Genomic DNA, 72,089 nt, shown 5'->3' with positions numbered 1-72,089 from the left:
GAGCTTTTAAAGAAATGTGTATTATGCTTGAAGGTTGAAATAGACAATGGCTTCATTAATAAATATTACCTATATCCTCAAGACTGAGTATATGTCTATAAACTGTGTTTTGAGGTTTTCCGAGAGTCTCTCTTGCAAAATATTTGCTGCTCTACCGGCTTCTGGAAGTGCCACCATTACCTCCTTTGCTTGAGGCTTTTTTTCCTGGTTGGGAACCAGTATTGATGACTATGTTAATGCATGTGGCTTTACTGTTACCTAGTCTTATTATGCATGAGATTAAGGCGACTGAAGTCATCATATCATCACTTAAAACATGTTTATACAGGAAAGGTGGAAAAGCACAAGGCAATGACCAGAGGGGCAGGGGCATTTCTATCTTGAAAGACTAAGCAGGAGAGCTAGGGCTGAAGACAAACATCTTGTATTTGATTATTTTTCTTGGGATTAGTCCTGCTTTGAAAATTAATGTTTTGCTTTCCTCTGTAGTTTCTCCTTTCTTTAAAAACTTAATGCATAGAATGTTATGAATGCATGAATAGTCTTCATAGACATCGATTAAAGAAGTTCAAGTTTACCCTGATTACATTTTTAATCTTTTTTTCTTGGAATGAAAATAAGCTTTTCTTACAATGAGCGTCTCTCTCAACAAGTTGTAACAAGTCAAGAAAGACGTGGATGGGACCTCATGGGAAACATTCCTGAAGCTCAAGCTTGGGCTGAACTTTCTCTCTCCCTTTCTTTTTTACAGTCTGGTTTTCTTTTCACCAATGGCTGTACCTCTCACCAATGGCTGATTGGAAAGAGCCAGCGGTTCTCCTTACTTACTCTGCTCTCTCGGCAGCCTCTCTTGCTTACTTGTGGCCTTTACAGGTGTCTTAATTTCCTTCTCTACAAACTCGGTGTAGGAGCCACACATGGAAAAACTGCTATACCTAGAGCAGAACATCTAGCTTTATTTCTAGACTATCATTTATAACTTGAGATAAACAGATGACTACTTTTCCTCAACTGGAATACAGAGGTGAGGCTTTCAACTTCTGTTTATCTAATCATAAAGAACCTGAATCATGCTGCATCAGGAATTTTCAGCTAACTTTTTTTATTTTCAAGATTAAGACTTTCCCTCCTTCCCTTAAGTTCTACCCATAGAGTCACCCATTAATGATAAATAGTTAAAATTTACAGAACTTATAAGGATTTTAAAAAGATTTTGTTTATTTTCAGAGAACGAGAGAGCAAGAGAGAACGTGCATGAGCACAGGCAAAGGGAGCAGCAAGCAGAGGGAGGATTCGGGCTGAGCAAGGATGCCCACGTGGGACTCGATCCCAGCACACTGGGATCGTGACCTGAGCTGAAGGCAGATGCTTAGCAAACTGAGACACACAGGCATTCCAAGGATTTAGATCAATGTTTGCAACTATATGTTTCAAAAACTGTAAAAGCTATACAACTGAGGTAAAAATCTAGAACTGTAGAATGTAGACATTGCTGTGAATGATTATGAAACCTTTAAGAGACATCACAGATATAAATTACCTTCTGAATCATTAAAAGAAAAATAACTCACTAATCCAAAAATAATATTGTGGGTTTTTTTTTTTTTTCATTTTAAATTGGTATGTGTGGGAAATTTGCTAGAGTGATAATTATCATGTACTGGGAACAATTTCTTTTTCTCTCCCTTATTCTGCCTTGAGCCATAAAAAGGAGCTTTTTATGCTTCTCTGAGAGACACTGAGGACAACTCTTCCGTGCTTCTTGTCTCCATCCCCTTCCTGTCTTTCTCCCTTGGGACAAGGGCTGATATAACTGTCTGGACTGGTTCACTGTGATTTTGTCCCCTGGCAGCCCACCCACCTGGGGCAGGTGTTGTCCTGTCCTCCGTACCTTCCACTGGGATGGACCCACCACATGGCACAGACTCTGTCACCTCCAGTGCCTGAGATGGGGAGCTTGCCTCCAGGGCCATAGCAAACATCTGTTTTGGCCTTGGAGCTAAACTTCGTTCTCCAATCCATCGATGTCACAATTCAGGCTGCCCTTGTGTTCCCAAACTCCTGTATCAGTTTAATTGATGCTGAACTTCAGAAAAGGCTATACTGTTCAAATCCCAACAAGAAATTGGGAACTATATAACTAGTCCCTGCAGAAAAAAAGAGAGAAAGAGAGAGAGCGAGAGAGAAAAGAGATTGCTGCTCAGCCCCCAACTGTGTCACATTGCCAAGAAATCTGGGTCCTGAGTCCAGTGTCACTTGCAAAGGACATGGCCATTTCTCAGAGGCTGACTCACATTCACCATATGTATACAAAATAATTGCTAAAATGAGAGATGCCCATTTCCTTATTCTTGATGATTAATATTCCTGTAGACACAGCAGGCAATCTGTTTGGTAGTCTTATGCATCCTCTCTCCTTGGGCAGAGCTCCCTCAGAGGCCATGTTAGAATCCACAGGCTGCCTGATGAGGACAGAGGGGGAGTCTGCAGATCCCACTGGGTTGCCCCACAGGGACCAGCCATCAGGCAAAGCTTAGGAACTTTTCAGTAGGTCAGTGACTCTGGACCGGGGAGGCCCTGAGGTCATCTACCTGACGGTCCTATTTCCATCACTCTGTAAAGATAATTCTCCCTGATAGACATATCCTTTGGTGTATGGGTCAATACCTCCCATTAAGCCGGTGAGGGCTTGGCCAGGGGGCTTTCTGTCCTTTACCAGACACAGTGTAATTCTGCTCGGATCCATTTACTATCAACATGGCAAGGGCTCCCCTTCACCTGGTACCAGGGTGCCTTTCCGCCCTTGGTGAGCATCAGCATATGCTGTACTTGAGCTCCTAGCAGACATCTCTTGTGTCTCTTTGAAGAGGGACTGCCACATGTGTAGAATTCTAGAAGACTGAAGATTTCATTACCCCTCCTGACCACTGCCTGATGGCTGTGGAGGTGTCCAGCTTCTCTGCCCTCTGATGGGGACAAGTCTCAGATGGGACATAGACTCGCAGCAGGGCTGCTCTGGGACAGAGTCAGACTTGTCCTCTGTGGGAATTTGCCTGGTATGACACATCATGTGGCCTGCCTTTCTTCCCAGCCTGCTTCTTCCTGGAAATGTATGCTCGTAAATCACTTTTACATAAATCAGAATCTCAGAATTCAGACAGTAGTACCCATATTTCCTTATCACCAAATTTGTCATATCTCCCAATTTTTTCCCATGCCCCTGAATACCGTCTAGGAGCCATTGGGTTTAGTAAACCCATAGCTAAAACATGCATCTGATTAATCTGATACCTTTGTCTAGTTAGCCAGGGCATGGATGAGCATGAAGGCTTCAGACCATATGATGGAACAAGGCTGATGTCAGAATGCAAGTATGGGGCAGTACACGTCCACAGGGAAGGGTCTGGAGTTGAGGGACCGGACCCGGGTTCTTGTTTCTGCTCTTCCAGGTCCTACTAGTGTCACCCTGGGCAGGTGGGTCCAGGTTTCATTCAAGTACAAGTGATAAGACTGGATTAGGAAATTTCTAAGTTCTCCTTGGCTTAAGAGGAAATAAAGGCTCTGGAATTGGAAAAGTACCAGGGTTTGAGTGCTGAGAAAAACTGTTACGGCCAAACAGGACAACCCAACACTGTGCAGACAGTAGCTCTGATGAAAGCTGCTCATTTAAAGAGGCAGGCAGACATTTAAGGACTGAAAACTGTCTCTGTATTACTTAGGGATCTCCAGAGAAACAGATCCATATATATGTGTGTGTATGTATGTGTATATATATATAAATAAAATTGTGGGGGCTGACAAATCCAAGATCTGCAGGACAGGCAGACAGGCTGGAGACTCAGGAAAGATTTGATGGCATTGAGTCCAAAAGCTGTTTGCTGGCAGAATTCCCTCTTCCTTGGCAGAGATGATTTTTTTTTTTCTTATAAGGTCTTCAACTGATTGGATGAGGCCCACCCATAAGATGGAAAAGGATCTGTTTTATCCCAAATCTACAAAATTAAATGCTAATCTCATCTGAGAAGCACCTTCACAACAGTGTTTAACCAGCTCTCCGGTACTGTGGCTTAGCCAAGTTGACGAACAGCATTAATCATCCCACTGCTCCCACAGTAGCTCCTTGAGACTGACAGGCAGTATCTGGGGCTACTTGGACAGATCTGGGTGAGCGCTAAGGAGGCAGGGGGTACCCATGGATGTGTGGGTGTAGGGCACACACTGCAGTCTCCAGGGCTCCTCTTGGTGCTGCTGCCAGCTGGTGGAGTGGTCAGGCAGGATTCTTCACCTTCAACACGGACATTCTTTGAACCTGGGAACAATTAGAGATTTATGTATTAAGACTAGTTATAAAAAGAGCAACTACCCAGATCAAGTTCAAGTTCTTTTTGATGATTAGAAATTTTTGTAATATGCTACTCACTTCATTCACTTGCTATTAGTTCCTCAAGATAAAAAAAAAAAAAAAAAGTATTTCCAGGAGAGAAGATTATTACACAAGAGAAACCTGGCTCAGGAATGGTTATGGGTCGTGCATTGGTGTGAGTTCTTAGTACGTGCAGTTTAATATCTTGGAGGTCAGTGATGTAATTCTAAGTTCAAGATGTTGCATAATGTAGGAATAACTGCAGATAGGCTGAGCCAGAAAACACGGTGAATTATTTAATTTTGTTTATTTTCATTAGGACATTCCCATTTCCATCTATTGCATTTTGCTTCTGGGTCCAGCTTCCACCCTTCCTCACTGTCCCATTGTCCTCCACCTCCTCATTTGTGCATCTGGCCCTGTCCTCCATCTTCTGCACCTTCACACCCCTACTGCCCAGGCCCTAACCTGTGTTTCTCAGAACTGTTCTCTGGGCCATCTGCACTGAAATATTTAGCAAAGCATGTTAAAAATGTAGATATTGGGGCACCTGGGTGGCTCAGTTGGTTAAGCCTCTGCCTTCAGCTCAGGTCATGATCCCAGGGTCCTGGGATGGAGCCCCACATTGGGCGCTCTGCTCAGTGGACAACCTGCTTCTCCCTCCTTCTGCTGCTCCCTTTGCTTGTGCTCTCTCTCTAGCACTGTCTCTGTCAAATAAATAAATAAATAAATAAATAAATAAAATCTTTTAAAAAATGTAGATGTTTATGAACGTCCTAGTGTCATCAGCTCATATTTACCTGCAAGTGTCCCATTTGTTCATTCTTTTGCATGTGGCTGTCCAATTTTCCCAGTACCATTTGTTGAAGAGACTATCTTTTTTCCATTTGATAGTCTTTCCTGCTTTGCTGCAGATTAGTTGACCATAGAATTAAGGGTCCATTTCTGGGTTCTCTATTCTGTTCCATTGATCTATCTGCCTATTTTTTGTTTTTGGTTTTGGTTTTGATTTTGGGTTTTGTTATTGTTGTTGTTGTTTGGTTGGTTGGTTTGTTTTGTTTTCCAATACCATACAGTCCTGATGATTACAGCTTTGTAATAAAGCTTGAAGTCAAGAATTGTGACACCACCAGCTTTAGTTTTCTCTTTCAGTATTCCTCGGGTTATTTGGTGTATTTTTTTTTTGTTTCCATATACATTTTAGGATTATTTGTTCTATCTCTGAAAAAAGTTGATGGTATTTTGATAGGGAGTGCATTGAATATATAGATTGCTCTGGGTAGCATAGACATTTCTTTTGATCCATGAGCAAGGAGTATTTTTCCATTTCTTGTGTCTTCCTCAATTTCTTTCATACTTGTTCTATTGTTTTCAGAATACAGACACTTTACTTCTCTGTTTAGGTTTATTCCCAGGTATCTTCTGTTTTTTTTTTTTGTTTGTTTTTTTTTGTTTGTTTGATTTGTGTGTGTGTGTGTGTGTGTGTGACAGTATTTTAATTTATATGCAAACAAGTAAAAAGTGACAAATGATTTTCAATTAAAGTCTCTCCTGTGTTTGGAGTTGCACAGATTTCTGACTGAAAGGAGAGAAGTTAGGAAACTTTGTGTTTCCTGGGGCACTTGGGTGGCTCAGTCAGTTAAGCATCTGCCTTCAGATTAGGGCATGATCCCAGAATCCTGGGATTGAGCCCTGCATTGGACTCCCTGCTGAGCAGGGAGGCTGCATCTTCCTCCCACTTTGCTCCTACCACATGCTTCCTCTATCTCTTTTTCTCAAATAAATAAATAAAACCTTCAAAAAAAGAGAAAAGGGGCGCCTGGGTGGCTCAGTGGGTTAAGCCTCTGCCTTCGGCTCAGGTCATGGTCTCAGGGTCTGGGATCAAGCCCCACATCGGGCTCTCTGCTCAGTGGGGAGCCTGCTTCCTCCTCTTTCTCTGCCTGCCTCTCTGCCTACTTGTGATCTCTCTCTGTCAAATAAATAAATAAAAATCTTTTTAAAAAAAGAGAAAAAATTGTGTTTCCTATGAAATGCTGAGATATGAATTATTTTGTCAAGATTCTTGCAGCAAAGCTCAAAAAGCTCCATTTAACTTGCAACAATAAATTTTTCTCTCTCCTTCTTTCTCCCTCTCAACATCAATTATGTTTGATTTTTTTTTTTTAAACCAGATAGCAACCCTGCTGTTTCATGAAGTAGAGATTCATGGGCAATTTAAGATTTTAAAAATATATTCCCACCCCCCCCCAAGAAATGTGTATTATAATCTGAAGTATAAATGTGATTATATCTCAGATTTTCAAGTAAAACACACGATTAAATTGGTCTAAAAGTCTCAGTAGAAAGACCAAATTTCTTGGTCTAAAAGTCTCAGTAGAAAGAACACATGTCTGGCCATTGTCAGTCACTTGGTTACAATGTTACCCCACACCATGTTATGGGAGCTCTTGGTTGGCTTCAGCAGAAGTCCTGCTTCTCAGAAATCATAGGATATAAAGAGCAGTGAATCTGATGTGACAGAGGTAAAAGTATGGAATTGCTGTTACAGAAATGGGTGTATTCTAAGGAGACATTCTAGTAAATTCAGGTTCCAAATTATTCATGCAGGTTTAGTGGTCAGTGGAAAATGGTATTTTCTGGATGTTCATTATGGAAAAATCCACTACAAAAATATCATATTCTCTTTTTTTATTCTGACGGTAATAAGCCTCCCTAAGAGACCAAGTGTCAAGAATTTTTCCTGTAGCTCCAATTAGCAAAATGATTCATAGCCGAAACCCAGACCTGCTTAGATGTAATCAATATTTACATCAAGAATGCCACGTATTTGCCGCTTTAGGAGAAGAAAAGTAATAGAATATGATTAATGATGAGTTTTATGCTGGCTTAAAAAGGCAAAACTAAATAAAAATTCCATTGCCTTAGGTTTCAATACCATGGTAAAGATCTCTCTCTACTAATTTTCTCTTAACAATCACCCCAAAATACAAGAAGAACCCCCCACCCGCACCAAAAACATCACCATCAGTGAGACTAGACAGGAAAAAAGCAGGTGAGATGGTGGTGTGTGGAGCAATGGTAAGAAAAAGCTGGTTTACCACCCACGACTCTGGAGAAACTCAAGAGTGGGAAGTGCCAGAAATGATGTCACCAGGATCATAGTGGGCAGCATTCCAGACACGGGTCTCAGGCACAGAGGAGGGCAGATGAGAGGACTGGACTGGCGCAAGGGTGTTGAGGATGGTTGTCATTTTGGATGGAACCCCTCCCACTTCATCCACCCGGTGCTAGATTATAGTCAGGATGGTGCCTTTCCAGATAAGGGATGGGAGCATCTTCCTCTGGAGGAACTGGAACACCCCAAAGAAAAGGTCTACAGATACTGACAACTAGGGATTCCCGACAAAAATAAATAGAGCTTGCTCCTTTTTCCTCCATCAGTCTGCAGCTCTGCCTGCCCTGGGAACTTCCAATCAGCATTTGGGTGCTTCACCCTCCAAAACAGAGACCCACACAGAGATCATCAGACGGTAAAGAGTGCTTGAAGGAAGAGGCTAAATCAAGAGCAAGTCAGTAGAAAAGGGCTTCAAAGAAAATAGGAACCAGAAAACGATTTCAGGGAGGTCATAGTTAAAACTCTATGAAGATGAAAAATAATCTACCCATGAACTGAGAAGAGGATGTTCTTTAAATAATCAAATAACAAAGAAGAGCTCTTCTAAATAAGAAATAAATAAAAGCCTAAATGCAATATTTAAGGAAACCTTCTGTTTTTGAACTGAAGACAGAAAAATGGACACTGGAGAGAAAGGAAGGGATGTGGGAAGGTTGATGCCTGCATTCCAGCACCTGGAATGAGGAGCCCCCAGAAGAGTAAGTGGGAAACCGCAGGACAGTGTGTCCACAAGAGCAGCACAGGGAATATTGTAGAATCAGAGAAGACGGTCTCTGGAGTGAAATGGCCCAGTGAAGAAAACACCCACTCTAGGTTACAGCTCATACATTTCAGAATGATAATAAGGAAAAGCTCTGAAAAACTCCCCAGAGGAGAGAGATAGATCAAAGAATCTACAAAAGGAAGACACTAGACTTCTCAATAGTGACACTAGAATTGGGAAGATTCTTTCTCTCTTTCTCTCTTTCTTCCTTTCAACTTGGAATTTATTAAAATTAAAAACTTCTGCAGTGCAAAAGACACTGTTAAGAAAATAAAAAGATATGTCACAGACTGAGAGATTCTATATTTAAATAGATGGCTGTTCAAGAGTGAGGGCAGAATATAGAAATGCAGAGATGTGAGGAGTTCACTTCTGCACGTTTTCTCAGGAGGGCCATATTTCCACCAAATGGAAGGTGGGAGTAACTAAGAAAGAGGAAGACTTGGACTGTGAAAATAAGACACAGCATTGGGGGGCACCCATCAGCGACTTGTCAGAACCCGGCTCAGGCCACTGCCGCCGTGCAGCAAGCTGAGGGGCAGCAGGTTCAGACAGGCGCCAACAGAGACAGAGGAAGAAGTAGAACTGATGGGTTTCCTGATGCACCCGCATGTATGGAAAACTAATGTGGAGATGGTTTTGCATGCATGTCCATGGGTGTAAAAGGACTGAGTTAAACATTCAAACAGAATGGAAGAAAATAATAAAAGGACACACAGATCAACTGTAATCTCAAGACAAAGTGGCATAAAAATGAAAATATAACCACAATGTATATATTGACGAGAAATAAAGAGTTATGTGGATAACTATATAAATAGTAATTTGGGATTGATTAAAAATAAAATTATACTGAAGGTTAAAGAGAAGAGCATGCAAGTGTGCTAACGTTCTCGGTTCTGCAATTTTGGATTGATATCCCATAACCCTGAATGGTCAGAAAAGCCTTGTTGCATTGTTATACGTCTCATTTGGAAATATCTGGGAGGGGCAAAAGACCAGAAAGAGTTGAACGTGCTTTCCTTTGGGGAAAAGCCGAAGTAAGAGATCGGGAGATAAGGAATGTTGTCTTGTTTTTGTCTTAACTCTTCTTGGAGCTACTTAATGTTCAACACTATTTGCAAATAAAATAATTTAAATAAAGTGAATCAAGCTAAAAATGTCAACTCAGCATTTCTCAGACCTCAAGATCCCCTCACAGATCCAGGTTAATAAACAATTCCTTGGCCAAAATGTAAAAGTCCCATCCGGCTTTGGAATCTGAACTCAGTATGACTGGCTTGTTTGCACGGGACTGTCTTGAATGGCAATGTCCCATAACAATGCAAACAAACAAATCCTAAAGCAGGATCTCATACCACTATTGCACATCAGGAGTTCTTTACTGTGACTTGCTGATCATGTTTCAGCCAGCAGGTAGGTCTGAAGGGGAGATCAGTTTGGTTGTGCGGGGACGAGAGGGTGTGCAGTTGGAGGAAACGTTCCCCAGGATTGTCAGTCTCTCTCCCCGTCCTCCAGTCCTTACCAAGAACAGTGTTGCCTCAGGGGCTTCAGTAAATGCAGCAAGGGGATAAAGCAGCATGTGAGAACGAGGGAAAGACTCCTGGATTCAGATTCCAAATGATGACGAACTGTATGAGAGAATCCGTAGTTTACAGCAATTTGTGCTTTACTGAATAATCCTGCTTTATCAAATAATCTCGATATAATCCTCATCCCTATTCTGTGACACAGCTTTTACTGCTCATTAAATTAATTTTTTTTTTTCCCTCGGTGAGAATGTACTTCTTTAGTATCCCTTGTTGAATTTAGGCCTTTCAGAAAGGGTTGGGTTTTTATTACTTCAAATTGGAGTCTTTAATTTCCCCTATAAAACAAGTGCAGAATATATATGGGTAAGCATCTCTTCCCTTCCCCATCACGAGTTCCTTGTTCGCTGGAAAACGAAGGCTTTGAACAGGAGGGGATCCATCGACAGCCTATATTTATCCCCTCTACCTGGAGTGCCGGTGCTGCTTGTGATGTGAGTGCCTACTGGATACCAGACACAGGAACAACCGTGCCATCTGTTTATGTGCAGGTCACCAGCCAACAGATGGTAGACTTGGGTACGGTGGTTGTTCTATTTTGAGATTTAGTGAGAACAAGGGAGTTCATTCCATCTCTGTCATCTCTGTCTGTCTCTCTAATACTGGAAAAGCACTCTTCATTTTTGGATAGTGTCAAAGTTCTAAGAAACACTTGTTTTATCATTGAAATAGAAAGTCTTCCAATACACATACTACTGCAATCAGAGGAGTGAAAGTGTTTGTTCAGGGAGGGAATGCATTATATGCCAATGACTGCAGATGCCTGTGGGAGGCCAAAGACAAAAAGCCTAGGGTCAGGGCAGCATCTGAGACACCCACTCTTGAGTTTCTGTGACAGGAGTTCAGGCTGACCTGCTGTCTCTCTTCTGCTGGCAGTCCTATCCAAGACCAAATTTAAATGGTTTCCTTTCCTTGTGCTGTTTTGCCCAAAGCAAAACAGTTCCAATTGGGAACTGGTATTCAAGCCATGATGTCCTGAGCCCCAACCTCTCCCAGCCCGAAGGTGAAAAGTCCCGTTGTGTTATGGCTCTGAACACCCCCAGAGGTGCTTATCTGTGTCTAAAAGAATCCAGTCCTCAGCTTTAGACAACGTCCCACCAAACAGTTACCCCCTTGTCACCTGCAGGTTCATTACTCTTATGAAGTGAAAAACTCTGTTTGCACTATGATCTGTGGGTGGAGGGGGGGCTTGGCTTGATTCTCAAGTATTGGGCAGGCATGGTACAGCTCGCTCACATAGCTCTGTGGCTGGCCAAGTCCAAGCCTGTCATATTCTGATTGGGCTACCCAGTATGGAGGGTTTGGGTTGATGCTGGTGCTTTTGGGACCAGTGATGCCATGGGGACTGTGGCTTCCCAGGAACACAGGGTGCCAGGGGCCCAGGTCGCCCAGTGGTCAAGTGCCGGCTGCTGCTCTGATCCAGCCAAATATTTAAGCTGCCCTCCCTGCCCCTGCTGCAACCTCTGCAGTGCCTCCTTTGATGCCACGTCTCCACTGACCCTCCGAAACAGCAGTACTTCCCTGATGGGAGAGGAGTTCTTCTCTCTGTGCCACCTGTACGCAAGGTGTGTCGCACAGTGACATTTCTTAGGGCCTCATGGTCATTTCACCCCTATGAGCCTAGTCGTATTTGCTGGAATGAATGGGTTGGGGCAAGTCTGGTCGCACAGTACCGATAAGGAACTCATGCTCTGTGTGCTTATCTGTGTCGAAAAGAAACCAGTTTGAAATTCTCTCAACACCAGGGAATCCCAGGCTGAGGGGCCCAGCCATGTTCTCCTGTCATGTCTCTAACCCCAAGACCCAGTAGTAGATCGGCTCCAACAACCTGAGCGGTCAGCTTAAAATCAGAGAGATGGATATGCGGAGTGTCACGACGCAGCCCTACTGCTGGGAACGTCTGAATCCCGCAGCAGACGGCTTGCAGAGAAAAGTGTGATACTTAGCTCCTCCCGAGGCAAAGGAGGAGGGTGATTCTGGTCCCCACTTGTCAGGAAGCAGGAGTTTCAAAAGAAATTCCGGTGCCTACTGTTAACATAATAAAATTGTCACCTTGAAGTGTCAACATTGGCATAACGGTTTATAGTTTACAAAGCTGTAGAGAAAACAACCATTTCTTCCTAAATTCAGACTTTAAAAATTTCTCGTGAAGTCTAATGGGGTCATTTCTGTTGCTTTACAAAAAATGTCTTTTACTTAACCACTTCTCTTCTCCTCAAAATGGACTCCATCTTATTTTGAGATTCTTGTTTTGTTAAATCTAATGTGGACTCTTCAGCAGGTAGGCATGCTTTGATTAATAATAAGGATACTTATTTCCTGCACATACACAAAAAGTCTTCCAATATTATTACTAAATTCAGGTAGTCAGGCATTGATGCTTGAGGCACTCTCTAGCTGGCTCCTCTAAAAATATTGTAACTGATTAATGTGTTATTTCAGTGAATAAAACTGATTATCTCTGTTTAAACATGTTTGGTGGTGGTAGATGTTTTAAAAGTATGCCCAAGGAATAAAAGCCCTACTCCATCAAAAAGCTAACTCATAACTTCTGTTTCTTCCCCTCTCACATTTAAATATGTATGTAGAATTACTGACTTTTAAAGATCAACCTTAGCATGTAAATGCATTTGTGATGAATATAATTTCTTGCTCTGGACATTAACTTTCCCAGGATCTGAGGATAGCATTTACTAAAGGTTAACACAGGAAATAATGTTCCCTATATTGAATGTTGTAAGATATAGTCCAGGGTGAAAAATATTGCTTTGCTTTGTGGAATTTAAATGAATTTCCATCTTTGTGCTTCCTGACTGAAAATGAAGAAAATTATTTCCCTGAGAGTTTAGAAACATATTACGCTTGCCATTGTCAACCCATGGCTCAAGTCTATCCTGAGATTTTAAGGAGATTGTGTTGGGCCAATTCCTGGGGCATTGGGGAAACGGATGTTTGAACATGATGCACAGGTTAATATGAGGCCGTTTCTCAGGCTCCCAGCACTCAGTGGATGCTGAAGAAACACGGTAAAATATAATGAACCTGGTGTCACAGCCCTGCTTCCAAACGGAGCTCTGTCCAGGTGCCGAGGTGTGGGGACAGAGCATGGACGCCCGTGGGCCTGCTCTGTGCCTGCATGTCAGCTCTCATTAATGTGAGATCTTGGGCAACTGACTTAACCTGGTGGAATTCAATTTCACCACCTGTGAACAGCTCACCTTTTGCTTATTTGTGATTCGTTTTGAGGGATGGATATTCTTAATTTTTATGTAGTAAAGCACATCATGTTTCTCCTTTGTACTTAATGTTGTTTTAGGCAGTAAGAAATCCTTCCTGGGGCACCTGGGTGGCTCAGTATGTTTAGTGTCTAAGTCTTGATTTTGGCTCAGGTCTCAGGGTTGTGAGATCAAGCTTAATGTGGGGGGTGGGACTTTGTGCTGAGGGTGAAGCCTGCTTAAGATTCTCTCCTTCCTTCTCCCTTCACCCCTCCCCCCCCACAAAAAGTCTTTCTCAAGGTAGAGGTCATGACAAGACCTGCATGTTTCATTTTCTAAAACTTTAATACTTTGGTTTTCATATAAGATCTATGCTCAATCTGAAGTTAATTTATGGGTAAATGGTGAGATTTACTTCCTGATTGCTATCCATTTCTTCTCCATAGGCAGTCTCTGTCCTAATCCCATGTAGTAACTTTCCCCCCTTTTCCCCCTCCATGTTGTTTTTCAAAAGCTGGTACATTCCATTGACTTGTAGCCTATTCCTGCATTAATACCACATTGTCATAATTACTATATCATTATAATCATTGGGTAGCCAGTAAGGTAAGCTTTCTAACTTTGTACTAAAAAAAAAAAAAAAAAAGACTTTATTTTTTAGAGCAGCATTAGATTCACAACAAAAATGAGTAGAAGGTGCAGAGATTTCCCATGTATGCTCTGTCCCACACATGCATAATGTCTCCCAGTATCAGCATCACCCGGTACATCACCCAGAACAGTACATTTGGTACAATTGATGAACCTGCATTATAATCGCCTCAAAGTCTGTAGTTTTCATTAAGGTTCAGACTCTTCCTATTGTACACTCTATGGGTTTGGACAAACGTGCAATGACATGTATCCATCCTTATGTTATCACACAAAGATCCTGAAGATCCTCTGTGCTCTGCCTACTCATCTCACTCCATCCCCAGCCCCTGGCAACCCTGGGTCTTTGTGCTATCTCTATACTTTTGCCTTTCTCAGGATGTCACAGTGTTGGAATCATAAAATATAACCATTACAGATTGGCTTTCTTCACTTAGAAATATATAATTTAGTATTTTACTTTTTATTTATTTATTTTTTAATTTATTTTTTATTTTTTAAAGATTTTATTTATTTATTTGTCAGAGAGAGAGTGAATGAGAGCGAGCACAGGCAGACAGAGTGGAAGGAAGAGTCAGAGGGAGAAGCAGGCTCCCTGCGGAGCAAGGAGCCCAATGTGGGACTCGATCCCAGGATGCTGGGATCATGACCTGAGCCGAAGGCAGCCGCTTAACCAACTGAGCCACCCAGGCGTCCCAGTATTTTACTTTTTAAAAAACATTTTCTTGGGTATTATGATACTTGTTATATCTAAATAAATTTCAGAATGTGTTTATCAGTTGACACACACACATAAAAACACATGCACCAACACTTGTTGGAATTTTTATTGGTGTACTCTTAAATATACAGACCAATTTGGGGGAAACTGCTATGTTCAGAATATTGAGTATGTAATTTTATCCATTAATTCATTTATATCTTCTTAATTTCTTTCCATAATGTCACACTTTTTAAATAGGGATTTTGCACATTTTACAACTATTTTGATGTTCTAATTATCCTTGATAAATTGTATTTTATGAGAATTTGGCCAATTTCACCTAAATTTGGATGTTAGCTAGCATAAAAATTTCAAAATATGTTTTTGAAATCTTTCCAACATGTTCAGTTTCTATTGAGATATTCCTCTTTTCATTTAAAATTTGATTATTTGGACCTTCTGTCATTTTGCCTCTGGATCACTACCATGAGAAGTTCATCATTTTTACTGTTTTTCTTTTTTTTTTTTCCCAAGGAGGTCAAGTTTGACTTTGTTGTTTCTCTGTGTTGTATATTTGTTTATAATTTGTATTTTTTATCCCATTATTTCCTTCCTTCTGCTTTCTTTGAATGTACTTTTTTGTCCTTTATGTAACTGCCCTGAATGCCTTCTCATTCACTCATTGATTTTCAGCTTATCTACTCTGATTTGCTGGGGTCAAATTTCTGTTTTTATTTACTTAAATATAAGTTTATTTTTCCTTTATTCTTCCTTCATGATCTCATTAGCTATAGAATGGTAGGTGATATATCTTTTAATACCACATACATACACATATATACTGATAGTGACTTACTGAAGTATGAGCTCAGGTTTTTAGGAAAGGATTTACTCAAAGATCTGACTTTCTTAAATGAAACTTGGACTGTGACCTTGAGCTCACCATGGACAGATGATTTTTATACCCAGCACCTTTACCCAGCAGATAAGACTGGTGAGAGCTTTGAAGAAGAATCACATTTGCTTTCACTCTTCCTCCCTCACCAAACTCTCCCCCTCTTCCTCCTTCTGTTCTTCCACCTCTCTCTGCCTTTCTTTTTCCTGTCATTATCAGCTTCCAGATTTTTCTCTGGATTATGGGGTTAATTTTGTGCCTAGAAAGGTAATTGGATTTCAACCAAACACATCTTCAGTTAGTTTCCCATATTGTTAGTACCCTTCCAAAGGCCTACCAATCGGTTCCCATATATATTTGGTATGATTTATTGGCCAGATCAAACTTCAGCATTAGGTATGCACTTTTCCTCAAAAACAAATTCACAAAAAATGGTATGGTATATAAAAATAGTTTTGGGGTATGACTGCCAAGGCTGGTAATAAGAGCCAACCCAGCAACACAGCAGCAGCTGGGACCGGAAGCAGAATGAATTGCTGTGTAGGAACATTTCCTAACTTAGCACTGCAGGGTTGGCTTGGTTGCCAGGAGCAAGCAGAGCAACCTGAAGGCTCTGAATCAAATGGCACAGGATGTGGAGCCCGACAGTGAGGAGCGGAGAGGTGAGATGTGCGTAACCACCCTCACCGCCCATATACCTCTCAATCATGTCAATTACAGCAGTTGCTTCTTTCCCCCTTCTAATATGGAAAAACAATATTTCTCTCTACTTGGGTCTTCCAATATCTTTTTTGAGCTCTTCTTTTACTTCCAATCTAGTTTTTCTTTACTTCAGATCAGAAGAAAGATATTGGTAATTTAATAAGAATGCACAATTTCCTAGATAAGGTGGCTCAAAAATGTGAAAAAGACATTTCACAACTCTACTATCTGACTGATCAATCTATGAAAAAGGAAGTTTTGATGGGGTTCTATTCTACTCTTGGGAATCTATTCTCCGTTCATTTGCTTTTACTCACCACTCTTGTTTGAACTACAATAACATTATGTTAGATAAAATTCTTAAACTGTAAGTTTCTGTCATTTTAATATCTTAGATATTGGTCTCCAAAATAATTAAGTGTTACCATGTGATTGGGAATCTACTCTCCATGTGTGAATGGTGAGACAATATTCAGAGAGGCAGCAAGGGTTACAATCAGGGAGTGAATTTGAGTCCTGGACAGAGTCAAAAAAATAAAGCCAATATATAAATAAAACCAACTGTACCAAATAGTAAGAACAATCAAGCCAAACAGCATAGTTTTTGTTTAATAAAATTGGGAATAAAGGAATAAAATTCATTTTTTATTAACATATAATGAATTATTTGCCCCAGGGGTACAGGTCTGTGAATCATCAGGCTTACACATTTCATAGCACTCACCTTAGTATATACCTTCCCCAATGTCCATAACCCAGTGACCCAGGATCCATAACCTACCCACCACCCCCAGCAACCCTCAGTTTGTTTTGTGAGATTGAGAGTCTCTTATGGTTTGTCTCCCTCCTGATCCCATCTTGTTTAACTCATGTTTTTATTATGTTGTTTGTGTAATGTTCCACAAATAAATTCTTCTAAGTGAATTTTACATCCATTTGGGAGAATAGCAGCCTCATTTGAATAACTGTATAGCTTTCACATGAGCATTCTAAAGGATAATACATTTTCAAACACATCCTTCACTTAGAAGAAGTGTTTCACCGGGTATCACACTATGTGCTGGGAGATTGAAACAAAACCTGCAGGATCGAGAAGGGCTGTGTGTGAGTCACCTGAAATGCACTTCTGTTTTGGTTATTTTCATGCTGGTTGCAGTTTCTACTGAATTCTGCATAGTCCTTTGGCAAGTACCTTGGACAGCAGCATGAGCTCACCACTTTGGTAGAGACTGTCTTTTTTTTTTTTTTTTTAACATTTGGAGTGCCTTTGGGATGTACAAGAAATAAAAGCTCTCATGATGAGAAGAGACATTAAAAATAACTCCCAAAACTCCTTTAGATATGTGATTGTCTTTAATAAAATAAATGGGAGCATTGCAGGGACACCCACACAATTAGAACTCAAAGGCAGATCGTCATCAAGTGAACTCTGGCTCTGAGGACATTACAGTTCATTAAAATGCCCTGTTTTCTCTGTTATAGTGCCAGAGTATAGGGGTTCTGCAGGGTCTCTGGCATTAACAGGAGAAGACTCAGCAAATTGCGTTAGAATTTTTTTTAGACTACACATAGCACAGAAATTTATGAACAGAATTCATTCCAAAAATGCTCTTTTCAGAAAAAAAAAAAACAACTCAGTCTTGTACATGTTCAAGAGAACTGAAAAGTTTCTATTGTGTAGTGATTAAATGCAGATAAAGCAATTCATTTTCCCTGTGTTGTTTGGAATACAGTTTGCTGTAAAAGATAATCCCACAATTTATAATCTGGACATTTTATTATTAGGATTTAGTAGGCTTTTATAAAATGGACTGGGTATTTGGTAATTATCTTCTCCTCCTAAGCCCTTTAATACTTCCCAATCTCTGCCCCAGAGTGACCTCTGTAGGGTAGTTGGCTGGATGCCACTGACTGGGCATTAGTCAGAACACAGAACACTAAGAGGAGTGTACGTCCTACAGGCTCATCTGAAACAGAATCTCTTCAATGTGCTTCCCTCAGTTGTCTTTGGGGTCCAATTCAAAATTAATGCTCTGTGCTTCCAGCAGATGGAAAGATCAAAGACAAAGAATAATTCTAATTTTAAAGAATATTTTCTAAATGGGGAATTTTCAATGGATCCTGATGTAAATAAATGATACGTGTACATGGACAGACATTTCCGGATGGGTTAATTATGGAAGAGAACACCCACATGAAGGCTTTGTTATGTCCTATGCCACATATGTTTAGGGAGCACAAGGTATAAATAGAATCTATACTCATTATTATGTTAGTATAGATTTAGAGATTACTAGTAAGCTACTGATTCATGTGAATAATTTCTGTTTGTTTCTTACGTCACAGGGTAAAAATAAAGACCTGAATAAAAGGTTTTCAGACCCACACACTTAATTAGTATACTTTGTTACCCCTCAAGGTTTTTACAAAGTAGAAGTGTATATTTTTGGAGAAACTATTAGTTCTCAACATATAAAATTCTTTTATTTTTGCCATGCTAAATATAGCATATTATAAATGTGTTTGCTAGTCTTTTAAAACTTGAATAACTGGAGAAGAATCTAGATTCAGAATGTGGGGTGCCAATCATTCAGAAAGAGCCCATATTTCCCTAAGGAATTGGCTCAAGAATAAAATAAAAATTATTTCATTAGCTTTAAATTATCCATGGTATAGAAAGCAACAGGGGAACAGAAGCTTGTCTGGTGCTGGGCCTAGAGAGTCAACCAAATTTTCCTTCCTAGGGTGAGTGAGCATAAGACAGCTGGAAGGAAGGTTGGGGGAGGTAGGGGTCTCAATCTGGGACATCAAGGCAGAGAAGAGAGGAAGTGCTTTCTGAATTTGAGCAAAATTTTTCTTTCCCACAACATTCCCACAGTGCTCTTAAATTTGCTTTCTCTTGAAAAGTCGAATATCATTTTTTTTTTTTCAATTATTTGACAGAGATCACAAGGCGGAGAAGTAGGCAGAGAGAGAGAGAGGAGGAAGCAGGCTTCCCGATTAGCAGAGAGACTGATGCGGGGCTTGATCCCAGGACTCTGGGATCATGATCTGAGCTGAAGGCAGAGACTTTAACCTGCTGAGCCACCTAGGTGCCCCGAAAAATCGAATATCTATCCTTTTAATTCTTTTGCTGCCCTTGGTGATTGGAGATACAAAGGTGAGAGAGATTTGGGTCTCTGTTTTCATGAGCTTACAGGGCCCCATGGGCATGGGTGTGCATGTGGATGGGGGAGGTTCGGACAATAGGATGCACTGTAAAAACCCCCAGGTGGTGGAGGAGGGTGTAGTTCTGCAAGTAAAGATCCCCAGCCAGCCTGTGTATGTGTAGGACGCCAGTGGCTGATGTCAGCTTCTCCGAGGAAGTGATCAAGCTGAGACGGTGGTTACACATTCTGCTCCAGCAAAGATAGTGAGGAAGAGTGTTCCAGGCAGAAGGAGCACAAGCCCCGAAGTCTGAAGACAGGGCAGAATATGTCTTTGAGGAATGCCTTCTGCCAGAAATATACTGGAGTTGGTGACTGAGCAGTTTGGGGATGGTGGCAGAGGAATGGAGGGTCTGGTAAGAATAGAATGTGGAGGCCAGTGAGGGGCTTTTGTAAGACCAGGAAAGAAAGGCACACTGAATGAGCGTCAGTGACTTCTGAAGGCTATGAAGCAGGAGAGGCACAAGTAGAACCAGATTCAACAGCTCGACCCTTTGCCTTCTCCCTGCAAGCCTCCTAAGATGACCTGACTTCATTCTTCATGTGGGATCATTTTCCAGAACTTTTGTCAACACGATCACCTTCTTCTGAGCCAATTTATTTGTTTCTCCTCCTCTGACAATCGGGAACCCAAAGCAGCATAAATGGCCTAATAGGATTTTGCTATCTCTTTTTCTTGGGTATTATTCTTTTATTAGAAAAGATTAACATTTCTATACATATTACTTATTCCTTTTGAGCTTATAGTAAACTAAAATAAAATCAGAATGTTTTTGTAAGTGAAATTGATGTTCAGTCCTCTCTCCTATCTTGTATGAGCATGGTTTAACATATCCCCGCTAAATGCCATGTTAATGGTGTCAGTCCATCATTCATGTCTATCAGGATTGTTTTGGATCTCGGTTGTGTCATTTGAGGCAGTGGCCATCCGTCTCAGCCTGTGTCAGCTGCAAATTTAGTAAGCATGATTCCTACGTCTTCATCCAACTAGACACTGCTCTCTACAGCTTCCTCTTCAGGTTGATAAGAATCGTATTTTCCACCTTGATTTATTCAGCCAGATATAAATCCAATCTAGTATTTTCCAAAGCACATCTCCTTATAAGATTCAAAATACTGTAAAGAACTTGGCCAAATGTCTTGCTGAAATCAATTTACATGATTTCTTTGGCATTCTCTGCATCTTCTAATGAAGTAAACCACTTGGAAATGGTTTTACCAAAGCACATAAAGAACATATTCTGGGGTCACCTTGGTGGCTCAGTGGGTTAAAGCCTCTGCCTTTGGTTCAGGGCATGATTCCATGGTCCTGGAATCGAGCCCCACATCGGGCTCTCTGCTCAGCAGGGAGCCTGCTTCCTCTTCTCTCTGTGCCTGCCTCTCTGTCTACTTGTGATCTCTGTCTGCCAAATAAATAAATAAAATCTTAAAAAAAAAAAAAAAGAACACATTCTGGTTCCAAGTAAGCATTTCTTTTTTAACCTTTATAACAATCTGTTAAAAGTACTCCTAAAACTTTGCCAGTATCCACATCAATCTTCCTGCCTATAGTTTTTGGATTGCGTTATTTCTCCCTATCTGGAACAATCTATCTGCCATCTCCAGTCTCTGGCAGCTCTTTTGTCCTTCATCATTTCTTGAGAATTACCAAGTGGTGTGGTCTTCTGTTGGCACTTCTCACAGTGGATTGTAATGGATAGTTAACTTCTCTCCACACCCACCTTCCACCTGTGACTGACCTTAAACTCATGAATCTATTCATGCTTAAACTCGGTATAGTTTGGGGGGACATATTCTGATAAACATCATTTCCATACAAAGAAAGTATCACAGTTAGGTTTAACTTCCTTTTTTGGAAAAATAAATCCTGGTCACAAGCACACCAGGCGTCCTAATGGTTTGTCAGTTTTAAAGGTTAATTATGAGATGGAAAAAGTGGATTTTATTGGAATGATAATCGTCAAAGTTTATTTTTCTTTTTGATTCATTTATTGCAGTTCAATTACTCAGTTGTTACATTCTCAGAAATACATCCACTTAAAAGAGGCTTTATTTTAAACCACATATGACATAAATAATAAATATGCCTTACTAAAATATATTTTATTGAACTGAAATTGCATTATGCAATTTTTCCCTTTTGTAGTTTCTGCCAAAGTTGGTCCATGTAATAATTATTTGCATTCTCTTCCAAAAGAGAGGAAACCCCCATATACAGGAGATGTTCATAATGCACAAAAGGGTAGTGGTGAAGTCTGGTTCAAGAATAAGGCTGTGTGTAATCAGCAAGGAACTCTGGCCATCCACACTGTAATACATATAGGTGCATCATGCTGGGGGGCGGGCACAAAGCCTAGAGAGTTCCCAAAACAACTCCTCTCTTCCCTCTCTAACACCATTGTCCTGCTTTTGGCTTAACTTAATTTGAGGAATTATTAGGAGGAATTAAATATATTGCTTATAAAAGGCAAGCACACAGTTGTGACAAATATAGTTGTGACAAATATCTGGTAGCTATTATTGCTTACTGCCACTAAGTCCTCTCTCTAAATAGTACATCCAGAAAGAGAGGGATAGCTAAACAGACTCGCAACCAAAAAGCACAAAATAGAGAAAATAGACACCCTAAAAGATCAGGTGCTAGGTAGTGTTGTTGTAACAGGAGATTAGAAAACTGGGAAGAACCCGTTATTGATTTCTGCCTCTTCTGTCCAGGAATTGAGTGTGAGTCAGAACTGACAAATCAGAGAAGCTTTCTGGAAATTTGATGGAATTTGATGCTATCAGAGCTTCTGCTTGGGTATCCTGTCCTGGTGTTGTCTGTGGGTGTCTATTGCTGACTTGTCCTGGGTGAGCTTCCTTGAGTCCTGACGTGGGTCCATAAAGCAGGTCAATTCCCGGAACGTGGAACATGTGTCACCCCAGTCTGTGCTGGCTTGTTGGCCACACTCTATTGGGTGGGGACAAGGGAAAATTGTCTTGATGAGGCTCTCGTACGGTCTGTGCTGCAGTCTGGAGTGTTGGTAGTGTTCAAGTAGCTTCTGCACTTCCCTCTCATGTCTTGACTGCCTTCTAGCTTCTGGCTGTTGTCAGTTGTGTCACACACTGGTGCGATGCAGAAGTCTTCCTGCCAAAGGTTTATTAGTTTTTGTTGAGAAGTCAACAGTCTGGGATTGAAGCCACTTCAGAAAGAGTAGATAGGCTGGGAAGAAAACAGTTCTTATGTGTATGTTTTGTCTAGTTTAAAAAAAAAAAACAAACAAACAGAAAAAAAAATTGCTCTTAAACCTTCGTTCAGCCTCTAGAAGAATTCCAGGTATAGTGAAGCTGAGCATCAAGTCTCCTGAAAGTAAGCTACTGGTAACCAGAAGAGAGTACTCTAACCGATTCTGTAAGCAGAGCATGTAGCCTGCTTCTGTTCGCTTATCGAGAACATTCTCCTTTCTTCCCTGCAAACAGAATTACCTTTATCTGGTAACTCACCTTCCCCTACAGTGTAGGACATGTGTAATAATTAATATTCAAAAGGAAAAAAGTAAGAAAATAAGATAATAACTCTATCCTCTGGATGAAGGAGAAAAACAGAGAAATTCCCTTGAAGTTGACATAATGATGCTGAGTGCTGTGGTTGACAAAACAATGCCCCCAACAGATGTCCACATCCTAATCCTTGAAACACATGACTGTGTTATGGGACACGGCCAAGGGGATCTACAGGTGCTCATTAGCTGACCTTAAACTGGAGAAGTTCTCCTGGACCCAGGCAGCCCCGATGTAATCACAAGGGCTCTTCTAAGTGGAAGAGGGGCAGAGAGTGAGTGACATGACACAAGAAAGACAACGCCCTTTGCTGGTTGTGAATGTGGAAGACGGGACCGCAAGCCAAGGTGCAGGTGGCCCCACAAGTTGGAAAAGGCAGGGGAACCGATGCTTTCCCTTTGCCCTCAGAGAGGAATGTAGCCCTGACCACACCTTGATTTTAGCTCAAGGAGACCTGAGTTAGCACAGTTTTACCCAAACTGAGTGGAATAAAGGTGTGTTGTTTTAAACCACTTAGTGGTAACTTCTTTGGAGACTCTCCTGTGGGGCACTCATTCAGGATCTTCTTCCTCAAGTGTACCATGCTGGCCCTATCCCGTAGCCCTTGTCTGCTCTGGCTCCTTTCCCTGAGCAGGTCTCCGCCTCTACCTTGCCCTTCAACGCTCTGCTTCAAGGTCACCAGCACCCGAGGCTTCCCCACCTCATCTACAATAGGTTCTTTCTCCCTCCCATCACTTTTGCTTCCTCTATCTTGTTCTTTCCTTCCCAGCATGCATTAAAAATTCCAAGTTATATATAATTATTCTCCAGTTTGCTCTCTATTTTTGCCACTGGACTTAGAGATTCATGAGGCTCTGGGCCATGTCTCTTGTTTTCTGGTGTGTACCCAAAACAGACGAGCATCTGGTCCATAGGTGTTCACAAGTATTTGTCAATTAAAAAAAACAACAACAACCTTAAAATCCATTTAAACTAGCTTTACATTAGTTTTCCTTTGGAGATACTTATTATATGATGTTTACTTATCTGTGACTTTGTACTTAACTATTATAATGTTAAAATATTTAATATAAGGTAGAAAACTTCCCCTTACCTAATTTTTAAAATTTTTGCTATTTAAAAAAAATATATTTATTTACTGGCTTTAGAGAGAGAGCACATGGGCAGGGGGAGGGACAGAGAGACAAAGAGAGAGAGAATTCTCAAACCGACTCTTCACTGCACTCAACCCAATGCACCCGTAGATCCCAGGACCCTGAGATCGTAACCTGAGCCAAAGGCAAACACTTAACTAACTGAGCCACCCAGGTGCCCCTCTTTGCTATCCTTAACATGTATGCTTTTTCTGTATCAGCTTAGCAATCATTCTATTATATTCTCTAAAAACCACATGGAGATTCTGATTGGTATTAAAGTCAACATGTGAATTAATTTGGGGAGAAATCCTTATTCTCCATGGTGCTGCCTCCTCATTACATGTCACAGTAGGTTCTCTTTTTATTCAAGTATTCTTCTAATCCCCAGGAAAGTTGTGTAATTTAAATAAAGGTCTTTAATCCTAAATTTTTAGTTAGTTTTTTTTTTTTTTTAAAGATTTTATTTATTTGAGAGAGAAAAAGAGAGAGCGCGAGCATGGAACAGAAGCCAGGGGGAGGGGAGTTGGGGAGGCAGAGGGACAGAGGCTGAGGGAGAAGCAGACTCCCTGTTGAGCGGGGAGCCCAATGCTGGGCTTGATTCCAGGACCCTGAGCTCCTGACCTGAGCAGAAGGCAGATGCTCAACCGCTTAACCAACTCAGCCACCTTGGTGCTGTTTGTTTAGGCTTATTCAGTGGTATTTTATTCTGTGTCATTGTTATAAACTGATTTTTTTCTATTACTTTTTAAAAAAAGATTTTATTTATTTATTTGACAGAGACACAGATTGAGAGGGAACACAAGCAGGGGGGTGGGAGAAGGAGAAGCAGGCCTCCTGCTGAGCACGGAGCCTGATTTGGGGCCCGAAGTGGGGCCCGATCCCAGGACTCTGGGATCATGACCTGAGCCGAAGGCAGACGCCTAATGACTGAGCCACCCAGGGGCCCCCACTATTACATTTTCTAATTGTTGACTGCAGATAATGTAGAAAGAGATTTTGTTCTGTCTCCTTTTTTCAGCTGCATAGTTGAACATTTGTATACATTCTAAGGGATTATTATGTTTTTAGGATTTTACTTATTTGAGAGAGAAAGAGAGAGAGACCACAAACGAGGGAGCAGCAGAGGGAAGAGGGAGAAGCAGGCTCCCTGCTGAGCAGAGAGCCGAAGGCACGGTGCGATCCCAGGACCCCAGGATCATGACGTGAGCCAAAGGCAGATGCTTAACTAACTGAGCCACCCAGGTGCCCCACTAAGAGATTATTTTTTCATATACTCTGGAGAATCATGGGAAGGTTGAGGGCCTCAGAATACATAAAATTGTTAGCATAGTGTTTTACCGATTGTAAGTCCTCAGTTAGTGTTTATTTTTCTTCCTCTCCTGGTCCTCCCTCTCTTTTTCCTTGTCATGACATGTGTATCTATGTGTGTGCATTCCGTTTGTCCCCTGCTATGGGCAGTTCTGGTTCTTATTTTGTTTCATGTGTTGCTAATTAACGAGAAATTTGCGAGGAGTTTGAAGTAGCAGTGGCTATGAATAATAGTCAGTTTAAAGAAGCATCTTTCAATTCCTGGCTTCCCAACAGAGTATTTTTCCAAGAGGATATTTTGAATTCTATCATATTTTTCTAAGTGCCTTATGAAATGATTCATTATGTTTATGTATTTCAGAGTAGTCTGTTCTTAAATTTCTACTTGGTCACAGGATAATGTATTTTTAATGTAATATTGATTTGGGTTTGTAAGTATTTTATTTAGAGTATTGGTGTCTATCATGCAATTAAAAGGGTTTAGTTCTTTTTTCTATCCGTTTTGGGTTTTTGTGTGACAGTGAAGTTAGCTTCATAGGGTGAACAGAGAGACTTTATGATCGCCTCTGGAGCCCCGAGGTCTCTCTGTTCCCTGCACTTCAGTTAATGACACGATTCCATACCCAGTTGTACAGGCAACGTAGGGTTACCTTAGTCTGCAGAACCTCGACGAGTGACTCGCAGCTAGGTCATTGTCTGTACCAGCGAGCAAGGAGACGGATGCTGCCCGCTGAACTGAGACCAAAAGGCATCTTGTCACTTAGAATTTTTCCTTCCTACTTATTAAAAATCCATTTAGATCTCTTAGAAACATGGTTTTAAAAAAATCAGATTCTAGTTTTGTGTTTATAAAAATAAAAGCATATATAATCTCAATGCGAGAATTTCCTCATTTTTTTTTTCTAGTCGGAGCTGTGTTCTTCTGGATCTTCCAGACCCCCCGCCCCCCGCCGTGGCTATTGTCCACATGATCTCATCTTCAGATCCACAGTGGGCGATGAGTGATGCTTCTCGGTCATCTCTAGACATTTTCCTTGGTCGCTGGAGCCCGGGGAGGAGAGCCCTGCAGATGCCTCCCCAGGGGTGCTCGGAAACTATCCTCTCAGAGGCAGCCCCTCTCCAGAGGTGTCTTAGTATGAACGAACTGTGGTGTCTGATTTCTCTTCCTCACCCTCCACATCCAAACTGTTAGCAAAAGCTTTTAATTCTCTCTCAAGTAATTTATATTTTGTAGTTCTATGTATTCTGTCTATTCCCACTATCACAAGCTTGGTTTGGTTGACCATGAACTTTCATCTGGGTGATGACAACCCTCTAAGCGGTATCCCTGTCCCTGCTCAGCGCCTAAAGTCTCATCCTCCTGGGGCAGAATGACCTTCTTAAACCCCTTCCATGGCCCTTGAACCACTGTATATCTGCTTGTCTCCTAAATGCTGTATTTTAGTTCCTCAGATATGCCAAGTTTCATCCAACTTTCGTCTATGCCTTTCCCTTGGCCTGAAATGCTTTTCCCTTCACCTTCTTCCTGTCTCTTAGGTGTCAGCCTAAATGTCGTTTCTTCAGAGACATCTTCCTGATGTGCCCCTACAGAACTTTTGCATCTCTGCTCTTATTACGGTCTGTTCCCCAGAGTGTCTCCAGCATAGTTCATGGGTAGATTTTCTCCATTGGTGTGTCCCAGGAATATCTTTTCTTTATCTTCTGTCATTAATGTCAGCAGGGCTCTCTCCAACCTCATCATTAACTTGGTGGGGCTCGGTGTGACATGGGAACTCTAATCCCAACTCTGTTGCCTAGTACTGCCCAAACTGTGGAATACACAGTTCAGTCTATCTGCTGGTCAGTGACTAATTAAGCCATCTTTCTGAAAAAGCTTAAGTAAGAGATATAGAGAAGATAATTATTCTGTGGCTGAAATTTATTCCCCCCCGTGGCTGAAATTTAAGCTGCAAAGCCACAGTTAACACCAGACAGGAAAGCACAGATGTCTTTTGAGGTTCAAATATCCGATAATACATTCTTTCTGAACTCGACCAGGGGGGTTTCTCAGGGTCGTAAGTACAAAGCTTGCATGTGCGTGGGTCGTGCTCTCTCTGGCCTGTTTGACGGTCCTCAGCTGGAGGCCCTTCTGGGTCCTGTGAACACCAGCTCAGGAGACAAAATCTACCCACACTTCCTAAATCTCCCTCCTTCATAGCTAACAGCCTTTTGAGTGCTGTCCACAGAGCCCCTCCCATTCCTGCCTCTGCCCACCACCAGAAAGCTGTGCCCCTGCACCCATCCCGGTCCCAGCCTTTTCCAGGAGGAAGCATGGTCTCTGATCTGAACTGATGTAAAAAGGCAATGATGACCGTGGGGACAGTGCTGTAGATGCCTTGGAATACTCCTCCGGAGCTACGGCTGCCTGGCCTCAGGCTGGTGTGGACCTTGCTTCCGAGCTGGGGACTGGCGCCGAGGACAGACACCAGCTTCCTCTGTCCCTCGGCAGGTGGAGCTGGCACCTGTCTGCAGAAAAGCCAGTGTTTGCCGCCGACTTTATTCTTTTCTTCATCTATTTTGATCCTCTTTGGAGTTAGTAGAAATTCCTCTGATTCTGATAACAGATTAAGTCTGATTAAGTGCTGGTTCTGTGTGTTGTTTTGTCATATTCTTCTAGTTTTCATCCTTTTGTGAATTTTTGTGTGTACTTTATCAGCCTGTTGGGACTGCCAAGGGCTTTCCGTTAAGACCCAGACCCCAGGTTGTCAGGAATGCATCTGATTCCTTTCCTGACCTGGCCAATCTATGCCTTCTAGAATCCCATTTAGACCAAGGAATCAGCTCATAATTCTGTGTATTTCACAAACTTGGAGCCATTTCGAAAGTATGTATATACTTAAAATGGGTTTCTCTTATTTAGAAAAAAAAAAATCAAATACTGCTTTAAAGAGTTTCCTTTTTTTTAAATTTCATATAAATCAAACAATTCATTTTGTTACATAGATGTTTCTTTTTGTTCTTCTAAGAAGTTATAGTGGATATGATTTCTCAACTTCTAAAATCTTGCATAGTGTTAAAGTAAAAATTTCACTGGACACAGCTCAACATGTGAGGGAGACTTCGTTCAAGGCCACTGTGCTAGGGAGGAGGAGCCGGGACTCCGTCTGAGTTCAACTCCCCTGGAAGGAAGGTAGGCAGATGTAAGAGCTGGGGTTGGGGCGTCCCAGGCCACATTTGTTTGCCAAGTAGCCTTTCCCCAAGGAAAACTAAACTTGCTCATATCCTAAGGCAGAAGGTAGATTTAGCTCAGAGCCAGGTGCCTCTGATTAGGCTCCTGCCCTCCCACAGAGTCTGGGGGGGATGGCAGAGCTGTGTTCCTTGATGGTGACATTTCAAAGAGGCCCAGGTGGCTGAGAAACAGGGCTCTAGGTTGTAAAACAAACAAGAGGCTTTTAAGAAGATTTGTGTCTCAAAGGGGCAGTTGCAATTATAAGGTCTTTTAGAAGTACAGAACTCATGAGGCAGGAGGGCAGGGCAGAGCCTGGAGCTAGGAAGGATCTGTCTGAAGGTCAGTCAAGGTGAAGGGAACATTAAGGCCATCTGGGTCAATAGGACATTGTCAGAGAAGAGGGTGGAAGTTTCCCTCTTTAGGGGTAGGTGGATGTGAGCGTGTGTGTTTTCCATGTGAACCGTGAAAGCCACGCGGCTTGTAGATTTGTAGGACTTTGAAGAGGAGTAGCCAGAAGCTACTCCAGAATTCTCTCTGTGGTGCTGCCCTGGGTCACTCCTCCTTCCAGGAGTCAGGGAGCAAAGCCTCTGGTGGCCCTTAGGGCTGAAGACCAGAGACCACGGCTGGGAGGAGCCCAAGCTCTGCGGCTGCCCTGGGGGTCTTCCTGGGGCTGCTGAGAGGTGAGCCGACCTGGGGCCTGGTGAGGAGGGGGCAGCCGGCTGGTTCCCCAGGGCCTGTGGCCTTGCAGCTGCTGCTTGTGTGTGTGCCTCCTCAGAGTGCACAGCTTCTAGGCCCTCTCTGACACCCTGACCCCTGGGTCTCCTCTCAGATGGGGACCAGCCGGAGCAGAGAGATTGCCCCTGAAACCTCCACAGGCCCAGGGAGACCCTGGCGGCAGGAGCTGTGAAAAGAGAGGGAACCTGGCCTCGATTTGACAGGAAATCCATGGAGCTTAGTAGGCCAGTCGTAATTAAGAAGGAGCTTCCCCTTATCTGTTTTTCCAGACCATCTCAAACATCCTTCTGAGAAGAAATAGACCTTATCTGTAATAAAATCTGACAGGCTGTTAATACACAGGGACTGTGATATCAGTGGGGAAGGAGGTTTGCCATTGACAAGAGTCTCTTTTTCCTAAAGTCCCTCTGTATTGTGCAGCCTGGGGTCCCTCAATCCCACAAAGGCAGCCGCACAACCCGCGGTGTAAAGGGTCTGTGTCCAGCGGACATCAGCCGGAGAGGCTGGCTGTGCTGAGCTGGGGACTGACTCGGAACCCGGGAGCCCCCAGGGAAATCCCCTGCTTGAGTGTGGCCTGTTCTTGTCCTGGGGGAGGTCGGCTCCCAAGGACAGAGAAGAGGCTCTGATCTGTGTCGGGATTTCCGGGGGCAGGAGGCCCAGAGGGTGGGAGCACAGCCCTGGGCTGTGTGTGTGCCCGGACCCCCTCTCCTCCCTACAGCAGAGCGGGGAGGGTCGGGGGCACCCATGGGGTAAGGACCATCCTGCCACTCGGAACCCTGGGGCTGGCCTTGACTCTCAACACTGGAACACGGCGCTTCCCCAGGGCTGTCCTGCTCTTTTCCATTATTTACATTCAATTTAGTTAACATACAGTGTATTGCTAGCTTCAGGGGTAGAATTTAGAGATTCACCAGTTGTGTATAACACCCACTGCTCCTTACAGCCTGTGCCTCCTTAATGCCCCTCCCCCGATTGCCCCATCCCCCCAACCACCTCCACTTCAGCAACCCTCTGTTTGCTAGAGTTTAAAGTCTCTTATGGTTTACCTCCTTCTCTGTTTTTATCTTATTTTATTTTTCCATCCCTTCCCCTATTTTCATCTGTTTTGCTTCTTAAATTCTACATATGAGTGAAATCATATGGTATTTGTCTTTCCCCGACTGACTTATTTTGCTTAGCATAATACCCTCTCTGCAATTCCTCTAAAGCCAGCTGGAATCCTAGCTCCTGCTTCATGTGTTACCGCCTGTGGCTCCACTCCATCAAAATTAACTCCCCAGTGAGGCGTTAATTTATATGTTGGCAGTAACCACCACATGTCTTCAACATTTAGGGTGTTTAGGGGTATGTGTGTGGGTCTATGTGTGTGTCTGCTCTAATTCTGAACTGATAGAAGTTGGGGACTGTGTCTTATTTTTCTTCAGATGCTTTAAAACAGCGAATGCTTAGTAAGTAAGCATTGAATTATTGTTCAACTTAATTTTCAGTCTTCCTGGCTCTGAGGAGAATAATCATGCCAACAGTATTCCTTGTGGAACCCTCTTCAAAGATGAATATTTCCTCAAAGGCCTTTGTTCCAGGGTGTTGCTTGTGAAGCTTGTAGGGTAAGAGTGGATAAGATCATTGAGGGATTGGTCTTATTCTCTTCAGTGATCCAATTCATTCCCAATATAACATAAAGATCTATAGTGATAGCTGATATTTCAAAGATACGGGGGACATAAAAAGTAGATTTTAGGGGAGCATGATTCTGGCAAAGAGGGTGCTGTTGTAATCCAGGTAAGAGATGATGGTGGCCTGATGGAGGATGGTCACTGGGAGGGGAAGAGGTCATTAGATGGTTGGAAGCAAACCAGCATGGTGTGCTCCTAGAGGAGAAGAAGTGAGCCCTCGCCCCCACCCCCCACCAGAGTTCCCTATGTTGCTTCTGACTTAGGCGACATGGGTGGGCAGGACCACCTGCTAAGACAGGAAACACTGGAAGAGAAAATTGGGGGGAAAATATTTGAGGGTTGACACCTGATTTAAAGGCACTGTGAGACATCCAGGTGGAAAAGTACTGTTATTGTGGGTGCAGCTGGAAGTTACGGGATGGAGCCTGGCTGAAGATGTGGGTAGATGTGTGAGTCACCAGCATCTCCAGGCAAAGAGCTCACTGTGAGGAAGGTCCAGTTAGATGTCAAAGGTTTCATTCACTGGTCAACTGAAAATAAGAAAAATGAACATAATTTATGAAGATTTAATAAAAGTAATTTTAAAGAACGTTGAAAGAATGTCCCTTGTACTGAGATCAATGCCTTGCCTCATACTTGCTATTAAAATGTCTTGGAAAAATAAAAACCTAGTATTCCTAGTCTGGCTCCCTAGGAATTACAGTTCGATTTTCTGTTTCATCCTATTGGAAATTAATAGGGGTGTACTGAAGGTTTAAAGCAAGAGCGTGGCATGAGAACATAGCAAGCATATGGAAGTGGCGATTCTACCTGCTATCTCCGACTCACACCCACCAGATTAATTCATACATCTCAGAGACTCACTTTGGGTTTTTCTTGAAGAGGAAACTGCTCAGTCAGTGCCTGTTCCTTCTCTGGGGGGCTTGAGGCAGTTCCAGGAGATACAGATGCATGCCGGTGAGCTCGGCCTTCCTCCAAACCCCTAGGTGTATTCACATGTACTCACTCTGTGTGGTCAGATATAAACACTTGGGTCATTCTTGGTTGTAATAAATGTCTCTGCAGGAGCCAATATTCTACTGAGTTACACTTTACACACTCTAGAAGAAAATCTATTTGGAAACACAAAACACGGTTTCCATTTGATTAATTAATGACACTGTATTAGATCCAATTATCTTCTTTGGATAATAATGTTCCAACACTTACACCCTCTTCCAATTGCTACCCCTGAAAACTTCAGACATTGCTTCCATCATCTCCAAAATTTATGACACTATAAGTAGCTTCTGATTTTCCAGAGTTTTCTTCTCTTGCTCATTCATTCTAAGTGCATGGGTGCACCCGCGAATGGGGGCAGGATGGTCTTCCCATGCTTTGGTCCTGGGTCTGGCAGATCTGCTGTCAGACTCCTCTTGACCCATGCCACCTTAGAAGGTACCCGCTGTTTACAGAGGCATTTTCTGGAGAAAGTGCACTTATCATCATGAATTCAGTTTGACGTGGCTCCTATACTAGAAATTGAAATAACTGTTTTCCCTTCATGATTCCTTTTTCCTGCTGATGCTTTGCACAGCCTGTTGATTACAAGGAGCTTGTCCCTAAAATAAGACTCTAAACTATTGAATGGCCAAGGAACATACTGAAGAAAAGTCCTTGTAAATCTTGAATGAGTTAAGAAAATGCCTGCTCCATTTTAACATGGAGACAGACAGAAAGACAAATTAAATGCCAAGCAGAGAGAGACATACTGTAATACCATATGCTCTAAGTACTGAAGACATTTTCCTGGTGTTTCTGTAGTCCTTAATGTTAGGAGGATTCTATCAATTTTTACTGCAAATTAAAGGACAACAGGGCAACGATCTGTGTTTCCTTGGTGGGAAAAATGGGGTCACATGCTGTTCTTCCAGTAATAAACTGAAGGGGACATGGGCCAGCTCAAAATGTCAGACACATTTCAGTATCTATGCTTGTTTTTAGGAAACACTCCATTCAGATGACTTTGATAAGCATTTAGATTACTCTATTCTGGACACTATGTTGAGCTTAAGTTGTTGAAGGAGGAACTATTCTTACCTTGAAGAAAGACCACATTTGATAGTGGAAATGAAAACAGGTGGAAGGAAGCACATAGCATGTCATGAAATGTCCTGAACTTGCTTGTCCCCAGCAAATGGGAAGGAGGCTTTTTTCTTTTTGTGAGGCCAGACCTTGTACCTGAGCTTCTAAGTTCATGGACATAAGAGTCAGTGCAGGCAAAGGGAGCAGCTAGAGTTCGTACAGGGCATGGCAGCTGGCGGCCCACTGGAGGAGTGAGGTACCGCAAATGTGCCTTCTACAATCAAACCTAAGTGCCTGTGTCAGAGAGGCTTTTCTTATCTAGGTCACTGGCTTCAAATTCCGATCCCAGGAATGCTGGGCCCCTACACGGAAGGCATCAGGGTAGGCAGGGGGATGCTGGTTAGGCAGAGCTGAACCAGAGCTCCTTTCTCAACCAGAGTGACACCCGTCAGAATATAGGGTCTTCTGGTCCACATAAAAAGATTGCAGAAAAGGCTCACACTGTAAAATGTCATTTGAAGAAAGGATTCCATGGGTAATAAAACCACTGATTTAGGGGAACTCAGTATTCTCCAGACTTGGACGAAGTGAATAAAGAGGACTTTCTCTGTGATCTGGTTATCATTTCTTCCAATATTGAAGAGAGAAGGAAAGACTAAGTAAGAGTCTGTCCTGACACATGGACTAAGAATTCTATAAGTCAGGGTTTAGAACACAGCAGTTTCAATTCTCTGCAACTGTCACAATCTCAGAAAGTGCAATCAAGCTAAATTTGGCCTCGAGACTCTTCGCGAGTCTTGTATTTCAGGCAGAAAAACTGCGGTGCCAATAAAGACAGAAGTAGTAAAAATGTATTTTGGAATTCACAGAGAGGCACATTTAGTTTTCTGGCATCTAGTGGTGGTTTATCCACCCTGTTTATCACCAAATATTTAAGTCAGTGCTGTAGGTCTCTGAGCAGATGTGGCAAATCTGTGGTGAGTATAAGAGAATGTCATTTACTTAGTGGTAACAGATCCAAGGGGTGACGATCCAGGGACATTGACTCTGGCTTGGGGCAAAGTATAGGACAGTATGATGCGGTGAACCAGCGTGAGGCAGCAAAGTGGAGCGACACAGCATAGGTGCCTGGGTCAGACCAACATGGCTGTGGGTTCTGACCCAGCCACTTACCAATGGATACACCTAACCAGCCAGAAGCCTCAGCGATCACCTTGTAAAGCAGATGCCTTGGTAAGATACTATATCCATTAAGTGACGTAGGAGAAGAAATGGACATGTCTCTTTGCCTTGACAGTTTGCAAACCTTCATCAGTGGTCACTTTATGGTTATGATGGCCCAGAAACAAGTAGGCAGCAGTCAGAAATGAAATATAGGGTATTTCTGATTGATTAACAAGCAAGCAGATATAAAGAATAATTCAATATACCCCTTAGAACCAAAGTGTGCTTGATAACATTGTTTTCTGCAGATGTTCAGTTCTCTTCCCCCATAGCTGTCCCAGGGGTGTTGGCCCGGCCATGGACTTGCTCTGGAGTGTGAATGAGTATGACAAGTGACGGACGGAGTCAAGGCTTTACGTGTGCTGTGTGGGTTGGTTTGGTCTTGTTTCTGCCTGTCTTCTGCATGTGAAGAGCATGTCCTAGGTACCCTGTACTCCTTCTCCTTGGATGGCAGAATGGGGCCTACACTAGATAGACCTGAACTCTTCCTAGACCCTGGAGCATGGCCTTCAGCTGAACCACAAAGTCGCAAATAAGAAGTAACTGTTTGTTGTTGGAAACCATGGAGATTTGGAGGCTATTTGTTATTGAAGCGAAAACTGACCAATATACCTAATATACCAATATACCAATATACCATGGAAAGAAATGCTTTTAGGTCAGAGAAGCTGCAAGAAAAAGTTCATAAACCATGAACTGCTGAAATTTGTCTTATTAAAATTCTAGTCATCCCCCAGTGCGAACAAATCCATGGGTCTCCTTGCCTAAAGACTTTGCTAAGTTCATTTTAAAACAGGCATTTCCACTGGATCCTGGCAAACATTTACAAAAAGGTGCAAGTTTATTAAACTAGAAGGTCTAGGTCTAGAAATACCTTTATTCACTTTTGTAAAACACACTCACTTGGGCTACTGTAATTTGTATATTAAAATCTCTATTCCTGAAATATGAGATTGATACACAAACCTTGGCATATGGTTATCAAAACATAGTGTCATTTTAAAACTCTTTGTCCTTAAACACCCAAAGATCAGATTTTTATTTCTATAGCACCATCAGCTCTGTGTGGGTTTGTATATTTACCATATATATTTCCTCTTTTCTTACATAAAAAATTTAGTGTAGTTTTCATATTATCTGCTGTATATTTTTGAATATCGAATTATATTACTTATAAATTTATGATAGCATGTGAGTAGAACATTCAGTCTGTTCCATCTAGGAACAAAGGTGATACCAAGAGATGTATTAAGCTGTGTTAGCCTCCATTTTTTTTTTCCCTCCTCACTAGGGATGTGAGCTAATTTAAAAAAAAAAAAAGTTTTATCCTTCTATATCACATTCCCCTTTCTCTTTCTGTGTAGAGATCATTACACATTTCATATTCTGTAAGAATGTGTCTAAAATATAAGCCTGGCTATAGCGTTTGAAAGTCACATGATGATTTGGTGGCGCATCCTGCAATGTGCCTATGGTAGAGGCAGCAGATGTCCTCATTGACTCATATGCTGCTTTTTTTTTTTTTTAATTTATTTATTTATGTTAGGGAGAATGAGGGGGTAGAGGGAGAGACAGAGCGCTGTCAGCAGGCTCCATACCTAGCATGGAGTTCAGTGCACAACTTGATCTTACGACCCTGAGATCATGACCTGAGCCAAAGTCAGGATTCTGTCACATAACTGACTGAGCCAGCTGGGCGCTACTGGGCTCGTGTGCTTCCTGAGCACCCACTTGCACATGAATTTAAATCAGAGTACTCCAATGGTGGTAAACCAAGTGAAAGTGGTGCTTTGCTACCTTCTATGATGAATAAACTGACGGAAAATCTTAGCATAATTGCATATTAGTCTACAGAGCTGAGGCACAATTGTGAGATTCCTTTTAAATGCAAAGACTAACACACTACAATGTGAATTCTGGTTACATTTCCTTTTTTTCTTATTTTATTTTACTTCTTTTCAGGTTACATTTCTCACTTTGGCACTAACTAATAATTCTGACTCAGTTTTACACTATCAGGAATTTGGGTTCTTTTGGCAATTACTTTAGATACGTGATTTTTTTTCTTTCAGTGATGTGAATTTTTAAATATAGACAAATAAACACCAACACAATATGGAGAGAGAAATAGACTACTGGAATCTAATTTTGGAGACAAGTATGTAAAAGAATTATTCATAAGATGCTAGATGACATGCAGCTCCCCCACAGATAAAAGAGAATGTGGCGAAACAGAGAGCCTCATGCTCTTAACATGTGGCTTGTTGAAAGAGTAATCAGTGAGCAATCTGTGCCCAACTGCCACTAATAGTTCTCAGACTCCAGTGAATGCTAATGAGAAAGAGCTGGTCTGACAACATCTTGACTCAATTCATCTTTGAGAATAGAAAGTTAGAATAACTTGAACCAGAGAAAGTCACTTTACATGTCTTTTGTTCCAATTGTCTTTATAAACACGTATGTATATGTTCATCAGTGTGAAGGACACTTTTATAATGACGTGTGTTTTAGACATTTTGGTATTTTGTGTCCATGGGCTTGTTCTAAGGTAATATCCTCTCCTGACATGTCACAATAATGCTTTTCAAAACAATACCTCATATGAATATGTCAGTTTATGAAGTTTAGCTTGTGTGTACTCAAATCTGTTCACTCAGTTGGTCTTTGCAGCTAGCATACCTTATTCTGATATTCCTTCAACAAACATAGGCTGTGCATTTTCCATGTGGAGGGGGGGTTACTTGATGGGATAATGATATGAAAAAAGGAAATAGTCTTAGCCTCTGCAGAACTTCCATCCTTGTGGTCAAAATTTATAACCCTAGCATAGGATAGACAGAAATCTTAAAAATCAGGAAATTGTAACAGAGAAATTAAATAAAACCTCTTGGGGTCAAGCAGGGTGTGAATTTATAACTTAGGGAAAACATTGAACCCTAGTTGAGTAATCTCATAGTCTAGTCTCAAACATAGTCTAGTTTCAAAACCATGCCTTTTTAATGTAAAATCCATATTTTGAAGATTATGGTTTTGACAAATAAAGAGAAATAAGTATGTTTTCAATACTTAATTGTTTTAGGGGAAAAAGTTAAAAAAATTATCAATGAACTTCGTGAGCCCAGGGGAAAACAAAGATTTAAGAGTGAAGAGCTGCCCTTCCCTCTGGTCGGAAAGAAGGAGGTGGGCACTCACCAGAAACCTTGGACGAGGAGCAACATTACTGCGGTGTTAACCCGGGGTCTAGTGTGTAGTTCAGGCCACAGTAACCCCCTATGTGTCTTACCCTTCATGTGATGGTTAGAACTCAAATTGTGGACTTGAATGATGGGGTCAGCACTTAGAGTATCTAAGTCTGGTATTTTAGGAAAGCGTCTTAAGCTTTTAAAGCTCATTTTATTTACTGCTTTTTGATGTCTCACATATCTGCAAGGAATAGAAAGTAAAGAAAGTCAATGATGCCATGTTGTCATGCTTGAGGGCAGAATAAGGAATCTAGGAAGTGGTACAATTTGGCATCTTGGAAACTCTTACAAGAACAACTGATTGGGCGAACAAAGTTACATACCCAAGGATAGAGGTGCTCATGGGCCTATGGTACTGTAATTCATTTTGGTTGCCTTATACTCAGCTTAACTTAATATATTGACATTAATTTAAAACAAACACCAAGGATACAGCCAAACATGTCCAAGAGTTCAATCCGAGCTTTAAAAAAATTATTAGGAATATCCATGGAACATTCTGTCTAATTTGTGCTATTAAGTAGCATTTTACTAAATCTTTCATAGGTGGATACATAAAAAAATGTGTTTCAATAATAGGAAAGTAAATTGAGCTCAGTCTCCAGTCAGAGTGGCTTTTTGTTGGCATCAGATCTGACAGAGGAAAAAGTAAATCTCTGAAAATACAAGAATTTTAGTTGCTTCTCTGTCTCTCTGAAGGTTTTTGAGGACTGAACTCACTCTTCTGTGCATCCCCCACTAAGGTTTGCACCCCGGGTTAACGAAGCCAGGACAACTTGGCCCAGGGGTTCTGCAGAGAACCGTGCACATGCACACTGTGGTTCCCGCAGCAAACTCCAGAATTTGACCCAGGAAGTGAGTTATAACTGTTACTGAACACTATCCACTGCCCTTTCTCTGGTGTCTTTATCCCAACAATGCTCCCTTGCCTGAAATCTCCTCTTGATTTCCCACAGACATGCTCACCCCGCGCTATGCCCTCCCTATCAGGCCGTCACGCTGGTGAAACACCCATCCACCTCCTGTGACCTCAGTCTCATTCTCTTCTCTCCTCTTAGAGGTCTTCCCTCCTCTTAATAGCTAACCTGCCCTCAGGGAAAATACAAAATTTTAACTAAGAGACTAATTCCTTCTTGAAAATATGAGAAGAAATTTACTGCTTCCCTTTTTTTAGAGCTTTACTGTAGGGAACTTCCAAGTTCTTTCCCCATCTCTTTGCAACATATGTAGATCTTTATAAAAACTAAGTAAGGCCCTGGACAGCTTCATGAGCCAGGACTGTCTTCTTCAGAGACCTGGAAGCCATCCTTCTGAAATGCAGTCGTTGAGGAAGATAGCACCTCCGTCTCCTGGCTTCTGTGGGAGGGGACAGCCTAACTTCGGTGGGCTTCTTGCTCCAAGTCTCCAAACGACCTCCTGTTATGAAGATAGGAAGAGAGGAGTTTATTTCTCCTCTGCACAAAGCCAGTTAGTTAACACAGACATTCTCTCCAATTCCTGGGTGATTCTACGATGAGCTGTTTGTGAGCAAGGCCCTGTCAAGTCCCTTACATGAGGACTGGCTAGTGCTCCTCTTGAGAACACACACGTAGTGGGTTGTACCTGCTCAGCTCTGTAAAGGTGAGGTGTCTTTCTTCCTTGCAATTTCCTAGAAAACTGTGATGCAATATTAGAAAAAAAGAAATAATGTTCTTTAATACTTATTCAATAATAAAATGGTTTTCTTTCTCTTCTACATTTGTGGAGAGGTTTTTGGGTTGATAAAAGATTTTATTTTTAAGGATATTTCCGCAACATTGAGCCTCAACATATGCCATTGAGTTCACCAGCAGCATCCCAGCAGGCATCTACTTCATGCCTGGTAAAGACTACATATACTAACGTCGTATTTACTGACTTAATCCTCACATCTTTTTGAAGCAACTTGTCACAAATCATCACTTTACACTTCGAGAAACTAGAACATTAAAACATTAAGTAGCTTGTCTAAAGCTATTTAATTGGTAAAACCATGGTTTGAAATCCCTGTCTGTTGACCTTACCTTGTGCTTTCCTTCCCTATATTCTGTTTCCTCAGTTCTCGTTCTTGAGTCTTTAGAAGTAGACTTGCCTACAAAACCTGAAAGAGATTGCAGGTCCTCAGAGTCACAAAAACCAAAGGCCAGGATGTGGGACACCCAGTACTGAGGCCTGAGGTCCTTGTTGGAACTTCCTGCACAAGTGGGGAGGGGTAGGGTGTGTGTGTGTGTGTGTGTGTGTGTATGTGTTGGACACCAGACACTGCGGTAAGCAATTTCTAGAATTAGTTCTCACAGGAGAGTGATGAGAAGGAGAATCCTATTATCCTCATTTTAAATATGTCTGCCTTAGGCTTAGCCACTTGCTGTAGCTGGACTAGCTACTTAGGAGCAGCTGACCCATACATCCTTATGACGATTAAGATAATAACAACATTTCTTACCTGGTCATAAGAATCATATCAGTACTAGTTAAAAATACTGATGATCAGGCCCTTTAATTGGGGAGCATTGTTTAGTACATTTGCTAAATGTGCCATGTGAATCTCTGGCAAGTTAAGTATGAGCATTGACAGCAGAGGGTCTGAGTCACAGGAGGTTGATGGAATCAGGGTGCATGTTGGGTTGTTGGACCCGTGATGCTGACTCCTGTTAGAGTAGACCTTTGAGTGATGGTGGTATAACCATGACCTGGACATCACTGTGAAAAGTGAGGAATGCTCTGGGTCCCCTTCTTAGGTGATGAGTTTGGGATATTGGAGAGAAACTTATATTAGAAAGGGATGTGATGGGGTACCTCGCTGGTCAGTCAGTTCAGCATCCAACTCTTGATTGAGTCTCAGGTCATGATCTCAGGGTTGTGAGATCAAGCCTCTTACTGGTTCCATGCTCAGCTTGGAGTCTGCTTGAGATTATCTCTTTCTCCCCCTATCCTTCTCCCTCTGTCCCTTCCCCTACTATCTCTCTCTCTCTCTCAAATAAATAAATACATACATCATTAAAAAAAAAAAAAAAGAAAGAAAAAGAAAAAGATGTGAGCCAGGTGTTGCTGATGGAAAAGATGTGAGTTCAGGCTAGAAGGTAGTGGGAGGGGAGATTTGCACAGGTTTGCAAAGGTACGGTTGTTGTTTCTGCTTTTATGTGTATGTTAACAGTAGACTCGGGAACAGGAGCAGAAGGAGAGGCTGAGCCCAGATAAACATGAGTGTGGTGTGGGGATGGGGCACTGGAAGTTGGAGAGTTTGAGCACAGCAGGGAGAATTAGCCAAGGCAGGAATGATAACACAACAGAGAGGAAACCTCAGACCCATGTGAGTGATGGGTGAGGGTTCAGAGTAGAGGCAGGCAACAGTGCTGACTCTGCAGACCTAGCTAGACCCCAGATTGTAAGGACTCAATCAAAGTGGCTTTCTCCTTTATAATTAAGTAGAAGCCTAATTAATTAGCAAGCAACACAGGTTTAGATCCTAAGGAAAAGAGGTATGTTGTTAAAACATGGGAAAGCAAAACAGTCTAGAATAGCATGTGTTCCAGACAATCCGTAAGAGGAACTAAAACATGTAATTCACGAGTATCAGCAAGAGTCTTACTGAATTTGGAAAAAAAATGAATCGGCAGCAAGTCATAGATATTAGAACTATATTAATCCTGACGACAAACACCACTTCTAGGTCCTCATGTTATAATGAAGTCGAGACCCGAGTCAGACGCAGTTGTAACTGTCCTAGTTGTGTTTGCTGCAGGTCCCGCAGACACGAGACCCTGCTCAGGCACGTCTTGTGGCTTGCTGCAGGAGAGGATGAAATAGGCAGTGGGGTGGTTTTATCTTACTCACTTATAACAATAACTTTTCAAGGTAATGAAAGACACTAACAATTCTATGTATTTCTCTGTGCGTTTACACCCTGTAAATTCAGATAGCTCAGCTTCACATGGCTTTAGATGCATAGCAACCCCTGCCTTTGTTCCGCATTTCCTTCCCAGCGTAAAATAATTCTGTGTTCTTTCGATGGATAACAGGCTAAAGCGTTTCACCTTCAAGTGAAAAACCTGCATGCAACCAACTTCTCTCCAATCCCTGCTTGGCTTTCTCCCTCTCCAGTTTTCACTATTCCTTTTCTTCTATGAGAGTACAATAATATTCCCACATTCTGTCTGCCTTCAGCAGTTTTGCTCATGAATTATTCCTGCTGCCTAAAACATTTCTTTGCTATTTGCTATTTGAAGATACTTAGGAAAAGATTTTAAAGTCATGGAACAAGACCTATAATAAGATATAAAATGGAATAGGAAGTTCACATGTGCAGCGAGCTCAGGTACAGTATTTGTAATCGGGGAATGGGGAAGCCTTTGGGTTGACAAACACATAGCATTAAGCAACAACACCTAAGAGGCTTGATTTCCTCCAGTGTGAGGAAACAGTACTGAGATTGGGCTCTTCTGAATGCATGGATTGGGGGCTGGACTCACACTGTCCTTAAGGATGAGTACCAAGTAGCGGTAGGTTTCCTTGATGATAATGGCTAAAGATGTATGGAAATTGCTAATAGTTGTGCATAAAGGGACACCATAGCCTCCTTGGAGTGGTAATGAAAGTTTAGAATTAGTTTGGATTTTAATCTCTGTCATTTTTGACTGGGCATGCATGATCTTGTCATTTAACCCCTTTGTATCATTCTTAAAATCCCAGTTGAGTTCGGGAGTTCCAAAATTGCATAAGTACACTATTACTAATGCTCTTGGAAGGGTTAGTTGGAAGAGAAATCAAAGTCAATGACTAAACTGAGGAGTTTCTCCTGTTGACTCTCCCTCTCTCCTTCCTGGTGTCTGTTTTTTTGGCGTTCATTGTTCACTTGCAAGATGGCATTAATAAGGTAAGAATAGGCTTGAAATGAAAGCAAATTTAGTTTGTAACATGCTCACGTTTTTGGAGAGCGCTTTGCTTATGCTTTTGTCCTTGGGACTTTGGAAATGAAAATACCCAGGTAGTAAATGTACTTTCTATTAGTGGATGTAAGGTGGTTCTTACTAGGTTGTCAATACCTTGGGTCCAGGAACCATCTCTTGCTCTTGTATTTGTGATTATCAGAAAACTTCTCTTAGGGAATATGTGCTTAGTCAATTTTTCACAAATTATGGTCTTTTAGAAAAGTTTCAAGGGACCAAATTATACTTCTGTTGGTTTCCAATTCCTGAGAACACCCAGCTATTGCATAATTATGAGAATTTTATGGTATGACCCAATGGCATGATATTTTTCTACTACCTTTGTTAAATTTGGTAAAGAGGTTTTTCTCAGGCAGAGTACTCTTGCTGTTACAAGAAACTGTTCCCAGATCTCAGTAGATCCACGTGGCAGTTTATTTCTTCCTCATGTAGCAGCACAAAGTGGAGATGCAGAGAGGAGCCTTCCACGTAGTAAATCAGGGCCTCCGTCACTTCTGCTGTGTGACTTCTGAGGCCCAGGTGTCCTCTGCTGAATCTCCTGCTGGCTGGCAGGTGAGAAAAAGAGGAAGAGTGGAAGATTGTTGTGGGAGGATCGCAGGAGTCAGTCTTAAAAGGAGGAACCATCACTTCCGCCCACATTTTCTGATAAGAGCTGTCACATGGCTACTCCTGTCCGCAGGACAGACTGGGACATGCCAACAGTTGTGTGCTCATCAGAAGGAAAATGGTTTTGTGAACGCATCCAAGTATCTGCCGTGTTCCACCCTGTCAGTCATTAAACACACACACACAGTCTTCTGAGCAGAACAGAATGCCTTCACACCTTCCCGACATTTTCAGTCCAAATCCAGGCAGCCACAACATCCACGGCTAAATCCAGAATCTTCTGATGCTATGCAGGCCTCTTCCACCTCAGCGTACAGTTGCACATAAGGACTTATGTAATCATGGTAAGACTCACATTTAGAAATGGACAAATAAGGTATATAGAGCAGTCCCTAGTCCATAACTGTTTTGAGACCCTCTAGACAGACACTGTACAGGGCGTGCATGCCATTAATTGTGGCTGAGACCAACGCGCACCTTAGCTCTTCCTCTTAGCAGATGGCTTTTCCAGTTATGCACACTCCCACCTTAGGGTCTTTTTCCACTTCAATCTTTGTAGGAAAGCCAGCCAGCCCTTGTGGGAGCTTGTTCTTTCTTGATCCCTAGTAATGTTGGCCAACAGGGATAAGCACAGCAGCACTTCTCACCCATGTCCTCCATGGTAGAGATTTGGGAAGAACTTTCTCCACTTAACTGTTCAGTGGCCATTCTTGTAGTATTTCAGAAAACAAGGCTCTTTTATCTTGTGGCTCCCATCACTAAGGGCCTTGGAGTTCTCCGCTGGAGCCTCTGATTCTTGGAATTATGCAGGTGGAAAAATGATGTGGGGAGAATATAGGAACCAGATATAGACGGGGCCTGTGCTAGGTTGTTAAAGACCACTGGCACCACAGAACTATGAGGAAGTTTGAGACGTCTTACCTAGCTCTATGCGAAGGTGCAGAGAAACCAGGTTTTCGTGGACATAGAGCAATTCCGGCCGTAGGTAACAAAGACGTGGATGAATGGCAATACATGCTTGGCTTAGCAATTCGAAAGAGTATTTATAGACTAAGCTAAGAATGAAGAGAGATACATAAAGGTAGGGGGTAAAGACAAGAATGGCAAACACTCACTGGGAACTCACTCAATGATTTTCTTAAACACAAAGAAAAGTAGAAGGAAGGTTTTGAGTTTCTCCTTCATTTTGACTCTTCCTGTTGATGGCTGGACACAGCCGAGTCCTTCACTAGACTTGAAATCAGAGGCGGAAGGACGTCTGCTAGAGGGACCGAGGAGCAGGGAGGGTTGCTTTTTCGCAGACGTTTGTTCTGCAAACCACACATTAATGCCACTTAGGTTTGTTCCCTTCCTGCAGGGCTGTGGGTGAGTCATCTTGGTTCATTATTCTTTAAAAATAACCCAGGAGATGTGGAACAACTGGAGGAAAGCCACCTCTGGCATTTAAGAAATCCATTGGCGTCCAGCTCCCACGGGGAGGGGCGTGGACTCTGGCGCTACTGTCTCCAAATAGAGAACCAGCTGCACTCGAGGGAAGCTCTGCCCACACTGACCAAAACCCTTTGGTAGATTTTTCACCAGCCAGTTCTGAGATGCACTTGGCAAATCCTTTCAAGAAAGGAGTAGTTTCTTAATGTTCCTGGAGATACAATGCGAAATTATCAGCATCTTTATGTTCAGTTTCTGGAATAAATAAGCTGCTTGTCAATCTATTTCTGGCAGAAGAGTCAAGGAAAGGAAAGAATCCCGTATTCGTTACTTGGCAAATTAATTTATCTATGTGGGATCACATAGTCTTGTAAATTTCATCAATGTACAAATTGATTCTTTATCTTCCTCCCTCTCCCTATCCATTCTTCCGCTCCCGTCTCCCTTCCTTCCTCCGTCTCTCCTTCTTTCTCTCCCTTCTTTCTCTCATTTATTAAACATTCAGGGACTATTCTGGGTGCAGGGCATAAACTGGTGAAGAAAAACATATATATTCCTAAAGAGGTAATAGTCTAGTGTGGGTGTGCAATAGTGTATATTATGAGCCACATAAATACATCTAAATTCTCCAGTAGCCACATTAAAAAAGAACTAAAAGGAAACAGGTAAAATTAATTTAATAATGTTTTGCAAAACCCTATATATCCCCAAATGTTACCACTGAAGTAGTCTCTCTCTCTCTTTCTTTCTTTCTCTCTCTCTTTGCGGGTGGGAGGCACTATATCTTCAAGATCTGGTATATATTTATTTTTTCCAAATCCTACCAATTTAATTCCATCTTAAGTTCTTCTTCCAATCTTTGCTCTTATTGCAAACTACTTTGAATGGAGAATTCTGTACCCCATCCCAGATTAATTAAGATTTAAATGACAGAGCACATTGTAGCAGTTTAAGGTGTACAACAGAATGATTTGATAAACACTTATATATTGCAAAATGATTACCATAATAGGGTTGGTTAACTTCCATCACCTCACATAATTGTGTGTATGTGTATGTGTGTGTGTGCACATGCACACGAAAATTTAAGATCAACCCTTTCAGCATATTTAAAATATAATACAGTATTTTTAACTGCAGTCAGCCATGCTGTACATTCAATCCCCAGAGATGATTCATCTTCTCACTGAAAGTCTGTACATGTCCCCACTTTCCCCACCATCCAACTCCTGGCGATCACTACTCTACTCTCTGTTTCTATGAGTTTGACTTTTTCAGATTTCACATTATAAATGAAATCATATAGTATTTGTCTTTTTCTGACTTATTTCATTTATAGTAATGTCATCCACATTCTCAAAAATGACAAGATTTTCTTCTTTCTCATGACTGAAGAATATATAAATAAATTCCATTATGAATATACATTTTCTTTATCCTTTCATCCATAGACAGATTCTTAGGTTGTTCCAATATCTTCACTATTGTGAATAATGCTGTGACAAACATGGGAGTGTACATAGCAGTTATCTTTTTGGGCTTATTTCACTTCATTTGGATCTATAATCAGAAGTGGGATTGCCCGTTAATATGGTACTTTTATTTTAATTTTTTGAAGAAACTCCATATTGTTTTCCATAAAGACTATTCCAGTGTACATCCCTGCCAATAGTGCACAAAGATTCCTTTTTCTTCACTTCCTCACTAACACTTGTTACTTCTTGTCCTTTTAATCATCGCTATCCTAACAGGTGTGAGGTGATATCTCACTGTGGATTTGGGTTGCATTTCCCTGATGCTTAGTAATACTAGGCATATTTTCATATACCTGTGACTCATTTATATGTCTTCTTTGGAAAAATGTCTATTCAGGTCCTCTGCCATTTTTAAATCAGATCCTTTGTTTTATTTTGCTACTGAGTTGAATGAGTTCCTTGTGTATATATTGGATGTTAATCCCTGATCTTGTAGATGGTTTGCCAGTATTTTGTTCCATTCCATAGGTTGCCTTTTCTTTTACTTTTCCTTTTTTAAAATTTAATTCAGTTTTTTTGTGTGTGTGATCCAAAATTCATTGTTTATGCACCACACCCAGTGCTCCATGCAATATGTGCCTTCCATATTACCCACCACCAGGCTCACACAACCCCCACTCTCCTCCCCCCCAAAACCCTCAATTTGTTTCTCAGAGTCCATAGTCTCTCATGGTTCATCACCCCCTCCAATTTCCTCCAACTCACTTCTCCTCTCCATCTCCCAATGTCCTCTGTGTTATTCCTTATGCTCCATAAGTAAGTGAAACTATATGACAATTGACTCTGCTCTGCTTGACTTATTTCTCTCAGCATCATCTCCTCCCCTTCTTGTGCTGTGCATAAGCTTTTTGTTTGCTGTAGTCCCACTTAGTATGCATTTACTTTTCTTTTGTTGCTTGTGCTTTTGTGTCATATCAAAAAATGTCAAGGAGCATATCCTGTATGTTTTCTTCTAGTAGTTGTGTGGTTTAGGGCTTACAGTTGTTTCTAATCCATTTTAAGTTGGTTTTTGCAAGTGGTGTAAGATAAGGGTTCAGTTTCATTGTTCCATATGTGATTTTAGTTTTTCTATTTATCAGTTTTCTTCAGTTAATAAGAAGACTGTTCTTTCTTTCTCCATTAGCTCCCTTATCAAATATTAGTTGACTATATATAAAGGTTTACTTCTGGGCTCTCAATTCTGTTCCAGTGGTCTATGCCAGTACCATACCATATTTTTTATTATTTTATTTAATTTTTTTAGTGTTCCAATATTCATTGTTTATGCACCACACCCAGTGCTCCATGCAATACGTGCCCTCCCTAATACCCACCACCAGGTTCACCCAACACTCCCACACCCCTCCTTTCCAAAATCCTGTTTGTTTCTCAGAGTCCATGGTCTCTTATAGTCCATCTCCCCCTCCAATTTCCCCCAGTTCACTCTTCCTTTCCTTCTCCTAATGTCCTCCATGTTATTCCTTATGCTCCAAAAGTAAGTGAAACCATATGATAATTGACTCTTTCTGCTTGACTTATTTCACTCAGCATAATCTCCTCCAGTCCCGTTCATGTTGATACAGAAGTTGGGTATTCATCCTTTCTGATGTAGGCATAATACTCCATTGTATATATGGACCACATCTTCCTTATCCATTCATCTGTTGAAAGTCATCTTGGCTCTTTCCACAGTTTGGTGACTGTGGCCATTGCTGCTATGAACATTGGGGTACATACAGCCCTTCTTTTCACTACATCTGTATCTTTGGGGTAAATACCCAGTAGTGCAATTGCAGGGTCATAGAGTAGCTCTATTTTAAATTTTTTTTAAGTTTTTGTTGTTTGTTGTTTTTTTTTTAAAGTTTTCATTTATTTACTTATTTGACAGACAGAGATCGCAAGTAGGCAGAGAGGCAGGCAGAGAGAAAGGAGGAAGCAGGCTCCCCACTGAGCAGAGAGCCCCATGCGGGCCTCGATCCCAGGACTCTGGGATCATGACCTGAGCCAACGGCAGAGGCTTTAACCCACTGAGCCACCCAGGCGCCCCTCTATTTTTAATTTTTTAAGGAATCTCCACACTGTTTTCCAAAGTGGCTGCACTAACTTGCATTCCCTCCAGCAGTGTAGGAAGGTTCTTCTTTCTCCACATCCTCTCCAAGAAAATTTTTCTATCTGTATTCATCAGGGACATTAGCCTATACTTTTCTTTGTATGTAGTGCCTTATCAGGCTTTGATACCAGGGTAAAGCTTGCCTTATAAAATGATTTTGGGAGTATCCCCTCCTGTTCAATTTTTGAAGTAGTTTGAAAATAATTGGTGTTAATTTTTAAATGTTTGATAGAATTTCCCCATGAAGCTGTCTTGTTCTGTGCCTTTTTGTTGTTGTTAGGAGGTTGTTGATTATTGATTCAATCTCCTTACTTATTATTGGTTTGTTCAGATTTTCTATTTTTTCATGATTTAGTTTTGTAGATTGTATGTTTCTTGGCCTTTATTCATATTTTTTTTCCAGATTCTCCAATTCATTGTCTTATCATTGTCAGTAGTAGTCATTTATGATCTTTTGTGTTCTGTGGTTTTAGCTGTAATGTCTCCTCTCCCATTTCTGATTTTATTTGTCTTAACTCTTTTTTTTTCAATCTAGCTAAAGTTTTGTCAATTTTATCTTTTTTAAAAAAACAGCTCTAAGTTTTTTTTTTCTATTGTTTTTCTGATCCCTGTTTTATTTATTTCTACACTGATCTTTGTTATTTCTTTCCTTTTGGTAATTTTAGTCTGAGTTGGTTTTTATTTTTCTAATTCCTTGACATATGATGTTAGGTTTTTTGTTTAAGATCTTTATTTTTTTCTTGGGACACCTGGGTGGCTCAGTCGGTTAAGGGTTTGCCTTCGGCTCAGGTCATAATCGCAGGGTCCTGCAATCGAGTCCCTCGTTGGGCTCCTTTCTCAGTGGGGAGCCTGCTTCTCTCTCTTGCTGCCTCTGCCTGCCTCTCTGCCTAGTTGTGATCTCTCTCTCTCTCTCTCTCTGACAAATAAATAAATAAATCTTCAAAAAAAAAAAGATCTTTATTTTTTTCTTAATGTAGGGGGCTTACTGCTATAAACATCTTTAGAATTGCTGTTGCTGCATCTTGTTAGTTTTGGTATGTTTTCATTTCCATTTTTTTCAGGATATTTTTTAAATTTCCATTTTGATTTCCTCTTTGATCCATTAATTATTAATGGATCTTTAATGCGTTTTTTAATTTCCTCATATTTGTTATTTTTCCTGTTATTTAGTTTACTTTTGTACTATTGTGGTTTGACAAACTACTTAGTGATTTCAATCTTCTTAAATTGGTTAAGGCTTGTTTTATGACCTAATATATATGATCTATCCTGGAGAATGTGCTTTGTGCACTTGAGAAGAATGTGTATTCTGCTGCTGTTGGATAGAGTGTTCTATAGATGTCTGTTGGGTCCATTTGGTCTAAAGTGTGGTTGAAGTCCAACATTTCCTCATTGACTTTCTGTCTGGATGATCTATTTGGCATTGAAAGTGCGTATTGAAGTCCCCTACAATTATTGTATTGTTGCCTATTTTTCCCTTCAGATTTGTTAGTATTTGTAATATATTTATGCACCCTGATGTTGGTTACATATGCATTTATTATTTTTATATCCTTTTACTGAATTGACTGCTTTATCTTCATATGATGACCATTTTGACCTCTTGTGATTTTGGATTAGTCTATTAATCTATTTTGTCTGATATAAGTATAGCTACCCTTTTGGCTTCTACTTGCATGGTGCATCTTTTTCTGTCTCTTCACTTTGAGGATATATGTATCCTTAAATCTGAAGTGAATTTCTTGTAGGAAACATATCGTTGGGTCTTATTTTTTGATCTCTCCAGGCACTCTATTTTATTACTGGAGAATATAATCCATTACACTTAGAGTAATTATTGATATATACAGACTTACTAATACCATTTTATTGTTTTTTGGCTATTCTCCCAGCTGCTCACTCCAGCCCTCCTCCTCGAGTTGTGCAGCTCATGACCCAGTACTCTGGATGGGGCAGAAAGAGAAATGTGCCTCTTTGGCAGCATCCTACATAGCTCAGGAGGCAAGTTACTCACTCACATGCTCTCATTTTTCAATGTGGGAGAAATCGTGAACTGATAAGGGCTCTCTGGGCACTGAACTCTACCTCCTTGGAGGCGGGGTGGCATGGGTATCTTCTTCTCCCCAGTGGGTCCAAACTCAAAATTTTTTGCTATAACTTTGTGCTGGAACTTTCCCACTGGACTGGATTTCCACAAAGGCTTTCTTTATCTATGGGTGATTGTCTAAGTCATTATTCTCCAGGGCCTTTTGGATAACAGCTGTGAGTGTTTGGGGTCAGTTCAAAGACCCCAGAATCCACAGCTGGACCAAGATTACCAGACACATGGTGGGCAAGAGTCTTCCTGGCTCCGTTGCTTCTGGTGCTGGCTCCCACAGTTTTCACAAAGGCATTTTTGTCTGTTTGTGGATGCCAGATTGCTGTTGTTGAGATGGGGATATGATGAGGAACATCTCATTCAGCCATTTTGCTGATGTCTTCTAGTGTATATTTTACATGGCCAGCACATCTTGATTTGGATTAGCCATATGTCAAGTGGCCAATAGTCACCTGTGGGTAGTGACTGCCTCTCGGGGGAGTGCAGGTCTAGTGGAAGATGCTGACACGTAAACGGGTACTTAAAATGAATTTTAAGAAGGACTGTAGTCTGAGGCTCTATGGGGCAAAGAAGAATCATTTGACCCAAGTTTAGGGGTCAGCGAGGAGGCTTCCCAGAGGGAGCTGTCAGTTGGGAGATCAATAAGAGTTATCAAATGAGTTGGTAGAAAGAGTACGTGGGAGAAGAAGGGTGTTATGGGAAGAAGGCATTCTGCACGCAATTATACAATGTTGAGAGAAAACATGCCCTGTAAAGGAATCAAAAGAACATCTGAGTGATCCAATTTAGAGAGGAAGGGCAAGAGATTGGGGCAGGATGATGAAGACTGAACTTGGAGAGCTGAGCTGTAGCTCTCAATGTTACATTAGGGACTGGTGGGTTTCTATCACTCATTTCTCTTAAGGTTCATTTCCAGATATTGTTCCCACTGTTGGACAAGGAAAGACTAGAGACAGGGAGATAATTAGCAGGGTCTCACAATAGTTGAGGCAGGGTAACTAATTTAGGATTGCAAAGGTTGGAATGAAATATTTAGGAGGCAGAAAAAGGAAGAGGGTAGCACTACGAAATCAGCTTCTATTTAGTGAGATATTACTAACAGTGGATTCTGCATCAGCAGTTCCCTTCAGAATGAATGAATGGATTAGCATGTGACCTAGCAGTTGCACGTTGGGGACATTTATCAGGGGGAAATGAGGCTCATTTTTGTGCAGGAAACTGTACACAGATTTTTGCCTCATCTCTATTCATAATGGCCAACAACTCAAATGTTCAATGGGTAAACGGTTCTAAAGACCCTGGAATACTACTTAATAATAAAAAGGAATTAGCAGTTGTTTGTTGCTCTGATGAAATGCAAGGAAATTATGTTGGATGGAGAAAGTCAATCTCAAAAGGATACATACTGCATGATTTCACTGATGTAACACTCATGAAATAACATAATTTTAGATGTAAAGAACACATTGGCAGTTGCCAGGAGTTAGGGATGGTGGGGGAAGAGGAAAGGTGTGGTTCTAAAGAAGTAATTAGAGGGTGTCTGTGGGTGACAAGAGGAGGTACCTTGATCGTGGTAGTGGTTACACAGGTTGGTACATGTGCTGAAACTGCATGGATTTACACACACAGGAGTGCATGTGTAAATGTTGAAATATGCATGTGCTCCATGGATTGTACCAATGCCAGCTTCTTGACTTGGAGGGAAAGTCTACACTGCACTATAGTTATGCAAGATGTTCTTATTGGCAGAGGCTGTGGAGGGGTGCACAGGACATCTGTGTACATTTTTTTGCAATCCCCCTGTATATCCATAAAAGAACAAATCCAAATAAAAAGTTAAATGGGTTCTGCCATTGTCATTGTTTGCTTTAAGGGAGGTCTGGAAGAGTGGTGCAGTACTTTTTACCTGAATGCACTAAAGGAGACCTCTGCTTCTTTAACTTTTCATTGTCAGAACTTGTTCATCAAGGACCTTCATGAAGTATAGTGGGTGCTGTCCACAGACATAAAACCTGGGAGCTGCTTGAACACTCCTGATAATCAGGCTCAGCTCTACTCCCCCTTAGTCCCAATCTTTGAAAAGATAATAACTCTTCTTTCTTTGTTCACTCCTTCTGTTGTAGGAGCCCCAGCTTCCTCTAGGATCACCATGTGTAACCATTACCACAGTTGAGATCTGGAGTTCTGTGTGGGATTCCATTGACTCCTACTTACGTAGAGATCCCTGCACACAGTGATGGCTGCTAGTACTTGGACTGTTGGTGGGCATTCTGTCTCAGAACTCTCTTCTCAGGGTTGATCTAAGAGGTGAGGTGATAGAAATGTATAAAGACCCCATGGTTCTGAAAGTTTTCTATTGCACACAATGTGTAAAAATACTTAGACAGCTTTCATCTTTCCCTCCTTAAACCACAGGTCCACATTGACAAGCCACAGTTTATTTTACTCAATCTCAGCAGCCTTGGTCACAGCTCACCTTACCTTCATTCTTGGCACATTTTCTTAATTCAGGTCCCAGGGTGCCACAACTCCTTTGATTTCTGTCTTCCTCTCTTCTGGGTATTTCTTTCTTCCTCTCTTCTGGGTATTCCTCACCTCTCAGTCTTCTTTCATGGTCCTATCTCCTCTTCCTGCTTTCTCAATAGCTGAATCCTCCAAGGCAGCAGTGCTCATCCCTGTTCTCCAGCTGCATCAGCTGCCTGAGGGACCTCATGTGGTCCCATGGTTTGAGTCATGATCTATCACCCTGTGAATCACAAATGTATATCTCAAGCCCATCTGCTTCCCACCCCTCCACCCTCCTTCAGACTTTAGACAGCTGCCTTAGCATCTCAAAGTCAACATGTCCAGATCAGAACATGGGGTTTATCTCTGTCAATCCCTGGTCCGCAACCAGATTCTTATTTCACGTATTCACATTTTTTCTGCTCCAGAAAGTTGCACTGCCATTAACAGTTTCCACAGCCCTAATCTTGAAGTCATTTTTTGCACAACGTATCCAAGCACCAGCATAGCTGGTTCAAATTACCTCTAAACATGTTCTAAATGAGGATTCTTCTTATCACCTCCATGGCAACACCTTAGTTCAGGCATGGTCATCTCTCATTAGAACTCTGTGGATTCCCTATTATGGGCTAAGTTGTATCCCTTTAGAATGTCTGTGTAGAATTCCTAACCCTCAGAATTTAGGATGTTATTGTATTTGAAGAAAAGGCCTTTAAAAGAGTGTTAAGGTAAATGAGGTAATTAGGGTAGGCTCTAATCCAATGTAATTTGTTTTCATGTAAGAAGACAAGATTAGGGCACAGACATGCTATAAGGATTGATCTGTTTGAAAGCTACATTAGATCATATTCCCTTCCTCAGAAACATCCAATGGCTTTCCATCACATTGGGAAAAGTTCTGAATTCCTCACTAGAGCCTGCAAAGCCCTAGATGGGCGTGTGGGTCCAGCCCTCCAGTTCCACTGCCTACAACTCTTGCCTTCACCTACTTTATCTGCCACATGGGCCTTGGGCATGCTCCTGGAGCTCATGGCCTGGCCTGTGTTCTTTGTCTGAGTCTTGGTTCCGTGGCTCCTCAGCTGGCCGCGCTCCCTGAAGATACTTGTTGCCTCCCCACGTTCAGATCTCAGCTCAGAGGCTACCTTCTCTGGCACCCACCTGCTTCCTGGTCCGTCTCTTTCTTGCTGTGGTTCTTGTTGCCTTCATCATAGTCTCACTGTCATTCTAGTCCCTAATTAATCATTTTTTCTGTTCTCTCTGTTCCAGCTACCAGTGTCTGAACATGTAATCCATGAAGGGACTTATCTGTCTTGTTTGCTGCGGAGTCCCACAGCTCCCACATTTGCTTAAAAAAGGCAAATGCATGAATTCTAAACTCTAAGGCTGGATTTCTAACCCAACCTTTGACTTTGAAGTTGGTGTTAAACATTTGGTCATTTTGGTAGGAAAGAAGCTTTATCTTATATAAATTTGATTACCTGGTTGGTGTCAATATATTCATTAACATCTTGAATGTTTTTTAAACAAATAGACTGGTTTTTACTCCAAACTGAATTTGTTCTAATCATTGTTCCACAGCAGTTTTTGCTCATTATTATGAGCTTGTATATTAAATCCTCAACGTGGATACGATGATACAGCCCCTCCAGCAAGGAGCTTGGGGTTGTATATACAGATTGGAAGGTAGTTAGGGATTCCAGGAATCTGCTTTTGGTTTAGAGGGGTAAGCCTGTTCTTCAGCCATGGAGATAATGGCTTACAGCAGGAAGTGCGTGACGGAAATCGAAGCTTGGGTGTGTGTGTGTGCAGGCCATGATCTAATCACTACGGGGGTTGTCTAAGGGCAGATTCAATATGAATTTTTTTAAAGGATTTTATTTACTTATTTGACACACACACACACAGACACACACAAACAGAGAAAGAGAGAGAGAGAACACAAGCAGGGAGAGTGGGAGATAGAAGTAGTCTTCCTGCAGAGTAGGGAGCCCGATGCAGGTCTCAATCCCAGGACCCTGGGACCATGAATTTAGCAGAAGGCAGACGCTTAATGACTGAGCCATCCAGGTGTCCCTCAATATGAATTTTCTTAAACTATAAATACAACTATGAAGAAAGTAAAATATATAAAAGTTAATGAAAGCTTCTCTCTTTTTCTTCCTATGAAGTAATCTTATCACCCCATTTTTTGTGGATCACTTCAGTGCTTTCTCACGGGCTGACTGTGGAAATGGTTCTCTAAGGATGAAGGTAGAAACCTCCGGAATTATAGCCTGTCTACACAATTAGCGTTACATAATCCTCCAACGGCCTCCCTCTGCCTCTGAGTTCTGAAATAGCGGCACACGGGAGTGGGTGGTAAAACTGTCTAATAGTTAGCTGCTAGAAGACTGATTTGCATTCATTCTGTTTGCCAAATTATTTTGGGAGAGGAGTCTTAATTGACAGTATCAGCACAATAAGACTAACTTTTAGCTGAGTTTAACTCAGTTCCTGTGCCAACCAGATCCTTGGCTTTATGGACCAGGCTGGATCCCCCCCACTGCGGGGGGCACATGTGCCCCCAAGCAACCTGCCTTCTGTAGTCCTCCAGCTGGCTGAACCCTACTGAAGCCTTTGCCATGACACCTCCTTGCCATGTGCCTTCACCCTGTTCATCATTTGCTTGTCCCAAATGTTCCCAGAAAACATGTGGAGTTATATTAAATAAGTGTCTCATCGTTGGCTTGTTTACTGTTGCCAACTAGTTACAAACTAGAGGAAACTGGGCTGCTTGTGAGTAAGAAAATAACCAGGAAAGATGAGCTCACTCCTTAATGGGAAAGAGAGTCTGTGTGTGTAAACAAAGGTTGAAACACACACACATGCACGCACACGTCCACTATTCTATGCCCAAGTCTCTGACTCTCCATCTTACCCTCCAAGTCTATCTGCTGTGAGTTTGAAGGGTAAATCTTCCCCTCATGAAGGTTTACCTTAACAGTTAAAAAAAAATCAGTGTTAAATATTTTATATAACATAATATAATTAACAACATAGCATAATAATTAACAATAACAAAAAACTTTAACCAAAGAAAGTGGCAAAAATAAAATTTTGCAGATCTCAAAACGTATAATTTCTTGGTGCTGTGATCTGTAAAAAAAATACAGTGATATTTAGAATGAGCTTTGGAAAAATAAAATAACACAAAATAAGGTGAGTACTGACCTCCTCATGGTTAACTCAGCTTATTTTTTTTTTTTATAGGGTTAAAGAAGATTTAACTGAAATTTTTTCTTCCTGATGTCTTCCTTCCATTGTCTGTTCCTTTTTGATAATGTTAAAACTCTGGCCACTAAAATACTGTTTTCCTAGAATTGTTTTCTGCTACTTCTCAGATGAGCCTTAGGCCAGATTTGCTACACACCTGCTCGGGACCTCTGAATATTTTGCCTCCTACAGAAACAAAAGACGATGGACATGACTGGCCCTTAAGACCTTTATTTCTTAGCATTTTCCCTGTGGAAATTTTATGCCAATTGTATTGGTTTTCACTTGCTCTGAAGCTCGAGTCTCTAAATTTCTAACATATGCTTAAATGTATTCCTTAAACCCATTTTTAATTTTCTAGAAGTTGGTTCTTGAAACTGAACTTATAAATGCTTCTTTGTGCCCAGAATATAACACTTACAACCCATGTAAGTACGTACAAAGGTCTTGAAAATGGTTTTCAAAAGTGGATTCGTTCAACCAACATTTATGAATCCATAGTCCTTACAAGTTCTTTAATTTTCAGAATAGTATTTTTAGATTCTGAACAATTTTGCCACCTAAATTGCATTTGCTTTCATGCTACTGTTTTAGAGAATTGTACCAGCTTCACTTTTATTCTAAACGACTTTCCCTGCTTTGTCATCACCCATCGTCTCCAGAGTGTATCCGGCCATTACATAAAGAGCACCAGAAGAAATGTGAAAGAGACGGTAAGGCAGTGGGAGGTTATTTGATCATTTCTGCTTTTTATTCTAATGCCTGAATAGAAAAGATGGGGAAATCAAAGGACTGCATTTTTTTTTTTCTAGGAAAAACTTAGAAAAGTAAGTGTCCTTTACACGAAATCTCTTGTTACTTTTATCCTTCTCTTATTGCCAGAAGATATTTTTGTGCGTGATTATCAAAATTGGTGAAGTAAAGGACAATGATGGGAAATTCATTTTATAACTATCCTTTGGTAAAATAGCTTTTCTGCTCACTTGAATTGGAAGAAGGAGCCGATATCATGAACCGTGAACTCTGATTCCTTAAGATTACTCTCCTAGTATAATTTCCTTTTGCAGTTTCTCGATAGGTCTAGCAGAAAGTTTAGTACTGTTTTTGCAACTGTCTAAACATCACCTTATTTATTTTCAGTTGGAATAAAATTGAATTGAAACAAAATAAGGAACACAGAAAGTGCTTATTAATATGTATAGAAAACTTCAATTTCAATTAAAAACACGATTTCCTAACTGTAGTCAGATATCACTTCCCAGCTGTTAGAATGGATACTACAAAAATGACAAGAGATAACAGGTGTTCTAGAGGATGTGGAGCAAAGGGAGCCTTGTACACTGTTGGTGAGAATATAAATTAGCACAGCTACTATGGAAAACAGGATGGAAGTTCCTCAAAAAGTTAAAATAGAATGACCATGTAATGTAGAAATCCCACTTCTGGCTCTATATCCAAAGGACATGAAATCAGATCTCAGGAGATATCCTCACTCCCATGTTTAGCAGCACTATTCACAACAGCCAATGCAGGGACATAGTCTAAGTGTCTGTGGATGCATGAATGTGTAGAGAAAATGGGCTGAACAGAGATATGCATTTATGCAATGAAATATTATTCAGCAATAACAATGAAGGAAATCCTGCTATTTGTGACAACATGAATGAATCTGGAGGACATCATACTAAGTGAAATAAGCCAGACACACAAAGACAAATACTACATGATCTCACTTATGTGTGGAATCTATAATAAAGTCGAATTCATAAGACCAGAGAGTACAATGTTATTTGCCGGGGGTTGGGGGTGGGGAATGGGGAGATATTGGTCAAAGGGTACAAACTTTCACTTATAGGATGAATAAGATCTGGGTGTCTAATGTATCGCATAGTAACTATAGTTGACAATACTGTATTGTATGCTTGAAATCTGCTAGAGAGTAAATCATAAATGGCCTCACCACAAAAAAAGGTAATTATGTGAAGTGATAGATATGTTAATTAGTTTGATTGCAGTAATCATTTCCCAGTGTATATATATGTACTTCATGACAACAAAACAAAACATCATGTTGTATAACTTAATTATATACAGTTTTATTTGACAATCATATTTCAGTGAAGCTAGAGAAAAAGATTCATTAAAGCTTTTTTTAAAGGAAAGAAAACATACAGTTTTGTGACCTGAAACTGTTAAAACACATTAAGTTGAGAATATTGTTCCAAGAATACAAATGTGGATTTTTGTGTTTGGTTTATAAATATCATTTCTAATTTTTATTCATTAAAAAGTTTTAAAAATTGAAAATGTGCTTTATTCTGGGCATGTTCCTACAGGCTGGTGATACAACAGGAAAGAAACAAAGACTTTGTATCTCTTTAGTGTTAAATCAGATGGCAGGAGTAGAGCATTGATACAGAGGGCAGGCAGGGTACACCGCATCCCTCGATGGAAGGGAAATTCAGAAATCGACGATTGCCAGATGCGGTTGACAGGCAGGTGAGGTGATCTGGGGAGCATATAGGTGAGACGTCACCCACTGCAAGGGCCACAGGCAGCACAGGCTTTCTGAAGAAAGGAAAAGCAGTGTGTGAAGTAGAGGACAAGAACGAAGAGGAGGGACACAATGAGCAGAGCCGAGAACCTTCCTGCGTCTACCAGACCACGTGTTTACACTGGAATGTGTACTGTTGGGTTGTAGGGGGTGAGTCGAAAAAGGCGGCCAGCTTGGACATGAGGGTTGGACACCATGTAAGGGGAGTCATTGATGTGTCTTACACAAAGGGTAGTGTTCACGCTGGAGGTGATGGAGAGGGGCAAAGTGGTAAGAAGAGAAATAGCTGTACTAAGATGGTGGTTGTGAAAATGAGGGATTGGGAAAACTCAGAGAAAGTCAACTGACATGACCCTCTGACCGAGGGAAGGAGCATCAAAACCACTGTTTCCTTCTTTTTGATATCTGTCCGTGCCCTGCTGCACGACAGTGAGGTCGGATTTTCCTCCGTGGCCACACAGTCCACTCTCAATACTTTATAGGTCTAATACACTGACAGTATAGACAACCCATTTACGTCTTCCTTTACTCAAAAGGAAAATTAATGTAAGCCAGGTAGAAGTGAATCTGGGCAGAAATGATAATGGTTTGAATATAGGTTCGTAACTATCCTAGCTCAGCCCTCGGAGTCTAGCAGGCCACATGGGAGAGGATGAAAGTAACAGATTTTACTCACAGTCATCATACTTGGATTAAGAAGGGGCCGTTTTCCGTGTTTTCATTTGGGTAGGAGGGAATGTGCAGATGCTACGGGATCTCCCCAGGCTGCACAGAAAACCAGTGGTGGTGGCCTCGGTCATCTGCAGGGTCCGAGACCTGTGAAGCTACAGAGCGTCCTCCTGTGCTGGGGGCGCAGGCTTGGTTTAATGTTCTGCTGCCACTTTCTTGAAATATTTAATACTTTTTGAACAAAGGGCCATGCACTTTCATTTTCCACTAGGCCATGCAAATTTAGTAGCTGGTCCCAATCGTAAGTGTTGAGTATTTTTCACACATCATTCGGACCTCAAACCTAGATTTACAAATTATGCCTTACAGCTCTATATTGTTAAGAACCTGGTACAACAGGGGAGAAATGACTTAACGGTTTCCAGCTGGCAGGTCAAGCCCTGAAAACAGTGTCTCCAGGGACTTATAAGAAGGTGAGTGAGTTTGTTCAAGTAGGTCCTAAAAAGGAAGGAGACAATGTGCACCATGAAAAGTTGCTGTAGAGCATGCAAAGGCTTTCTGAGCTCTGGCAGTAGTAACCTGCGATTTTTGCCCAAAGTTTGAAACTTTGGAATTCATTTACAATCATGAACCAGAAGCAGAATTTGCAATGTTTGAGTTTCTGTACTATAAAGTACTATAAATAAATTGGCTGTGCATTTAGGTCTTTGAAACTCTGTGTGCATTTAAATCATAAAGTATGGGCAGGACTGTTTGAACTGAGCTGATCCAATTTTATCACAAATCAAAGTACATGGGTTTTAGTTCTTTTTTCTTGAAGCCATGGACTCTTGGTGAGGGCAAAGGCATCATCAAGCTACCCTGCATTTAACTGCGTTCTTAGCTCCAACATGGGTCAAAGGAACCCGTTGCTTGACAGATTCCCCCCTATGGTGTTATTATTTTTTCCAATCTTATAATTTGCTCTGATAGAGTTATTTTAAAAAGCAGAGTATCTGTGTGATAATGTCCCATTGCTTAGTGACTGTCTGTTTTCTACCTATTTCATGTCATTTTTCAGATCATGGTGCAAGAATATACCTTCCTTTTATAGCCTTTCTCTGCTGCAGTGGTTTTCAATTAGGGGATTATTTCATTATGCAGGGGTATTTGGCAATGTCTGGTGGCATTTCTGATGGTCAGTACTGGAGATACTACTGGTAGTGAGTAGAGAGAGGGCAGGGATATTTCTTAATGTCTTCCAGGGTCCTGGAAAGCTGCCCCAACAAAGAACTCTCTGGGCCCAAATTTCAATAGTGCTGAGGCTGAGAATCCCTGTTCTGTAGTTTAGAATTTGCCTATCAGATTAACTTTCTGTCCTAAATAAGGTGAAAATGGGAATGTTGGCATGTAGCTCAGGTACTTAATTGCTGACAAGGCAAATAGCAACTAGACTGACAAGTTACTTTTTAAGGTGAAGAGCAAGGAGTGTTCCCTGCAAAAGGTACAGAGATGTAGGCACTAGAGTTGTTTTCTGCCAGAAAACCTTACCTGCCTTTGATTTAAAGAGTGATGCTTTCTCTGGGTCCTAGTTTGTGTTAATACTCTGGCATTCTCTGCTGAAGTACAAGTTGGGTATTTGTTGAGCAAGACCAGGGGTTTGAAATTGGGTTTGTCTACATGACAATTAAATTCTGCAAATGTTTGCATAGCATTACTCAGGCAATGGGCATTAGGATGGGTATTGTAAGGAATATAAGTCTGGGGGCAATGGCTGGCCCTACAGGAGACCGGGAAAAGAGTAGTGGGGAAACATCTTCATTTTCCAAGCAATCCTGACCTTGGAAGGTTGTGTTCATTCCTGTTTCAGCAGTGGTCCAATGGGGAAGTGACAAGAGTAAAGCCAAACCTCTGGGCTTTGGAAGGTCCTGGTTAGAGACATAGGAACCCCTCTTGTGTTCAGTACATTGGAAGTCATGTTGATATACTCATGGTGTGAATGAGGGCAGCTCTGAGAGATCATACAGCTGGGGTGTCATTAGGTATTTCATCAATCAGGGACTACTGATTTTCTCTTCTTATCTGCTGCCAGTACATGGGATAACTTCCCGCCATTGAGCAAACAGTCACCTAGGTGCCATCACCTTCTTCATAACATCACAAAATCTGGTGTGCGGGAAGACTGAGCCAAATTTTACAGCACAAGTAAGTGACCCTGCTGCTGGGAAGTACATAGCTGATGTCTTAATGATGACAACGAAGTCCCCACTAGATGCCAATCGAAAATATGGGTGACATTGTATCAGAGGGCAATTAAGGAAGGTCTTTGATCAAAGGAGTGTCCGGTGACCTCCAAGCACTTGCGCAGTCCTTGGGTTCATAAACAGTGCCCTTCATAGGGCTTTGCAGGTCCACTTACTCAAGTTCAGGACAGCTGGCCCTCTCTGTTCTTGGGCAACCTTCCCAGAATCGATTTCCATGCTCTTCTGATAAGTTCCTCCTTCTTTCAAACTTCAGTTTCTTATTTAGATTCAAGGAAAACCTTCATTCTTACAAAATTGTCCCTTTCCTTCCCCCTTCCTGTCAATTCTCATCTCTCTTCAACCTGAACCTGAAGCCCAATTTTCTAGATTAGCACTATCCTATAGGAATACAGTGCAAACCACATACACATAATTGAAAATATTCTCATGAACACAGTAAATGAATTTTAAAGAAACAAGGAGAATAATTTTAGAAAAACAATTTAAATAACTAAATTTATAATAAATAACACCATTTCAACAATTACTTATTAGGGTTTGTATTTTCTTTTGGGGGTGGTTGTAAATATTCAATATTGGATATTAGAACATATAGTAGATGACTTTACTGCTGAAACATGGTGACAACTATTGTTTATATCAACTTTGAGCAAGGTTCCAGGCCTCTTTCTGATCTTTGTACATTTTGTCTCTGGGCTGGGCAAGGGCTTGCCAGAATTTTGCCATTATAGAATAGATTTCAGAGAGTAGAGAAAATCTGGGATTGAGTATATATGAATAGAAAGAAGCATATCTAAAATATTCATACCTTCTTGAGGCTCTGATCTTTGTAGAAATTTTAAAATGAGAGTCATACTTAATATTTGGATTACAGATAATAACGTTGCACTTTAGCCAACTTACACACATTGCTTTAAAATAAAACCTAAGCATTATACTAGTTTTGACAATATTACATAATTTTACAGTAAAAAGATCTCATTTGTAGACATTCTGTCACACTGATTCAAGTAATACTTTTACTTGACCAGTTGCTGTTTCTGAGCAGGAAGAGTCTAAAACACTGTATCATGAGGGCCATTCATCTCAGATCTGACTGTGCTTGTGTCAAACCAGGCATATTAGTTAGATAGTGCTGCTATAACAGACAGCAGAAGTTTATTTTCTTGTAGCTCTGGGGGCTGGAAACCCCAACAAGGTTGGTTTCTTTTGAGGCCTCTCCCCTCAGGTTGCAGATTTCTGATGTCTTGCTATGTCCTCATGAGTTCTTTCTTCCACCCACATGCTTGTCTACATCTTCCTCTCCTCTTCTTACAAGGACACCAATCATATTGGGTGGGCCCTCATGACCTCATTTTACCTTCATTAGTTCTTTAAAGGCCCTGTCTCCAAACATGGGCATAGTTTGAGGAACTGGAGATTAGGACTTCAACATAAGAATTTGGGGGACTTGCTCAAATGTGGCTTGCTCAATTATGGCTCATGTGGTCACCTAAGGCAGACTATCCAACTGTCTTTACCCATACCCTTTCATTAGCCAGTTGGCTTTGAAATCATTGTCACAAGTCGCTTAACCCATCCTATTGATTGCCTTGAGAATTCTCAGGGGGTTGTTCTCTCTTTCCCCAGACCTCTCTCTCTGACCAATATCTACCTTGCAAACACATTTTATCTACCAGTATAACTATAGTTCAGTGAAGAAATTCTCTAAAATCATAAATCTTTTTTTTCTTGCAATGTTTTAAAATGTATAATGACACAGTTTCTGCATTTAAAAATATTTTTTTGAAGATTTTATGTATTTATTTGACAGACAGGGATCACAAGTACACAGAGAGGCAGGCAGGGGGTTGGGGGAAGCAGGATCTCCACCAAGCAGAGAGCCTGATGTGGGGCTTGATCGTAGGACCCCGAGATCATGACCCCAGCCAAAGGAAGAAGCTCAACCCACTGAGCCACCCAGGTGCCCCATGTTTCTGCATTTAATTTCATAATATTGAAAAGGTGATTTGGTTTTGTTTGTTTGTTTGTTTGCATTAATTTTAAGACTGAGTATCTCAGAAACCATCTGGACTCTGCTTTTAATTCTCAAACTTGCTTCAAATAAGGAAACTGTTTTCCTATGATGATATATACTCACATTAATTTTAGACCAAATGACTCTTTACTTATTTAAATAATATTCCTAAATGTTGTTTGTGTTCTCAAATCAATACAGTTAATCAAAGAGTAAAGACTAGATAATATTTGACCTCTCATCCTTGTAGTTGCCATAGTCTTCTTTGTGTCCTGGGTCAAATCTGTTGTCCTCTGTTTTGCTCTTATGTTTTATACGAAATTAAGGTCAATATTACTGACTTGACTTTTCATCCAAAATTTCTCTGGCAATGTGTGCATTTACAGTTTATGAAAGAAGGTTCAATGCATGATGTATAATCCATACTAGTCACAGGAAAACTATTTGATTATCAGTTACTACGTGTAGTTCCTATTCCTCAATCTGTCTACTTAGTGTCAAAATGAAATGCAGGATTGAAATGAGAGAATTTTGCCTATCAGTGGTATGGTCTGACCTGCATGGGACTCAAATAAAACACTCAACTAAATTTTCTCATTGTGAAGCTATTGTTATTATCCACTGTTGAGGGAAAATCTATCTTTTGTGTTTCCCTGGTAGTGGCAACCTTCTATTTGTTCTAATCTGTCCAAAGACTTATTCATGGTTTCTTTGAGTTGGGATTGATTTTTTTGTTTGTTTGTCTGTTTTTGTTTTGTTTATCCGGGGATGAGTTCGTAGGTAACTGACCATAGTTATGTTTTGGCTTTATAGTGATGGTGTTCTACATAGGTTAAATATTAACAGCTGGAAACAAGGTATACAGGTTTTATTTTATTTTATTTTATTTATTTTTTTAAAAAGATTTTTATTTATTTATTTGACAAATAGCGATCACAAGCAGGCAGAGAGGCAAGCAGAGAGAGAGGAGGAAGCAGGCTCCCTGCTGAGCAGGGAGCCCGATGTGGGGCTCGATCCCAGGACCCTGGGACCATGACCCAAGCCGAAGACAGAAGCTTTAACCCACTGAGCCACCCAGGTGCCTCCAGGTTTTGTTTTATTAAATGTTTGAACCGGTTAACTTTGATTGTCATGTGTGCACAGCTGTTGGCCCCCAGTTTGCACAGAGCCTTGTCTGTGAGAGAGAGAGATGCCTTCTTACTGTCCATTGCATGGCTTCTTCCTCAGCTTCTATCTGGGGGCATCCTATGAAGTTGTTCTTATTCTCGGGGTCTTGGTGTCTCCTTCTTGGCCTTCCACTGGCTCTTGTTTTGCACATGGCAGTTTGGAGTCATGATGACACATGGTTTGAGTAGAACCATCTTCCAGATGCCACAGGAGGACCATTGCCGTGTTAATGTGGTCCATGCATTTCACAAGCCCAACCTGACTGAGTTTGTGTGGACAGCTGCTGTTATGTGTGGCTTAGCCAGGGGCGATGGCATCATTTGCAAATATAATTGTTTTATTTTAGAAGGTTCAGGCTGCAGAATAAGTAGAAGTTTGACATGAGGAACACTGCCTGTGTCTTCAGCTTGCTCAGAATCATGTCGCATTGATCCTGCCTATTTTTCCCAAGCTTCTGGAGAGATATGGCTGGATCTGGTAGGATGGGGTTTGTCAGTTTAAATATACTGAGGATGTACACATACTCAATATACACAGCATGTACACATCTGCCTCCTCTGAGGCATTGCGTGGGCACTGGTGATCCCAACATGAGGAACAGAGACCGCTCTCAATGGGCTCACAGTGTGTTGGGAGAGAAGCACATTCAGTCTGCTATGTGGGACCATGTGTGATCAGTCTAGCATGCACTGGCGTCCTAATGAGATCGTGTCTCAATGGTGGAGTGGAGGTTAGCCAAGCAAAGTCAGGAGAAGGTCTTCTAGGCAAAACCAAAAGTAAGTGAACACACATAGTGAGAAACAATATTGTGTATTGGAGAATTACTAGAGGTTGGTATTATTGGAGCTTAATCACAAAACAGAAAACTGGGCTGGCGGTTGATAAGACATGGATCTGGAGATATGAGTGGCTGGGGGTGCAGGGCACGGCTTTGGAAGTGGCTTGGATTTCATCCAATAAGACAGAGGTTCTCATCCCTACCAAGCATGGTCCCTGCTGCTTACAATGGATGTTTACTAATGCCCCATTTACTGTGTTGAAGTCTGCAGATCCTATAAGCTATCTGCAACCCTAATTTAAAAAAAAAAATCAACATAATGCCCTTAACAAAATATGAAGAAAACGTACAAGAATAATTAACTTATAATAAAATAATATGTATTTAACGACATAAGTGCTTGAATTTAACATCATTAAGAAACATGATGACACTGAGCTGCATAAGTGAAACATAGGATGATGGCATGTGTGACAGCTCCAAACAGACTGGTGCAGGTGTATCATACCAGTGACTCAGAAGCCACGGGAACATTGTAGTGACATGATTTCCTAAAATGTTAAATAACATGTGTTCTCTTTCAGAATAAAGCAAAGTGTAAAGTAGATGCATTACTGCATATACCGAAATACCAGCGTGCACTTAAACTTACAAGTACTTTGTGTTTTTGAGCAAAATATCTCTTGCGTCACAAAACATCTGCGACCCTGGGCTCTCGCACTGTGATACCTTTCATGCCCATCATTGTGACAGCCAGGAATTCACACACACATTTCCAGACAAGCAGGAGCTACCTCTTTTGAGAAATGTTGCTTTTGACAATGAGACGTGAGACTGTTAGAAGAACATCATGATGAGATCTGGGTGTAGACAGATAGTTCTAGAGTGTTTTTGACTTGAGTCTGCGGAGCACAAGGTGAAAGGCAGGAGAGCCTGTTGCTGAGCGCCTGCAGTGATCTGGGTGAGATATTAGGTGGACACAGAAAGAGGATCGTGATAGCAGGAAGGGAAGGAGAGACGGATCTCAAGATACTTGATCTTGGTGAGGTCCAGCGGTAAGATGCAGCCACCGGCTAGGTGGAAGGGGAGGTTCTCCCATGTCAGTCAGCTCTGTCCTGAGAGGTGGGCCAGCTGATCTTGGAAACTTGGAAAAACACTAGAAGGATAAATACAGAGGAAAGATAATAAAAATAGTTCTGGCTGACTTAAGTGCCCGTAGATGGCCAGGAGGAGATGCCTTGTAGGTGTGTGTGTGTGTGTCTACGTGTCTAAAATTGAAGATAAAGATTTAAGAGTCATCAGCATATAGTTGATAACTAAAATTATGAGAGTATTTTCCAGAAAGTGTGTGAGGCTTGGTATGAACAGATCTTGGGTGAAATGTCTTTTAATCTTTATAAGATTAAAAATTCATTTCAAACTCTTGATCTCCCCAGGAAACTTACTTTACTAATTTTGAGTCCTTCCAATCATTTGGATATTCAAAAGAGTGAGGAATCATATTTCCTTAACATTCACACCTTTCTAAGAAACTATTTTTTGTAAGCTGTGCAGTTTGGTGCTTATGCAAACATGTCTAGTTTGAAGGGACCAAAGTCAGTTAAGAGAAATTTGTTCAGGAGCCCCTGACTGCAACTGAGGCATGGCTATGACAAATATTACCATCCCCCATATTACCATCTTCAGATCGGGAGGCCTGGGGAAGGAAGGAATTTGGACATTGCCTAGGAAGTCACCCTTATTGAGCTGCTATGGTGCCTAATTGAGCTGAGCTTGTGTCGGATCCCAGTAGTGTTTTAGACTGATGGTAAGAGACAAGATATCACTTCCCAGATCATAAAATGGTTTCCTTGCCAAGAGGTCTTCCTGCCAGGGAGACATGTCATGTTTGCAGAAATCAGTTTGGAAATTCAGGGTCGAATTTCATTAACACAAACTCTCCCCCTACCTTTAGGTTAATTTATCACAATCAGTATTAGCTAGAATGGAGCTTAAGGTTTTCCCTGTAGTGAAAGAGATTCACCTTGTCAAACCCAATACTTTGAAAAACACTGAAGACAATGCCTCCCTAGTGCATCTGAATTTGACACACTAAGCGGATCACTTTCCAGTAGGTGCTTCTCTACACACCAGTTTAGACAACTATCATACTGCTGATAAAACATTTCATTTTCTTGGTTCATTTTTTAGTTTTAAAATAAGATTAACAGTTATAAAGAAAGATTCATTTTTTATTTTAAAGACAATGTTCAAATCCAGTAATATCTTCTCCAAATGTTTTCTGTTTGTACTAAAATTTGTACTTACTAAACAAGAATCTTGTATCTCACTTGCAGCGTATACCCTTGAAATTACTTCACAGTATCAGAATTAAAACACAAATAAAAAGACCTCTAATGGTCACATAGAATGACAAAACGAAGTAATTTCATTCATTTTCTAGTCTTTACCATCACTATGCTATTTGCTGTTTCATATGTACTGCTTACATGCAGCATAGGCAGAACAGAGAATATGCAAACCGAGTCCAGAGTAAGCTGCATGGTTCAGACTTGCTACTCCAGTCCCACCTGTGTCACGGAGTGGCTGTGTAATTGGGAATTCCCCAAACACAACTTCCAGGTAGACCATGATGTTTGTTTAAAAAGAGTAATAAAAATGGGTTAATTTGTAGCTTACCTATGTATTATTAAAGTTCACTGCTGGTAACCACACCAACCACTTGGTGCATAGACTACCAGAATATCCTCCCGGCCCCCGGGAGACATGCTTTATCTCTGACGTTGTTTGGAATTGTCAGTTCATGGTGATTATAAAAAAGCAGACAGATTTTAGTTAGTTTGGCTATTCATCTTACGTTTCTACATTCAGTGGTCTTTTCCCCTCTTAGTATCTTAATGTCTGCTGTCATTCCATCCAGTAATCCCAGACTTAAAAAAAATCTATGTGACCCAGTTTGCAGTTAGACACTATCTTGTATGATTTTTCATGGAGTGAGTATTCACATCTACCTCCAGTTCCTATGCTGAAAACCTGTCCCCCAGTGGGATGGTATTAGGAGTGTTAGAGGTAATTAGGCTTGGTCACCAGAGAGATTGTTTCCTCCCTCTGCTCCAGGCCAGGTGGAAGTGGAGAGAACATGGCGGTCTATAGACTGGAAGAGTTCTTGCCAGAACAGAACCACACTGCGCCCTGATCTCAGACTTCCAGCTCTGGAACTGAGGGAAAGGGATGTCTGTGCTGTTTGAGCTGCCCAGTCTATGGTAGTTTTCTGTGACATCTTGAACAAGGACAGTGCTTTGTTTTTGTTTTTAAATGGAAACTGCAGCTCAGCGTTACCATAGTGGTGTGAATTGGTCGGTATAATAGCGATGCATGCCTTCTAACAACAGGCGCTTAAAATAAGTCTTAATGTGGCCTGGGGAACTAGATTTAGTCTTATATTTCAGGCAATAATAAAGGGTCTAAAGTAATGAAGCTTATAAAGGCTTATGGAGAAAAATAGATGCAATTGGGAATTTGAAGCTACAGCCAACCATGAGAAAATCGTAATTTCGTCTTCCTTGTAAGTGCTGGATGTGTTAACGTCTAACATTTTGCCAAAGGCCTTAATCACAGCTGAATGAAATCAAGGATACTCCCTTACCACCTCATCAAAAAGAAATCTGGGCATTTGGATAAGCAAGGTTAAAAACCCAGGCATTGCTGTACTCCACAACCATAAATTTCAGCATTGCTTGATTTGCCACGTACTTATTGGGGCACTGACTGAATAATGGCCCTCTGGTGCGTCGCGGGTCTTCTCATATCCCTCTCCTTGGCATCCCAATGTTTTCCTCACAAAAGACTCTTAGCCATTACACAAACACCACCAGGCATCTGGAAGTGGCAGCAATGTACCGAATCCGACCCGTCCCCATTGGCAGATAAGAAAGACAAGTGGAGGGCACCAGAATGACCACAAAGCTGCATCAACCAGCTTTTGTCTATTAAAAAAATGGCATTATAGAGACACTAATGTGTTGACCTTGCTCAAATGTTTGTCTGGTTTTAAGCTACTTTTCCTAAATGTTTTTTCCTTAATTTTCCAAACATTTCTGTGTAAGAAGATTCTAAATGTGCAGATGTTCATCTGCTAATGTGTGCAAACAATTTATTTGTCTCCCTCAAAGTTTCAGTTTAACCTTTCTTGGTTTGAAAGGAAAACAAATAAATCTGGAACAAACACTTCACTGAGGAGTGTATCCTCAGAGTAGTCTCCTGGAATATTTCCAAACCAGAGACTTAGGTGAGGTAGGAGCCCATGGAACTTGCCCCCAACATAGTCAAACTGTTGCACGTTGAATCATTGAAATTAGAGGTCTTCTGTCATCCCGAAGGCTGCACTGAAGAATTTCGTAGAGTCTGTGGGTCCTACACAGTGGGGTATTTCCTTCTGCAGTCTTCCCTGATCCCTCTTGGCTTCCAGTGTTTCTCCCTTTCTGATTAAATCAAAGTTAAGAAGTTCAGGGACATGACTTACAGCAGCTGTTCAGCCAGAAATACAGACATAAAGGGCACTCTGGATGGTTACATTAAATGAATCTCTACCTTAGAGGAAAAGTATTCATTCTATTTCTGTTTTTCCAGAAGAAGAACTAATCACCTGGTATGAGAAGCAAGTTAAACAGTTCTACTTCTTCAGGAACTGCAGAAGAATTAGTAAGTGGGATTAGCGTGCAGACATTTGCCACAGATGTTGTCCTCAGCTTACGTACACTGGCATGAGTCAGGACCAGCTCTCTGAAGTGGTGCCACGTCACCAGGGCTGGTGACTGGTTGCATCTTTATTATTTTTACTTTATTAATTTTACTTTATTATTATTACTAGTCTCTGCCTTTTATGACCTGGACAGCATGTATAAATGATATCCTGTGTGGGCAAAATAAGCCCTATTTTCTTATTGAAAGATTGGGCTCAGATATGTGGAATGAACACTGAAGACAGAAAATATTATCTCCTCAAGAGGGAGGTCACGAGCTCTAGGGTCAGTGTGGCTCTGTCTTAACCACACCACTCACCACAAGCAAATTAGGCAACTACTCTGTGCTGCAGTTCTCCTTTGCAAAATGATGTCAAGAAGAAGACTGGATGACATAAGGTACGTACTGAGTTAACCCTAGTGGCCAACCTGTGGTGGGCTTTTCAGGTTTAACAACTATCCTGATTGTTCCTGGACAAAATGGGAGATTGAAGAACTAAGAGTAACTGATATTATGAAGCTACTATTTCCAGGCAGTTTATTTGATGCAAATGATGCTGTCATTTGGATGTAGAGTCATTTGGAACTTAAATGCAATAAGTATTCCAACTTTTTAATCTTATTTATTCTGGTAAGAACACTGAATATGAGACCTACCTTTTTCACAACATTTCCAGTGCACAATACAACATTAACTATAGGCACAATGTTGTAGAGCAGATGTCTAGAACTAGTCACCTTGTAGAACAGAACAACAACTGTCCATTTCCCTCTCCCCAAGACCCTGGTAAACACCATTTCACTTTCTGTTTCTACAACTTTGGCCATTTTCGTTACCTCATGTATCAAGGATTGCAGGAACATGCTCAGCCGTGCCTGACCCCTGGTGCCAAGCACACTCCCAGGACTGGGATTAGGATGGGACAAAATGGATGAAGGTCAGAAGTGGAGGGTGAGCGACGCCAGTATGCTTGTTGCTGGGTATTACAATTTTATTTCTTTATTTTTAAATATTTTATTTATTTATTTGACACAGAGAGAGACAGCAAAAGAGAGAACACAAGCAAGGGGGTGGAAGAGGGAGAAGAAGACTCCCTGCTGAGCAGGGAGTCCGATGCAGGGCTCAGTCCCAGGACTCTGGGATTATGACCTGAGCCAAAGGCAGATGCCTAATGACTGAGCCACCCGAGTGCTCCAGAATTTTATTCTGGATTTTGATATGTCAGTATATTCCTACTCCATCTCATGAAACAAGTTCCAAGTCATTTTAAAGCTGGAATCCGACATTTACTTGAATTATGTCAAAGTTGATACTTGAATTATTCATGGAGAACTATGTCAAAGCGACAGATACTACATTCAGTTTAGAAGAATTGACCCAGGTCCTTCTTTTCCTCCAAAGTCCTACTCTAATGTTGTGTGACTTAAAAAAAAAAAAAATCTACAATCTAAAAATCAGGCACAAAGGTAATGAACACCCTTGCTGATGATTACTATTTCCTAAAGACAGGCAAACTTCTCTGCCTTTATTTTTTTTTTTTTTTAAGATTTTATTTATTTATTTGACAGAGATCACAAGTAGGTGGAGAGTCAGGCAGAGAGAGAGAGGGAAGCAGGTTCCCCGCTGAGCAGAGAGCCCGATGCGGGGCTCGATCCCAGGACCCTGAGATCATGACCAGAGGCTTTAACCCAATGAGCCACCCAGGTGCCTCAAACTTCTCTGTCTTTAAATCCTTATTTTTATCTCTGTAGTGTTTCCTTCTGTGAATTTATCTGTCAAAATCTTCCCATATTTTTTCTAGACTCATCTCAGATGGATCTAGAATTCTATTGTTCTGTGACTTAAGAGAACATTTTTACATTAAATTGCTTAGAGTAAATCTTGTGAGCTAATCTAAATGGATCATTCCAAAATGTGTTCAATTAAACACTTGTAAGTTCACTTGAAACAATGGATTTGGTGGTCAAATAATGTTTAGGAACCACTGAGCCTTATCTCTTCCTTCTAGGAGACTGCCAGTGCTCATCCTCACATTAAAGCTCTTCAGGT

At 41.2% G+C, this 72,089-nt stretch overlaps 1 long non-coding RNA gene across 1 annotated transcript; it reads right to left on the bottom strand.

The window, feature by feature from the left end:
• Nucleotides 1-38,549: 38,549 nt before the first annotated feature.
• LOC101688336 lies at nucleotides 38,550-53,203 on the bottom strand. Its single transcript, XR_198961.2, has 3 exons — nucleotides 53,141-53,203; nucleotides 52,594-52,858; nucleotides 38,550-38,808 (listed from the first exon to the last, which is right to left on the bottom strand). It is a non-coding gene; the product is annotated as an uncharacterized LOC101688336 (long non-coding RNA).
• Nucleotides 53,204-72,089: the final 18,886 nt, after the last annotated feature.

Source organism: Mustela putorius, unplaced genomic scaffold (genome assembly GCF_011764305.1).
Source record: "Mustela putorius furo isolate JIRA1106 unplaced genomic scaffold, ASM1176430v1.1 tig00000835_pilon_pilon_pilon, whole genome shotgun sequence".
Classification (NCBI taxonomy): Eukaryota; Metazoa; Chordata; class Mammalia; order Carnivora; family Mustelidae; genus Mustela; species Mustela putorius.
The sequence above is the reverse complement of the archived record's forward strand: the minus strand, read 5'-3'. Positions and strand labels throughout refer to the sequence as shown.